The 72,089-nt window shown below is 40.6% G+C and overlaps 2 protein-coding genes across 3 annotated transcripts; both read left to right on the forward strand.

The window, feature by feature from the left end:
- The first annotated feature begins 216 nt into the window (after window positions 1–216).
- On the forward strand, window positions 217–22,786 carry kpna5 (karyopherin alpha 5 (importin alpha 6)). Of its 2 annotated transcripts, none has more exons than XM_022211421.2 (14): window positions 217–359; window positions 2,056–2,189; window positions 5,075–5,176; window positions 7,119–7,218; window positions 7,550–7,644; window positions 8,109–8,240; window positions 9,019–9,107; window positions 9,187–9,286; window positions 11,738–11,901; window positions 14,920–14,998; window positions 15,130–15,255; window positions 15,336–15,463; window positions 16,358–16,536; window positions 20,837–22,786. In XM_022211421.2, the coding sequence occupies exons 1-14, from the start codon at window positions 260–262 to the stop codon at window positions 21,022–21,024; spliced, it is 1,716 nt and encodes a 571-aa protein (XP_022067113.2). In that variant the 5' UTR covers window positions 217–259; the 3' UTR covers window positions 21,025–22,786. The 2 variants fall into 2 exon arrangements, with proteins under 2 accessions (XP_022067113.2, XP_022067114.1); XM_022211422.2 differs by lacking the exon at window positions 217–359 and adding an exon at window positions 367–755.
- A 2,282-nt stretch (window positions 22,787–25,068) lies between these two features.
- cnih4 (cornichon family AMPA receptor auxiliary protein 4) lies at window positions 25,069–31,952 on the forward strand. The gene is made up of 5 exons (XM_022211417.2): window positions 25,069–25,141; window positions 26,099–26,167; window positions 26,400–26,512; window positions 29,395–29,535; window positions 29,648–31,952. The coding sequence occupies exons 1-5, from the start codon at window positions 25,073–25,075 to the stop codon at window positions 29,673–29,675; spliced, it is 420 nt and encodes a 139-aa protein (XP_022067109.1). The 5' UTR covers window positions 25,069–25,072; the 3' UTR covers window positions 29,676–31,952.
- Window positions 31,953–72,089: the final 40,137 nt, after the last annotated feature.

The following is a 72,089-nucleotide window of genomic DNA, read 5'->3' on the forward strand; positions in this document are numbered from 1 at the left end:
ACACGAAAATCGGTTAAGAAATGAGCAAATTATGGTTTGTTTTCAATGTGCACGCATTGCTTTGAATGGGAACTTTGCCCCCTCCAAGATGGCCGCCACGTAGGCACGTCCATAGATATATATATCTATGGGCACGTCGATTAGCCGGCTGCTACAGCGCGCTGGCGTATCTTCATATCTATGTATACACGTCTATGGGATCTGTTCTGCGCAGCTTACTACGGATGGCAGCTACCGGAAGTGGCGTGAGATACTGTTGATGCGAGAGGTCTGCTGGGAAAGTTTTAGTGGGACGCCATATTGGCTTAAAAGACTGAGGGAGAGCAACAGGGCTCGCAGTCACCTGTACGCATTTTCAGGTACGTTCGATTCTGGCTAAGAATCAGGGTGATGGGAATGTATTACGGAATCTAATCTTGTTGTCTTTGTAACCAAAATTACACGTGAAATATGTAACAAAACGCAGCCTTTGCCATTGAGCTACCCATGTAGCTAGTTTAACTGACTAGGATTAACGTTTCTCGAAGTGCATTTGTTCTGTTGCACGGGTAAATGTTTGCTACAGAAATTGAGTAAAGCCAAGTTCTACCTAATACGAATCGCTTGTGCTTTTGTTGTTGGTTTGAGCGGGTTCACTCCAGGTCCTGCGCTGGTAGATGTCTCTGCAGCCTTTGCTTGAAGGCTAACTACTTTTTGGAAAGAAGTTTGGCACGACCTTCATTCCAGTCCCTGGAGCATAGCTGATATCCGACTAAGTAATAGAAAAACCTTCTTCAAATATTAGTGTAGGAATACATAGTTGACTTTCATTATGTGCATTTCTAACCTTCCATGTAAACTTGAAAGGTGAACACAATTCTAAGTTATCTCACTACGATTTGCTGAGGTCTGGATTTTCAGCTCCCTTTAAAGTGACACCATGTCGATAGATTTCTTGGAGGTAAAGATTAAAGTGGCTTGATTAAGCACTGTAAAAATTCCAAGTTGTGCCGTCTGTCAAGAATCTGGTACCCTGAAATCATTTGTGGGAGAGATTTGTTCATCATGACAACAGGTTTTGTTTGTTTTAATAGCATAGTGCCTATTTTTGAAATAAAGGCAAATTGAGGAGAGAACTTAAACTATCATGAACATTTATATTATCATTCATCGTAATAACTGATTGACATGACTGTGGTGACAGTTAAGCATGTTCAGAACCCTCTCTGTGTACACTGGGCAACAGATGAATAGCTCTTTATTGTCACTGTTACAGAAAACAATGAAAATCAGTACAAAAGTGAGTCGCGTGTATTTGAAAATGTCTTCATGTAGGGTTCAGCCTAAGAGATCCTGGTCATGATCTGGCGGACTGTCATTAAACTGCACTTTTAAGATTTGGGTTTAAGGATTTGCTGCTCTGGCCACAGTTTCAGATGGATTTTAAGCCAACTTTGAAGACCCAAAACGACCAGTCTCATGTCAAATTGTCAACGTTATAACCTTGACATGCAGGTTGTCCTAGTGTGAACAAAGCTCCCTGGTCTGAGAACAATAGTGTCCGGTAGTATAAGTTATGATATAAGATAGGAATGTGACTTTGGAGATGCATTGTTATATTGTAATATTATATGGATTCTTTATACGTTCACAAAAACAGCAGATGGGAAGTCTTTAGTTGGTAAATTTGTGCCTCTTTAAGATACGTTTTTGTGCCTTAACTCTTAGAAATTAAGGGTTTTCTAATAACAGCAAAGCCACTCACAAATTCCACTACTTTGTTCCTCTGTTTTCAATCAGTCTCCCTTACCTTCCTGTAAAAGTCTGTATTCTGTTTATGTTTGTTCTTTGTAATATTTTACACAGGCACATATACATAGCCAATTTACCCTATTTAAAAATAGGTTAAGTTTAGAATGATGTGAAGTTTTGGCATGGAAAGCATGAACTGACCCTTCTGAAGTTCTGTGGAATGACATGTAGTTGCAGAATCAAAGATTCTTTTTGTGTATGATTAAATTTGATGAATGAATGCACCTTGGCCATTAAAGCCTGCCATTCTGCCTAATTCTTCAGACATGATGGCGAGTCCAGGGAAGGACAAGTACAGGATGAAGAGCTATAAAAACAAAGCGTTGAATCCTCAAGAGATGCGACGTAGGAGAGAGGAGGAGGGCATTCAGCTACGCAAACAGAAAAGAGAGGAACAGGTAAAAACTATCTAACCTTGAACCACTTTATAGATCATTATACATTACTTCTGTTGTATGTTTGGAAAGCATGATAAAGTTTCAGATTTTGTTAAAGGCAACACTATTTGGGGTGAGTAAGAGTTTAACAGTCTGGTCTTGTATTGTAGACAGTCTTAATTTGACATATGATCAGCTTTTCAGAGGAACCGTGCAGTTTGCGTCATTATACTAGAAAAACATTCAGAGAGCAAAGTGCTCCGCCAAGATTGTTCATTCCCCATATGGTGTTGAGAAATGCAGCATATTTTTGTAGAAATGCAGCATTTTTATGTTAGTTATTGATCGGAAATCACGGCAACATAGAATGTGTTCATTTAATATAGATGTACCCACAAACAAAATGATCTTGCGCTGAGCACATGATGTATTATGCATGTGTATGTTATGTACGGATACCAAATCGTGTGACCTAAATATGTAGCGAGCAGCGGGAATTGATGGGACTCAGAAACACCCCCACAATTTAATCAATTGTTCCTAGTACCATTTCCAACAGATAAGTCTGGATAAGTCCACAGTGGCGGATTTGTAGTAGGATCACAATCATGTGATCGTCATCAGGCAGCTGATGTAGTGTTCACTTGTTGTCATGGTTACAGTGACGCCATGCTGCTATCTTGCAATGATACAGAAATCTTTAACAAATCCATAAATCCAGGCTAGAAGCCACATCAATGCCAAAATGGAATCACCTTGTGATCCTTGTGTCATTTCTGACCTTCTCTGAAAATGTCATCCAAATCTATTAGTCCTTTTTCATGTAGTGTTGTGCGCAGAGAGACAGATTCACAGACAAATGTATGTCGATCATCACATAACTTTGCTTCATTCCTTGGCGAAGTAATTAATAGCAGAGCAGTCCAAACCACGACTCTCCCTTCTTCTCATTTCTCTGTTTGGACGTTCTTGGTTCCTCTGTTGAACTCCTCCCCTGTCATGTCAATGAGACATCCTTACTTTTTTTTTTTCTCTGTCTGCATTTATTCTCATTGTTTAACTCCACGGAAGGGGTGTCAACATTTTATGAGATTAATGCATATTTTAGTCTTGCAGCCAAATATTTTATTTAGTGCATGCGTGTGACAAGCCAACACACACACACACACACACACACACACACACACACACACACACACACACACACACACACACACACACACACACACACACACACACAAAACAGAAAAACCAAACAGACAAAAAATAAATAACCAAACAGTACTGAACACCATAGTTGTGGGTGTCATGACAGTATAGAGTGGAATAGGCCAGAAGAAGATACTAGAGAAAAGGAAAGTGGGTTTAGTGTGAGGTTAGACTCTGGAGAGAGTCTCAGCACATTCTGGTGGGCCCTATCACTGCTCAACAGTGGAACTCAACAGGAGCTGGTGGGACCTGAACAAACATGCACATGCAAGCATGAAGGACCCCAAAGCCCAGAACAGCTATCACGGCAATGCAGCGGCAATATGACCTGTGGCACAGCTGCATCATCTGTCTATAATTTAGTTATTGTTTTATGACCTCTGTCATGTAAGCACAACATTGGGAATGACAACTTTAAGTGTATAATTACTTTTACATCTGAGAACTGTAATGGGATGTACAGATACGATACATTTAAATTTTTCATATTCAACACACACACGCCAAAAGAGTACCATATAAATAAATAGTGATATATATTGCTCTTTTGGTAAGCTTCCATTCTCCTCGTGATTAATTTTAGGAATTGAGAGAGCCTTCAAGATGGTGTACTGTAATCGATTTCTGGGTCACAGGCAAGAACAGAGAGTAGTCGAGGAGGCTCAAAATAGAGAAATGAGAAGAGAGAAAGTGTTGATGGGGAGCTAGGCAAAACGGTGGACCAAACGCATCCTAGGTTTTGACAAACATTAAGTTATAGAAATTGTGAAAATCAAGTCCAAAGACAGACTTTGCATGTAGTCACCAAATCACTAAATCTGACCTTGTTTCAAAGTGCTCTGAAACTGAAAGTAATTTTTAAAAGACAGTCCTGATAAAGCTTGTTTTATGCTTGGCACATGTGCGAGGTTCGCATGGACTAATTACACCATTTTAATAGCCTCACCCCCTTCGTGCGACTCTAGTCAAGTGGCTAATTTCCATATCGCACCTCCAAAGTTTTCTAACAATGCAGACGTGTGAGAATTAGTGCCTTTAATTAAATTTGATTAGTAATTGTAACACATAACGATGTCTTATGCCAAAATTTTCACAAATTTATGGTCAGTCACTCCATGCTTCCACAACAATCATTTATCTTTCCAATGTGTGTATGCAGAAGCTTTATGGGTTGATTTACCCAACTAATGTTTTTATGGTTGCTCATTTTTAAAACTCTTGGTTTCTTTCAGGTTCTTTCTGATTTCTTTCTGGTTAATCATACTCATACTCTTGGAAAATGTAACATACACAAACCAAAATATATGAAGATGAAAGTGTAAAAATGGATTTCCTTCTCATACAAAAGCCCTTAAGGTCATCAAAAAAGGCAATGAAACTTTTTAACACGATATATGAATATTACATACAAAACAAGCCATAGTTGTTGTCCTCACTGTTGGTATCTCACATGGGTGGCTATTTGGGTCACTACAGTTTTTAGCTATATAATATTTGTGTACTTATTTCGTGGTACAGTAGTATATCATACTGATCTTTGCTTTCTCCAACAGTCTCTCAGTTATGGTTAAACCTTTATGCAGTTTTTGTACATGGGCTTTTGTGTTTGTCACAATCGGTTTATCAGACCAAAGTAGGAAAAAAATTAAATTGAAGAATTGAATTGAAATGAATCACGTGACTTTGATTCTCCACAGCTGTTCAAGAGGAGGAATGTATGTGTACCTTCAGCTGATGAATCAATGCTGGAATGTCCAATCCAGGATCCAGACATCAGCTCCACGGTGCCTGTCACAGGTGTAAGTGTTGCTTTCTTGTTCTGTACTTTCTTTAAAATTGCAATTGGCAGATATCTGGAAAAGGCCAAATAAAAATGAATTTGACAACATACAGCTATCCTCTTGCAGCTCTTCTGTTTTCATTTAAAGCCCCTCCCACCACACGTCCATGTGCTTCAAACATACCGAGATAGTCAAGCTGTCTTTGTGGCTTCACCCGGGATGACAACCCCAGTCTCCCTGATGAAAGTATCATCCTAACCCATTGTACCATCACTTCCTGCTCTCACAGCAGAATTTATTCCTCTGTATAAATCAGTCCCTTCAGGATTTCGCAGGCGTTTTTCCAGATTGTTGCGGCCTGAAATGCCTTAATACGCAGCAGCTTTTCTAAAAAATTGCGATGTAAGTTGCAATGTTTTAAGTATATTTGTTGCAATGAAATTGCAGGAGACAGTGACAGTTGCTAAAAAGCTGCATTTTTTTCATCTGTTAGAAAATGTTTCAACATTTTAATTGACAATATTTATTCCTAAACTAATTATTTAACACTCCAACCCATTTATAGAAGCTGGCACACCATGGTGGGAAATTACCAGTAGCAGCAGCCAGATACTGGTTTAACATGAAGTGGTTGGTAGATTTAAGGCGCTAAATGATCATTTACTATTGAATGAATCATATTTGGGCATATCTGTTAGTGGCTTAAAAAGTTAATTTCACATCCTGGCACACATGTTCACACACAAGCTCACAGTTTGTCACATCAGTTAACAAGAAAAGCACTCAGAGAGCGCAGTACTCAGCCAAGACTGTTCATTCCCTGACCTTGTGCTGAGCACAGGCGTGTGTTATGCATGTGTATGTTATGTACAGACCCCGAATTGCGTGACCTAAATATGTAGTGGGTGGCGGGAATTGATGGGACTCAAAAAAACCCAGAATTTAATCAGTTGTTCCTTGTATTATTTCTGATAAGTCCACAGTGGTGGGTTTGTAGTGGGATCGCAATCATGTGATTGTCAGCAGGCAGCTGATGTTGCCATGGTTACTATGCTGCTATCAGATGCCGTGCCACTACCTCAATGGGAAATCTTTAACAAATCCATGGATCTAGACTATAAGTTGCATCACTGTCAAAATCTAATCACTTGGTCCTTGTATCATTTCTGACCTTCCCTGAAAGTTTCATCCAAATCCATTTGTCTGTTTTTGAGTAATGTTGCAAACAATGGAAGGATTCAGGACGCCAATCGTCACATAATTCTGTCATGTTCCTTGGCAGAGTAATGAATCTAACTTACTTTCATTCTTTCACAGCTCCAACAGATCTGGACGCAACAACTTCTGTCACAGGGATTTGTCTAGTCTGTGGTCCGCTCCTTTCAGCCGTTCTCCTAATATGTTTCATGGTAGAAAAGTGTTTGTCAATCGATAATTTTCATTTGTATTCCACCACAATATTGCACGGATGCAGAACAGTTTACCTCCACTTTGGTGAAGAACATCAGGGAATTCTTTTGCACAGTCTTTAGCAGTGTTTTTCTTGGTAAATGAGAGGCAGTAGAATCAGACATGTCTGGATCTTCGAACCATAAACAAGGAAGTGAATTCAGTGATGTACGTGCATTGTGTTTGCGCTGGGGACTGCTGTGATCGGTGGAACTCATGGGAGGTGGGCCAAAATTGCGGAAAAGTTGTGGTGATTGGACAAAATTGCAAGGTCGCACAAAACTCGCGTAAATTGTTGTGATCACAACATCGCAAATTCATGGAGAGACTGATAATTGTTCATCTGATTGAAGTGAAATTATTACCATTATTTGCTATATTTTCTAAAGCAAAAAAAATGGAGCCAAAAGCAGCTGCAGAGGGATAGTTTCTTCTAAGAGCATTTGAATTGTGATATGCTGAAAGGAAATGATTATAATTCTGAATATTTATCTAATGTTGAATTGTGCAGGATGGGGTCATAACACCAGATATGATTCAGATGATCCTCTCTGAAGACCCAGATCAACAACTAATTGCTACACAGAAATTCAGAAAATTACTCTCCAAAGGTTTGTGCTGCAAAACATAATTTATTTGACCTGAAGTTTGCATTATAGTCTATCACAGATTTATTGAAGGATCTGCTGTTCCAAGCAAAATACAGCAGAGATGAAACCAAAAGATAGGAGTGCCAACTTTTGAAACTTGTGTACATTGCAGATGAACGCGCCGTTTGAAAAATGATTTTTTGTATGAAGATGTCATGACCGCTACAGATGCAACTGTTGTTTTGCACATTTGTTGATCTAAACTAGTGTATTCCTTTAAAGACACTGGTCTTTAATGATCATTGTTTGAATCGGGCAACATTCAGAGCAGATTTTCTGTTGTTTGGTGCAGAGCCCAACCCACCCATAGATGAGGTCATTTCCACACCTGGTGTTGTGACTCGTTTTGTGGAGTTTCTGAAGAGGAGTGAAAACTGCTCACTACAGGTGAGAGCTTCACAATACAGCACAGGGCCTGTATACATAATAAAACATACCAAGCATAGGTCCAGTCATTTCGATGTCTACACATTTCACTAGAAGATAACGGCTGTGTTTTACTAATATGGAGTGCCGCTGCTTCTGCTTCTTCTGAAGTCAGGTCACTGAACACATATTTTGAGTTTAACATGTGATGTGAGCCCAGATTTAAATTTCAGAGATGTGGTACCTCTTAGATGTCCCTAACAAGTATAATTTGTCTCACTCATAGTAAATCTAGTCTTTGAAATGTTGCTTTTTTGTAGACAACATGATTTGTTCTATTTTGCTTGTTGATTTGTAATTAATTGTAAAGTACTAAGTATGCAAGGTCAAAAATTGCCATGTTTTCAACTTTGCATGCAGTAATCTTAGACTATGGGTTGACTTAAATGCCATTTTTATGTGCGTTATGTGTGTATTTCCCACAGTTCGAGGCAGCGTGGGCACTGACGAACATCGCCTCTGGTACCTTCCTGCACACAAAAGTGGTGATTGAAACTGGAGCTGTTCCCATTTTCATCGAGCTGCTGAACTCTGAATATGAGGATGTCCAGGAACAGGTGACAGATGACTAATTATATGTAAAACTTCCTGGGCCTGTCTTGGCATTCTTTGAGCCCTGAAAACTCCTCTCTGAACCCTGAACCTCTGTTTTTGAAGCTATTATTGATACAGTTTATTTCCAAAGTAGAAATGCTCAGCCTTAGCGTTGACTGCCAATTCATCATGATATGTTGTCAAGCACATGGACATGTTTATAAGAATGAAAACTTGATTTTCATTGGACGGGGTCTTTAAAGGTAAAACATTTATTGAACATTTATTCAAGTTTTTGTTTGTTGTACCTACTTTGCTTGTATTGCATATTTAGCATAGTAGTCTGGTAATGCTCAAAAGAAATGATGTCAGACAACAACAAGGGCAAGCAGTAGATAGCAGAAATCAACAAACAGCCCACAACCCATTAGTCAAACACCACTTTGAGAGGGACAGTTTGACGATATACAAAACCATGAAGGGATTAACATTTTTATATGGAAATTAACCATCATTTTTTAGTTATTACATTTTATGCAGCTATATGTGTAATTACATTGACAGTGTATATGTTTAGTAGTTTTAAGGTTAGGGTAAGAGGTTTTGAGAGATAGGAAGTCGTATATTGACCTGAAGAACCCTCATAGTCACAGACTGGTTGAGCACGTGTGTCCAGGCGAGACTCTGTTGATGAATGTCATTCTTCTAGGCAAAGCTGAGCAGGTGATATGCTGTGGTGCTTAACGCCTGTGGGACGGCAGTGTGTAAATGGCTGAAGCATGTTCACTATGTGCGTTTCAGGCAGTGTGGGCGTTGGGGAACATAGCAGGAGATAACGCTGAGTGCAGAGACTATGTGCTCAACTGTGGCATCCTGCCGTTTCTACAGCAGTAAGTGTCATTCCTGTGTCTGTCTGTCTCAATCTTTCACACATGTGGTCACAACTGGACTATGTATTGTCTTGTCTAGGCTACTTGCCAAATCCAACCGTCTAACAACAACCCGCAATGCAGTGTGGGCTCTGTCCAACCTGTGCCGAGGGAAAAATCCACCACCGGATTTTACCAAGGTGAGTCATACCATAATTGTTGGAGCCTATTTTCCTTATTTCTGCTTCAAGACATTCAATAATTTTTATTTGTCACATGCTCATAGAATGAGCAGTACAATACAAAGTAACGGTTACTCAAGGCTGTGAAATAATAATAACACATAATAAACAATGTTCTTCTGCGTTTGCCTTGTCGGCCAGAGCATAGCCACTCCAACAATTTGCTGCTGGGATGGTAAGGGTCCTCCTTAATCTTGCTTGTCCTGACCATGCTCCTCCTTGTGTAGATGTCTTTGAGGATAGGGAGGACTGTACTCATGGTATGCTCTGTTGACCTCAGCACCCTCTGCAGGGCTCTCTGGTTGTGAGCAGTGCTGGGTGATGTTCCCAGACAGTGCACCACTCTATTGTAAACAGTTCTTACTATCGTCACAGAACTTCTGAATTTCCTCAGCTGTCTGAGGTGATAATATGTCAAGATGTTTGAACCATGAAAAATCCTCAGACATGCACTCCTAGGTACTTAAAGCTGCACACCCTTTCCACAGATGATCCATTTATCCTCTGTGAAGTGTAACACCTCTGCAGGCTCCTCTCCAAGTCAACAATCAGCTCTTTGGTTTTGCTGATAATCAGTATTAAGTTGTTAGTCCAGCACCAGTGTGACAGGCTGTCAGCTTCCTCTGTGTACAGCCGCTCATCATTGTTACTGATGCATCCGACCACGACTGTGTCGTCTGCAAATCTTCACAATGATGTTAATATTGTTTGTAGACGCACAATCCTGCAATGTACAGGGAGAAGAGCAGGGTGTTGAGGACACCCTTGGGGGACTCCTGTGTTCAGAGTGAAGGAACTGTACATGTGTCTGCCCACCCTGAGCTCTTGGGTTCTGCTGGACAGTAAATTTTGAATCCAGTGACACAGGGAGGTGCACAGACTCAGACTGGACTGCTTGGTGTAGAGTTTGACAGGTGCGATGGTACTGACGGCTAAACTACAATTAACAGCGATTTCACATGGTCTGCTCTCCACCTGTCAAGGTGGAAATGGCATGGCCGGTAAGCAAAACAAAGTGGAGTAAGGAACAGATGTGGTTCCCCAATTAGTCTCTTGAAACACTTAATTACTTCAGAGGTGAGAGCTTCTGGGTGATCGTCATCTAAGCAGGCCGGAGAAGCATTTTTAACTGTAGGAAAATTGATGGCGCCCCTTAGGCTACATACTGACTTAGGGACAGGTTGAACACTTTTGTGAACACTGTAAATAGTGGGTTGGTGTAGGACTTCAGCTCCCTCTTTCAGTTACACCATATAGACTGGCTGCCTTCCTGATGTCCATGTTCCTCAGTGTACTCCTTGCATTGCACTCTGAAACAACTAGTACATATTGTGTTCCAGCTGTAAATGAACTCTTAGCTGTGGTGGTTTGCCTGTTAGTGCTGATGCTACAATCTGTGTTTGCGATACCTTCAAACTGTGTGTACCAGACATTCAGGTTATTAGCCTGAAGAGCAGTATCTGCTCTCACCAAGATGGGGGCTCTTCTTTTCCTGTAGTCTGTGATAGTCTGCAGTCTTTGCCACAAGCTTCAGGAGCCACGTTTTTGAATTGCGATTCTACCTTGCACCTGTACCTCCACTTAATATCCTTCAGTGCTCATGTCAACATATGACAGTGCTTGGTATTCCTTCATACAAAGTGTGTGTTCCGAGCGGTGTCACTGTGGTAGCTGTTGTTTCCTTCAGCGTTGCACACGATCTCAGCTGGCCACTTCTGAGGACTGTACTACTATTCCTAATGCAACAGATGCATATTGAAGATGTTAAACTGCAAATGTTTTATATTAAACAGGATATTGTATTGAAGTTTATTCAGGTCTGACACTGTCCCATAATGCAGGATATCATTTTTATTTTCATCCAAATCAAAATAGTTACTGAATATTTGCTGGAATAAACAGCAGTAGAATAATCCATTTTGTAAATAAGTTCTATCACATCCAGTAACAGCAGTATAAATGGACTTGAAAGCAAATCAGGACCAAAAATAAAAACATAATGTGATTTCTGTCTCAGCAGCTGAATGCATGTTGGTTCAGTTTGTGACACTGTAACTGCATGATTTTATTCAGTGGTATCTGTAATGTAAAATAAGCCAATAATCTTGCTTCATAGTACAGCTTTCTGACCTTCATGACAAAAGTTAGAAAACTCACTTGTAACAAGGCTCCCTATGTGTAGAAGTATGCTACCATCATTTGTTATTGAACCTGAAAAAACAGCCAGTGCAGAAGTGAAAATAATACCAAAACCGAAAACTTAAACACATGGCCTTCACAGAGTAGTCGAGATGCTTTCTGGGAACGGCCACACCATCTTGTTCATGCTTGCAGCATTCATTCTTGTTTTTTCATCCTGCTTTACTGTAATATTAAACTGTCCCCATGTCTTTGTTGCCATTGTGTCAGGTGTCTCCTTGTCTCAGCGTTCTGTCCAGGCTTCTATTCAGCAGTGATCCAGATGTGCTGGCTGATGCTTGCTGGGCTCTGTCCTACCTGTCTGATGGCCCTAATGAAAAAATCCAGACGGTCATTGACTCCGGTGTGTGCCGCAGACTGGTGGAGCTGCTCATGTAAGAGACTGACCCATTATTTGAATCTTGAGAGGTCAAAAAAACAAGGGGTTATTCTGTCTCAAATCTTCAGGGGCCTTCTGTTCATCCATGTCTAATCTACGCATATTTAAAATGTAATCTATGAAATTTTAGATTGATACATCATTTGCCTGTCTGTCCTATGTTTGAATGACAATATCTCAGACAAGATAAAAGGTTTTCACTTGTCTCGTCGTACCATTATAGGTAAGTTGAAATATGAAAAATTGAAGCCTTTCTAGAAAAAAAGTCCCATCTTTAAGCACACAATAACAAAAAAAGTATCAGATTTAATCATCTAGTGATTTTTTTTTCTGAATTATAAGTAGTTTTATGGGCTGCACAGTGGATCTGTTGTTAGCGACTGTTGCCTCACAGCTAGAAGATCCCTGGTTCGCATCCTGGCCTGGGCCTGGGAGCTTTATCTGTGGAGTTGCATGTTCTTCCTGTGCATACTAGGGCTGGCCCGAATAGCAATTTCTGGGCTCCGAATATTTGGCCCCAATTAATGACAAATATTCAGTTCGGGTTCCCCGGGTTCCCCGGGTTCCTTCTAGAGTTCAAAAACATGCTGAGGTTAATTGGTGACTCTTAATTGTCCGTAGGTGTAAATGTACGTGTGATTGTTTGTCTCTATATGTAGTCCTGTGATAGACAGGTGACCTGTCCAAGTGTCCCCTGTCTTCACCCTAAATCAGCTGGAATAGACTCCAGCCGTCTCATGACCCTAATGAGGATTAAGCGGTGTGTAGATGGATGGGTGGATGTGGTTTTATAATACTAAACAAAACATAGAATACTTTTATATAGAATACAAGTACTTGGTCAAAAAAAGTTATTTTAGTGCACAGGGGTCCCTGACTTATGGTCACAATATTATGCCTGATCGGAATATATACATGGACTCACACTTTGACTTTCTTCACATAGTCCATCTTGTGACACTGGTCTTTAAGGCCAAGTTCATTCCCAATGTTCAAACAAAGCTCCTCCATAGTCCAGCAGCGACTGCTTTAATTAAAGTTATTTTAATGATGAATTCTAAAGATTTTGATGACTGAGCATCTCCTCATATAGTCTCTTGTAATACTAAACATTTGTTTTAACCACTGCTTGTTTTGTGACTGAAGAGAGAGGGAGGCCCAACTGCATCAGAGCCAAAGAAGCACACTTAATTTGTGATGATCAGTTAATAAAAAGTAACTATGCCAATAATCTAATAATGACGTATAAGAGGCCATCCTGATAATCAGTTGATCCATAATTAAGAGAAATAATTGAATATTTCAGGGTTTTATCTTATTTTGGTCTTTCTCATAGTGCATAGTGGAGAGAGACAGGAAACATGGGTAGAAGAGTGGAGGAAAGACATGCAGTCATGGGTTGGACTCAAACCCATGACCATTGCATGGGGGACTATAGACCCTGTTTGTGGGTCACCTGCTTAACCTGTTGAGCTACAGGGACACCTGAGGCTTTTATCTTTAATAGATCCTGAGATATTGTCGTTCTAACATAGCCTCAAATTTCAGTGTGCAAAAAGACATGGTGAAAGTGGTTGACAGGCAACATATTTTTGCTTTTTTTTTTGTTTGGGCTAATCAAAACTGGTTGAACAGAATTTTTCTAAAAAAGAAAAGAAAAGAAAAATTGTTGAGATTTGTTGACACCTAAGATGAATTGTGCAATTGTATGTCTGACATACAATTTTACTACTGCTTGTAGTACTACTGAACATCCACAAAAACCTTAAGGATAATTAATAATTGTTGCAGAATGTTTGGTGGTAATCCAGTCCAAACATTAAATACATTTTCTACTTGTGTGAGAAGTCTTCAGTTTTAGAAGTTCATATCTGTACAAAGTTTCACATTTTGCCGCTAAATGTTGAGTTTATGTAGTATTAATATGGTTCCGTCATACTGAAGGTGTATTTTCTTGTGGAAAAAATAAATTGACTGTCACAGATCTTACAAAATATAGCCTCAGAGCTTAAAACCCCACTTTTAAACTTTTGACTCTCATTTCTCAAAAGGAATTATTTTAATTGCCTGAAACTTTCATGGGAGGTTCATATTCATAGAATCTGCATAAACCTGGACAGCATTCAATTAGCAGTATTTGCCATGATTTTAGTTGCGAGTACCAAACCTGACTGAGAAATACATGATATTTAAAATGTTTGAATAGTAATTTACTCAAATTCAGAATTAAATGTTTTAATATTTTGAGGTAGTGGAATTTAGATTTTCATGAGCTATAAGTTATAAGGCTTGAAATGTTTCACTGTTGTTGTAATGAATTTAGAATATATTCAATTTCACTTTCTTTAATAATTGATGGAAAATATTCAACTTTTTCCACAAGAAAATTGCACCTACAATTTTCTTTCTTTTACCCCAAAATATTAGAATAAACTAATTCCAATATTTTGTGGTAAAACGTGAAAGGATGAGATGTGGGGACTGAATACAGCAAGAAGAAAAATGTATCTTGTAAGTCAGCTCAGCCTGATATGCAGTTGGTTTGTCAGTTATTTCTGACTGAAATGCCCACAGACTTGAATTTCCGGAGTTAATATTTTCAGATGTCTCTGCCATGTTACCTTAGAAAAATGGTGGGCTATACAGCTGGGCTAGCTACCTTTCTAACTTTCTAACAACTGACCTAGCTATGCTAGCTGTGTACCTGTATTTACCTTTATTGATATGCTAGAGTTAGTAGAACAGACACACATGCCTCACATTTGGTGCACTCCATGAGTGAGCAGCTTGCACCTTTGACCTACTCATGCAGGTGCTAATATTGAAAATGTTTATTGCTAGACAGACTTCATATCTTTCATGGAATACTTTGAGTTTAGCAGTGTTTTGCGTTTGAAACTGGCAAATTCTAAGAAACTGGAGTTTAGCTCAAAATTTTTACAAGCACTAGATTTCCCTGTATTTTTAAAACCTTGTACTGTATGAACGTTCCTTTGTCTCCTTGTTCTTACAGGCACAGTGACTATAAGGTTGTTTCTCCTGCCTTGCGTGCAGTGGGCAACATAGTAACAGGAGATGACATCCAGACTCAGGTAGAGGTTCTATTACTCACATTAGATGCTGATTAACTCACTTTCTTTGTCAGTTTGTTTATAGGGGATTATAATCAGTATAAAATATAAATGTTGTCCTCTAAAGTCTTCTTGTACATTTGTCAACGTAGGTAATCTTGAACTGTTCAGCACTGCCCTGTTTACTCCACCTGCTGAGCAGTCCCAAGGAGTCCATCAAAAAGGAGGCGTGTTGGACTGTGTCCAACATTACAGCTGGAAACAGAGCTCAGATTCAGGTAGTGGCTGATTCACCTAGATTTTCATGACAAGAAGGACTGCTGTACTGTATTGCTGACAGCATTCATTCTCTTGTCAGAATGTGATTGATGCCAACATATTCCCAGTACTGATTGAGATCCTTCAGAAGGCTGAGTTTCGCACGAGGAAGGAGGCAGCGTGGGCTATTACTAATGCCACCTCTGGGGGCACACCTGCACAAATACGGTGTGTTTATCAGCCTCTTCAAATCTGTTTCTGTTCTTCTTCCTGTTTCTGTTGACATAGATTGTGAGAGGAACGAGGACTCTCAGTGGATTATGGGGGAACATTGCTAGGGATTTTAACAATGCAGCATGCTTACTTCAACTCCCACATAGCCATTACGTTAGATAGCAGGAGCCAGACCAAGATCAACACTGGCAGACCCTGAGTCATTACACTTCTAATTTAATGCAAAATGTTTCCTTACAAATAAAACCATTTGTGTAGAATTCAACTCCCAGTGTTCTCACTCGTATTTTGCCCTGGCAATTCTCTATAGGTGGCTATAGAATAAAGTCCATGACAGTCAGCGTTCCTTGTTCCTTGATCTTTTTTGGTCTTTTAATTAGTGCATGAAAGCCTTATAATTGCATGACCTGACACTGAACTTGGTTCCAATGTGATGTTCCCACTGTCACAATGCCACTCAGTGAGCGTAGCAGCCATATTTTTAACAGGTAGAATAATTGCTGTAAGCTGCTTTAGTTGACCAAGTCTCTGAGAGCTGGTCAAATCCACGAGGGTAAACTGAATGCTGTTTCAACTGAAGGATACAACTCCAGAAAGTCTGACCCTTAACATGGTCTATGCCACTAATCTGCTTCAGTTTGCTTGCTGACCTAGAAATGGTGAAAAATCTGAAATGTTCTTCATTTTGCATTTCAAAAGTTTCTGTGTTTTAAATATTTATAAATCTTCATAATTTGTAATTATTTTGCAGATTTTCATAAAAATATGACAACTGTATGATTGCCATAATTTAAAATTAAAGACTTCCCTAACTAAAGGTTTTATAGCAGTTTATTAATATTAAACTGAAGTGCTTTGTATGATTGACATTTTGCTTTGTGTGAACAGATATCTGGTGTCTCTGAATGCCATCAAACCCATGTGTGATCTGCTGACAGTAATGGACTCTAAGATCGTGCAGGTGTCACTGAATGGTTTGGAGAACATCCTCAGACTGGGAGAACAGGAGGCCAAACAGAATGGAACAGGCATCAACCCATACTGTGCTCTTATTGAAGAGGCTTATGGTACAGTTCTGCAACACATCAGCATGCTTGCTTACTTATTACCTTGTCAATTAATAATTTTGTGACTACAATACATTTGTTGATGCATTCAATATTTAAGTATTTCACAAACTACCAAATTTTTTACTGTCAGTATTACCGCCCACATTCTGCTCTCAGACAAAAATCGTCTTACACTCTGATGACAGCTGTGTGATTCTGCCTAACATTCTCTGTAAATATGCCTGGCAGATGTGGAACCAAAGCATGGTATTGAAATACATCTGCTCTTAACAGTTCAAACAGAATTGATTTATTCATCACTAAGGCTGCAGCTATCGATTTTTTATTTTTTTTAACAATCGAGAATTCTATTGATTATTCTGCCGATTAATCGAGTAATCAGATTCCACATTTAGCATGCGCATTACAGCATCAAAAGTGACAGGTATGACCATCCAACAGGTATGACCATCCCAGTGGAACACGGTCAGACATCCGCGCTGTATCGTACTTATATACAGGGGTATTCAACTAACATTCAAAGAGGTCCAGTCAGAGAAAATGTGTTAAAGCTGAGGTCCAGAACATCATAATGTCTAACTTGAGTGAGTGTGATATATGTTGATGTAACCTGGTAGTTGTATCAACGTCTGCATGTAACCAATAACTGACTGTCAAATAGAAAAAAATCTGTATGTTTAAAAAAAAAAAAAAAACTTGACAATATTTATTGTCTCTTAACCTTTAAGTATACAGATAAGTTGAATAATACTGTTATATATAATGTTCTTCACCCATTAGGTACACTGTGTCACAAAAGTTCGTTCTCCCCAGAAAAACAAAGCTCAGAGACTGAATATGTAATATGATCAAGTTATTCAATAACCAATGTTTCCTCCTCTCACTTTCTTTAACTATCTTGCATAAATACCAATTCTGAATGTCTGTAAACATTTTCTGTTCAGTCACAGGCCCTGATTTTTAATCCTGACCAAAACTGAAAGTAGTACCTTTTCTAGAGTGTTGTTGGTATAATGTTATGCATTAACAGTGGAACCTTGAGGCACAGTGTGCAGCTCTGAGAGACCTGAAGCAGAGATAGTCCCCCAAACCATACTGCGGGTACTGAATTTCACTTGCTCAGAAGATGGTACTTTTTTACAATTATCTGTATGGATACGGTAGTTTTGGCTGTTGTTTGTCAGAAATAAGTAGAGAGGGAATTCATCAGAGAAAATCAGGTTCTCCTTGTCTTTTGGAGTCAGAGTTATGTACTTCTTTGCAAAAACCAGTTTCTTTTCCTTTTGCAGTTGGGTGAGTCGTGGGGTGCGTTGCCTCTTGTAAGCTTTTAGCCCCAGTGTTTCTGTTAAATAACGATGCACACTGCTTGTAGACACATCTTCTCCAAGATTTTTCAGACTGAGTCACCTGCATGACTGCTGTCTTTGACCCTCAGCCTTTCTCCATCCTTGGCTCAGTTAGGTCAGATGGACGTCCTGAGCAAGGCAAGTCTTGAAGGATCCTCCTTTGTTATATCTTTGCCACCACTTCTGCACCCAGTGGATACTTCTGCCAAGGGCTTGACCTTCCTGCTGATGCGTTTTTCCTGCATTTCAAAGAGCAATGGCCTGTGCACGAATCTTAGACTCTGAAAGAGGAATTTTCCACCCTTACTCTTAGCCATGGTAACGTTTTCAAAGTTTGGTTGTGTGTAATGCATTTTGGTCAAGCAAGACATTCATGTACTGGGACCTGACAGTTTGAGCAGACAAACAACCAGACGGTGCCTGATTGACCAGGTGTAACTCATTTTGGTGACAAACAATCCAATATGTTGTTCAGTGGGGAGAACAAACTTTTGGAATACAGTGTAAAAGAAGGGCCGCATTTAAACACAAGAGAAAATAAAATAGCTTTTGAAAAACTGCATTTTAGAATAAAGTTCAAAACTTGAGAAAATGTAGTTTAGCAGCATCTTTTCCCCTTTTTCTTTAACTGTGTCACATCTAGAGTGAACAATCTCAACCTACTTTACAATATATAAATCTCAGGAAACCTGAACCATTGAAGACTAACAGTTTCTTTCTCTCTTATATCCAACTCCACTACTTTCTGTTGCTTAGTGAGGTAATTGAGCTGTAGCCTTTCCTGCCAGGATTTTAAATCTAGGCCTGAATGATGTCAGGGCCATTCTCATGCACATGTGGAGGGGCTCATTAATGATATTCAGTCTTAATTATGTTTATGGCCTATCATTTCTTATCATATAGAGTAGGCATCATGTTCAGCAGTCAAAACCACATCAATCAATCAATTTATAATGTTAACAACTACCTTATTTTGGCAGAGTTTTGAGAATTTGTATTTTCAAATCTGGAAATTTTTGTATTTTCACCCTCTTAAAACATTGTAACTGGTAGGTCATTTTGAGGATCCAGTATTTCTAAAATTCTAACTTTCACAGCCATTATATTTGGTGAAAACGTAGACAAAATTGTTTCCTGTAGATCCAAACGATTGAATGGTTCATGTACAGTCATGAGCCTGAATACAACCCTTGACTGAAAAGTTTGCACTTTCTTCCACTTTCAAGGGTCAGTCATTTCAAGGACTCCATTGTAACTATTTAGTCATTTGCTGGAAGCGATTTTCTCTGTGTCTGTATCAGATTTCATGGTTGTGGGAGTTATACTTCTGGAAAAAAATAAACCTTTTGAATTACTTCCCAGGTAAAACAGTTATTTTAGTGTAAATACAAAAACTGTCAGATCAGAACACTTCTAATTCAGCCAAAATAATTTACAGAACTGTATAGTGTGTTCCAAATAACAAATAGTTAAACTGAACAAAATCTGAGAGGGTGTAGCAACACATATCCTCCATTCCGTCTGGATTGACACAGACTGACCCACCTGCCTGACTCATATACAGCTGCCAGCAAAAGGGCTTCTCATCCCTACAGAGCTGCTTTGTTGAATATGTTCACTTTCTTTTTTTCTTTTTTTTACAACAAAGATTAATCTCATGCTGCTAAAATGACAGATCATTTGGCAACTCAGCACAGCATGATACTTTTGGCAGCCCATGAAGGTGAAGCAAAGCTGGTGTCATTCTAGAAACTGATCGTCTTCCAAAAAGTAACTGCCATCCGCGGGAGTGCACGCTGCTTTCAAGAGCGATCCCACCAGTTGTAGCTTGAGACATCCAATCTCTTGTAGTGACTTTATCTTGTCTAACAGCCACAAGGTTTGACTTAACACACACCAGTACGCAAAACTGTGTGTGCATGGTAATAGCAAAGGTGTATCTCTGGGAAACTGATGTTTCCTGTATGCAGATAATTACTTTTGACTAAGAAGAATTAGCAGTTTAAGGCATAGTCATGGCCTTTACACAGCAACACTAATATAGTTTACTGTGCTTGCTATGTGTTTGGGATGTCTAGTTGACTTGTCTGTATTTAAAAAACAAACTAACAAGATTTATGGCTGGGTTACATGTAAAATAAAGAAATGATATATTTAGCATTTACATCTCTACATTGTTTTACTCTCTCTATGCCCTAGACCTTGTTATTTATGTATTGGAATGTTTGCGTGTCCTATTTTAAAGATTTTAGCCCAGGGAGACGTTTGTCTGATGAAGAAGCTTTTATCCGCCAATACAACACACAGAGTACAGTTTACCACCTGCCAAAAGTGATTACCCCACCAACCTTCAGTCTGAAAACTTTTTTTGGTGTCCAAATGATATGACTTCATTCATGGGGATCTTATTGTTAGGATGTTATGCCACTCACTCCTTTTTACCTAGTAAAATAGTTTTAAAGGACCATTCCACTACACACACAGTGCAGTTATCTGTCTGCCAAGAAGTGATCACGCCTCCTACCTTCAATCTAAAAGGCCTTTTTGGTAAACGATCGGTTTTTGGCATGACACCAGCATCAGTAGATGCCATCAGCCTCAGGTCCAATTACTGAAGAGAACATATAACAGGTGAACAGCACAGGGAAATCACAGTCACAGTAAAATTATGACGCAGTCATAGCACTGTCCAATTCATTAATAATACGTCTTTTCTTGTTGTGGATAATTACATTTGAAATCATGTAAGAAACTAATGTGATGCATGTTATGCTTCATTAGCTAGAAAAGAGCTGTGTTTAATGCAGCCAGCAAAATGCCATGAAAGGAATATCATTTCTCATCAGAAATATTTCATTCAAACTTTGAAAGTCACATCATACTTCTATCAATGCGTGAAGCATAGTTGTGAAATGCACTAAGCTTTGTATCTGTGGATCCCCCCTATGCAGGCCTAGACAAGATTGAGTTCCTGCAGAGCCATGAAAACCAGGAGATCTACCAGAAAGCCTTCGACCTGATTGAACACTACTTTGGCGTGGAGGAGGACGACGCCAGCCTGGCTCCACAGGTGGACCAGAATCAAGGCCAGTTCGTCTTCCAGCAACAGGAAGGACCAATGGAGGGTTTCCAGCTTTAATTCCACCTCACCTCCACAGCCCTATCTTCTTTCTGAGAGACTGCAGCCTGCTGGCCTGTATACTCTCCTGGAACTTCCTCTCAGATCTGGGCCAACTCCTCCCCAGACATTTACTTCTACTATGCCTTCACAACTACACCTACTTTGGAGACAAATTTGTGAATATAGAGATGAAAAGTGGGCCCACATTTGGCTCCTTGATGATGTTTGAGACTGTGAGAACCTGAATGGAGAGCTCAGCTTTGCTGGTTTCCATCCCACTGGTAAGATGCCAATGCCATGAACAGCCAATGAAAGAAGAAATAATGTTTTAGTGCTGCAGTTTATGTTCCTTTGGCTTCCTGTAACAAAATGTTGATATAATTTTAGATCATGTTAATTGATATTTGTGTTGCAATTAGGAACTGTATCTCCAAATTGGCATCCGTATCCCTTTTTGGATGTGAAATTACCTCCTCAGTCTTCCTGCACAAAGAAAGAAAGAGGAAGTAGTAAAAAGCATAGCCCAAAATGAACACAAAGAACAGTGTTTTTGCTTTTGAATTTGTTGTGGCTAAAATTCAATCCTGCGTAAAATCTTTTTATTCAGACTAAGGGTATGGTGGCAGGCAGTGGGGTTACATACATTATGTTCTGAAGCAGCTGCACATGCTTACTGGGATACTACTCCTTGTTATTTCAAAGGTCTTGAAGAGCACCCAAGACTCAAGGTGTTCTATTGTGTTCTGAGAGCTTTGAAGGAGCTCCTCTTTCTTTTCTCCAACCTCAGCTCAGACTAAAGGCAACTGCATCCTAGATCATGTAGCTAGTCAACTGGCCTGTGTTAGTTTGAACTCTGTAACGGTGTTGGTTGTATCCAGTGTTTTTGCTGCTTATTTGAAATGTTCTTTTAGGGGGCGGTGTTTCTGTTACCTGATTCAGCGTATGCAACACTTTTGCTAGTTAAAATTTTGTTCTATTTTCAAGATTGTCATTCTGAACTAGCCTTGTCTTACTTTTTTTTCTGCCTGCAATCATTTCCTTGATGTGATAGGATATGTTGAGTGACCTACACGGTTTTGTATATTATATATACATGTAAGTAATAGTGAAGAGAATATTTAAATGGCTGTGGGTAGGTGTGATATGCAAGATATTTTCTGGCAGATATAAATTAGTTATATTTCCAGTCCGTTACTACTACTCCTTTTTTCACTCTACGGGGTGTTTTATTTTTAGATTTATCTCATCTGAATATTTACACTTTGATTTGTTTTCGTGTTCTTATTTTGTGACTGACGTCTTAAGATTAAAGTGTTTAACTTGCTTCTGGCTCCATGATTTGACAGTTTTTGATGCGTGTCTAGAACGGCAACAGTAAATGGCGGACAAATGAATAGGAAAATAATCTATATTTATGTGAGATGGGAAATATTTGTAATGAAGAAAGTTCATCAAACACATTCAATCATGTATACTTTTCTAATATTTTTGGTTTGTATGATTGTCTATCACTTTGTAGGTTTCGGTAGTGTATTAATTTTTCCTGTTTGGGAATTCATTTGCTGTGTTCTTGTAGCCCTCAGTAGAAATTGTACTTTAACACTAAAGCCTAAAAGACAGTATGCAGTCACAATCTGTGGTTCTTAACAATGACTGGATCAGAAGCCTGACAGTGAAGCTAGGTCAGGCTGTCTGTAAAAATGTCTTGCTTTGGTGTGTGGATGCACACTTACATCGTGTGACAAGAATTAATAAATTGATTTGTTGTATACAAACTACACACATGCATTATGAGATTTTTTCTTCATAGTCTTAGTGATTTTCTGTAGCACAGTTCTCATACAGATTGTCAGATCTACTGGTAAGTTGGGTTGACTTACAGTACCGAGCAAAAGCATTTGCCACCCTACTGAATTCTTTTTTTTATTATTTGTCACACTTAAATGTTTCAGATCATCAAACTAATTTCAGTGTAAGACCAGGATCAACAAAAGACAAAATGCAGTTTTTAGATGATTTTATTTAAGGAAAAATACTGTTCAGCCCATTTTTCTTGATGTGAAAAAGAATCCCCCCCATCCACCAATCTACAAAATGACCAAATTCATTTGGTGATTCATGGGCTAAAATTGCAGAGTTGCAAGGTGCCAACCACTCCTTACCAAAAATAACGCAAAGGTTTGTCCATAATTTGCAAAAAATTATCTAGATGAGCCCCAAGACTTTTTGTATAACATCCAGTGGACTGATGTGTCAAAGTTGGAACTTTTTGGAGGATATGGGTTCTGCTAGACTTGGCATAAAGCTAATATTGCATTCCACAAGAAGAACACCGTACCCAACGTGGAATGTGGTGTGATGATTTGGAGCTGCTTTGTTTCCACAGGACCTGGACAACTTGTCATATTAATTGATGGAGTCATGAATTCTGCTTTCTATCAGAAACTCCTGGAGATTATTTGCCATCATGACCTTTAGCTCAAGCACAAAAAGGTCATGCAGCATGACAATGACTCAGAACACACAAGCAAGTCCACCTCTGAGCAAAATAAAGATTTTGGAGTGACCACATCAAAGTCTGGACTTGAATCCAATTGAGATGCTGTGACAAGACCGTACAAGTGTCGTTCATGCTGGAAAACCATCAAATGTGACTGAACTAAAACTATTCTGCAGAGAAGAGTGAACCTCCATGACAATGTAAATGACTGATCACAAGGTATCAAAATATTTAACAGCAGTTGTTGCTGCCAAGGATGGCCTGACCAGCTATTAGGTTCAGGGGGCAATTACTTTTCACAAGATGTGGGTTTTCAATAATTCTTCAATAAACCCAAATTTAAAAATTAAATTAAAATTTAGAAACCATAGACTGATGCTACTTTTGCACTACCGCACCACCTGTCATCGTAAAATATTGTACTTTTTTGGACTAATTAAGTGACTTGAAAAATGTCATGAGCATTAGAAGATCCAGTGCAGCTTGGTGCACAGAGGGAAGATATGAATTTTTTGAGCTGCAAGCAATTTCAACTTCGTTTCATTGTTCTTTTTGTCTTTGTAGAGCAGTATAATCCTAAAACAACATCTGATAAAAAAACAAACAAACACTGCAGCCTCATACCCTGGTTTTTGACCTCAAAAGATTTTCAATAAGCCTAATTATCAGTTGGAATTATATTTTTGCAATTGATCTTTACTTGCTCCCAAAATGTTTTTATGTCACAAAGCAGCTGAAAGAATGAAACTAAAATTGTCTAACAGCCAAAAGAATGAGACCTAGTCTGAGATTACTCAATTCATACTCCACATCACCATGAAAATTATTTGTACTACTTGATTATTTATATCCATCCATCCATCCATTATCTATTCACTGCTTAATCTCTATTAGGGTCGTGGGGGAGCTGGAGTCTATCCCAGATGACTTAGAGTGAAGACAGGGGACACCTGTGACCTGGACAGGTAACAGGCTATCAATCACAGGGCTACATATAGAGACAAACAATCACACTCACATTCACACCTACAGGCGACTTAGGATAATCAATTCACTTCAGCATGCTTTTGGACTGAGGGAGGAAGCCGAAGAACCAAGAGAAAACCCACACATGTACAGGGAGAACATGCAGAGTGCATGCAGAAAGACCCCATGAAGGCTGCGACATGTTTTGAGGCAACGGTGCTATCCACTACACACTGTTCCTCCCTTGATTATTTGTGTTAAACAATCTTCTTGTATGAAACGTTCTAAATTAGCTAGCTAAACTCTGTTGCATGTTGTTTAAATGTTGTAGCTACATTATAGCTTTTGAGTTCAAAAGTAATACATATGAACAGTTTCAAAGATTAATTTAAAAAATCATTAGTTACTTTCTTCTTCTACTTTGTTTTTCATTGAGGTACTGTATGTAATTTCTTGTGTACAGCTGTGTGGTTGTGACAGTTTTCAGATACACCCCACGCCGCTAGGCTGCAGTACTGCACTAACACTAGCACACTCCGTAAGCGCATGCGCTACAAGTGACCGGAAAGGGGAAAACAAATCTCTGCCAGAAGAAGAAAAATGGAAGCGGCAGTGTTCATTCTATCGCTTGTGGACTGTTGTGCACTGATTTTCCTCTCAGTTTACTTTGTATCCTTTTATTTGAGTGTTCCTGGTGGACTTTAAAGGTTATTCGACAAAGCCGTAAGCTGGCCGAAAGCTCTTATTAAGTCTTCTCTACATTAGCACATTAACGTCAACTAGCTAACCTGTTAGCCGCCTTTATACAGCCTCAGGGTCAAACTATCTGAACCAAGTTACCCTTAACCAGCTTGTAACAGCTGAATAACTGTATGACAAAGTATGATCACAGGAACATAAAGTCAGGACTCAACTTTACATGAAAATTTTAAAATCATCACAACCAGACAGATGAAAAGCCATAACTCTCTGTACCTCTGTTAACATTACTGATCTGACTCTTTAGAGCCATATATTGACGTGTGTGCTGATACACAAGTGTGTTTGCCGTTGTAGCATTACACAGTGACTAAAGTTACCTAGTGTTATACTATTCTAGCTACTGGCAATAACTGATGACAAATAGCTTATATATTATACTTTGTATTTTTTGCACAATGAAGATAATATTGCATTAAGTGTAAAACTTCGTGGAATAACCCCTGAATAGAATTTTTTTAAATCATGTAAATTTGATTGTTTTGTTTTTTCAAAATTCATAATTTGGTAACATACAATAGCTTCAGAAAGTTTTCAGCCCCTTTTACAGTTTATGTTGTAAAATTTAATTTTTGACAATTTTGCTTCTAGTCTAGACCTAATAACATACAGCAAGAGAATATGTTTCATGTATTTTTGCAAATGTATTGAAATTTCAAAGCTGATGGGTACCTACAAAAATGTGCAACTAGTTTGAGATTTATGCAAGAATTCTAGACACATCTCAAACGTAACTAAAATGGTACAGGGACTGAATACTTTTGTAAATCACAATTTCAGTTTCAGGTGGGGAATAAAAACAAGGTTTTGATCTTTAAACTAATGTGTGAACCTCATGAGTCCATGACACCTTCACTTAACGCTCAGATTATCACCCTGTCTGACCTAGAATGTGACTACATCAATGCAAGGGCCTGCTGCTCCAAGCTGAACAAAGTACGTCTCCTTTGTCTGAATCATTGTTGACTTATACATTCACTTAATTGATTTTGACTTCTTTTTTAAATTAGGACTGTTGTTTTACCAGTTTGAATTTCCATTTTAAATTGATCTTTTGTTTGCAATGGTTAGTTCTACCATCTGTTTTTAAAGAAACTAAAAGTTGTTAGTGTTCTGATGTGTGATTTTGATGTTTGGATTATATATATTTGACATTCTCTGTGTCCAGTGGGTAATTCCAGAGATGGTTGGCCAGTGTCTCTCCACTATGCTGATGCTGATCTCCATGCACTGGTTCATCTTTCTCCTCAACCTGCCTGTAGCAATCTGGGACATTTATAGGTATGCTCATATAGACGCTCTTTCAGACAGATAACTATTATTTAGGGGTTGATGGTCAGCATTTTTCTGACCATTGGTGTTGATGATTTTTCATTCAATTTTGATAATACAAATTATTTTTAATATTCCCTACTTTGGCTGTGACACAGCTGCCTCTCTCTAGCTGTGGTCCTCAGCATGCAGTTTCAATGTCTTGTGCACAGCTCAATGTGATTGGTTGGTAACCAATATACAATATACAGACTACCTGCTCTGGGTATGCATTAGGAAATATTTTTCAAGGGTAACGTAGGAGATGTTGCAGAAGTTACAATACACACTCAGACACACACACACACACCCACACACACACACACAACTTTCTTTACCAGTCCTTGCTACAGCTCAGTTGGAGATGCCTCCTCTTTCTGACCAAAAGGCACCGTAGATCGGCTGTTTATGTGCAAGCTCTGCTGACTGGCTCAGGTCCATCTTCATCGCAGTGGTGTTCTTGTTTAATGGTCACATTGCTGCTAATGCTGCCCCAGTCCACCCACACGTCTCACGCTCTATTGTACCTTACTGGAGAACAAAAGTCAGTGATACTTCATGTATGTAGCCATGTGTCTGTTCCAGGAGGCACATTTTTGGGTTTGCTTTCAATCAGACCTAAAAACACAATTTAAGTTGTTTTTTTATTTTTAAAAGCAATTTGGCCATTATACAGTGTTGTGAACAATTCTTCAATTCTCCAAATGTCTGTAAAGGAGGTAGCGAGTGTAAAGTTAGTATGACCTATTGTGATGCAATAAACACATAAATGAGGAATATGCCAGGTAAATTATCCCATATTTATCCACTTTGAAAAGCAGAAAAGCATTTCCTCTGCCCACAAACAGAACGGCTTCCATTTTTGAGCTGCCTACAACCCCAATACTACGTAGTTGTGCAGGGACGCCTGCAGCCCACAAAGCACACATGGACTGGATGAGCAAACGGACCCCTCAAGTAACCTTACATGAAGGTAGTGTCTACAGATACGGACCCGTACCCGTAGCCTGTGGGCTACGGATATGGCACTTTCCATTTGCCAGACAGATACGGACCCGTACGCGAGTCTCGCGAGTCAAGAAGCTGCTAACCACTGCAAACTGTTGAAAGGTAAGAAAAGGTTAAGGTTAGGGCTAGTGTTAGGGTCAGGTTTAGGGTCCGTACCTGTAGTACCGATGCTACGGGTCCGTACCGCTAGCGTCTACCGGGAGTCACGTGACCAGATCTCGCGTATCTGATTGGCAAATGGCAAGTGCCGTATCCGTAGTCCACAGGCTACAGGTACGGGTCCGTACCTCTAGCAACAACCTTACATGAATGAAGAGGTGGTCTAACCCTTTCACAACTTTTGAATTCTTTAGCATTTCAGGCTACCTTGCCACAGAAAATTTCTAAATTTGATGCAAAATCTCAGCCACAGATGTGGGCGAGACCTGAGATGTTACTAGTTCAGTTTGATACTTTAGAAAGTGAGAAGAGTGTTGTGTTGTACATCCTATCTCATCATCTTAAGATGTATCTGTGTGCAGGTGTCTTTGATTATGCACTTATGCTTTCTGAATCCAAAACTCTTTCTGTTGGAGCAACCACCGTAAACTGTGGCTGTGTTCATCATGTCAGTCTGGAATTAAAAGCATTATCTGAATTGTCGTTCAGAATTTTAGTTTCACTTTCAGAACACAGAGCAGGAGGATTTAGTGGCTTAGGTATGTGTGTGCAGACTTGGTGGGCTGCATTCTCAGGACCGTCACCACACCTCAAGGTTCAAGTGCACGACTTACAGTTTTAAAGGTTGATTATGCTCAAAATATACTACCATCCATCCGTCATCTATAAACCACTTAATCCTCTGTAGGGTAGTGGGGGGCTGTAGTCTATCCAAGCTGACTTAGGGTGAAAAAATCACACTCACATTCACACCTACAGACAATTTAGAATCACCAATTAACCTCAGCGTATTTTTGGACTGTGGGAGGAAGACAGAAAACCCACACGTGCACAGGGAGAACATGCAAACTCCATGCAGAAAGATCCCAGGAAGGCAGGGACGTGAACCGGGGATCTTCTAGCTGTGAGGCAACAGTGCTAACCACCACCGCCCACTGTGCAGCCCTCAAAATATACTTAGAATTTAAAATTTTCTTCAAGTGGTATTTCACAAAAAGTACTACTTCATTTCCAAGTACTTGTAATTCTACCTAAGTAGTGCTTTTTAACTAACAAGTTAAGGGTTGAAAGGTTAATTTCACCTAAATTACTACTTGTTACAATGATCATAACAACTTGTTTACTGAGACTTCCATTTGGACAAATTGTGTAATTAGCATGCTTATGTCATTATCAGGAACTAATGGAATAATGGAATCATTTGTTATGACCTTTGTGGTCTCCAGATCTCAAATGGGAACTTTTGAAAGGCTGTAAAGAGTCAATACACAAGGGTCATTTTGGATGCATGTATTTATGGAAGATAAGCAATATCAGTAAAAGTAGTAGTACCGTTAAAATCATTACAGTACCATCCCTAAGTCCTTACACTCTGCCTCTCCACAACGAGTGTCTTTGAGTGCTTTCGATTATCTGACATTATCCCCAGTCAGTCTCCCTCCTGCCTTCCAAAACCTGACCAAAGGCTTGTTTTTCCTTTAGGAGTCGTCTGACAATTTGACAGAACTTTCTTGGAGCCAACCAGAAGTCCCTTCATCAGTGCAACATATAATGACAGACTGTGAAGTTTTACCCATGTCACTTAGCAGTAGGAGCTAGTGGAGCTAGTTAGGAGCGCTGTCATGCTGACTATAGTGTACTGAGGCTTCTGGGTTTACTCTCTTCTTGTCCTATTGTCCCTGCAGGTATGTGAAGGTCCCAATGGGAAATATGGGTGTGTTTGACCCAACTGAGATCCATAACCGAGGTCAACTGAAGTCCCACATGAAGGAGGCCATGATTAAACTGGGTTACCACCTGCTCTGCTTTTTCATTTATTTGTACAGGTGACAGCAAGCAGCATCTACACACACAGTTGAATGACATGTCCAGGCTTTTCACATAACAGTTTACTGTCTGAATGCTAACACATATGTTTTCCACTTTTGTTTTTTCCAGCATGATCTTGGCTCTTATCAATGATTGAAATCCCCAGCAAGCTCTCTGACTCCAGCTGCCAAATTTGAAACTCCAGGGTTCATTGTTTTGTGCTCACACCCTGCCCTGCCTCTGTACTGTATGCATAAAATATTTCAGAACAGTAGAAAATAGGTTTACTTCTAGTCTGTGGCTACTCTGCATGCATAGTGTATACATACACACTGCTACACTATGCTTCCATCATAATCAATAAATTAAAAATGACAAAACCACATGTCAGCAGCATTTAAGTAGTGTGCAATGCAAATGTCAAAATAGACCAGTCCTCTATTAATGTTTTTACATGCTACCCTTATAAACCGTTCACTCAGTAACGGTTCCACTTCCAAGTGCGATCACCCTGTCAGTGTATCAACTAATGTTTACTTAGTAACTTTTCCCTTACAAAGTCCACTGTGTCTGTCAATGTATTCTGGCAGCATGTGAAATTTCAGAGGGATGTGTTGAGTCTAAAAACTGAGAATGTCTCATTTTGCCACAACCCAAGACCATAAATGTACTACAAGGTTAGCCACTAAAAAGATAGATTCCACAGCACTGCCATGCTGTGGTCCCCATATGTCTCATTCAGTGTAGCCACAGTGTTACACTGGGGTTTGTGTTGTCAGAATTTCAGAGGTTTTCCAGAGAATTCCAGAGTTTTTTTCTTCCGGAGTGGTCATAAGGTTGATATTTAGCCGTTCCACACTTAAACCTACAAACCAATATATTTATTGTGAAAGCCAAACTGATGCCAACAGTTTTTGACTAACAGTGAATGAATATATCTAGAGCATTCTGCCCTGACAGGAGGGAACCATGCTGTGGTTCTCTGTAACATTGTCTGCAAACCACTGGCATAAGCTGGTTGTGTGAATTACTTCCTGATGTCTTGAAGCACTCTGATCCGGTCCCTCTCTTTAAGTTCTCTTGTGTATGAGAACTTAAAGAGAGACTGATAATATGTTGCTGACACCATGGCTTGCAGCTGTCCCTTATCAGTGGCCTTCTGCTAGCTTAGCATGCTGAAATGGGGAGGTCAGAGCTCTCTGATGGTCAGTTCTTCAAGTGTTTTCCCCTTCAAGTAATTTTTATGATGTCATTCACAGTCTTGCCATATGACTTGACATACTGTCTCGTAGATTCTTATAATAAATCTACTAAATGAGATTCACAGTGATCTAAGAATGGTTAAATACTTTGTAGAAGCATAGAAGAGGATTCTGGGATGGCATGTGAAAATGAGTTAGCAAGGTTGGTGGGAGTGCAGTTCAACACGTTGCGCCAAATTACTCACATATTTTCTTCCTCTTCATTCCTAGCTTGTGCAACCGTGAAATCACTTGCTGTTGTGTTTCTTTAGTTTTGTGCTTTGTTTTTTTACTGCTCAAATGTTCACACCTCTGTTGTGAACTTGCATCACAGATTTGGTCACAGTATCAAAGGTTTTTCAAATCAGATGTTTAAGGTTTTTGATGGTATTGAACATAATGGAAACTGTGATTGTGACAACACATGTGATCCTCAGATGGTGGACAGCTAATTCTGTTCTGAGACTTTTTATGCATACAGGACCTGCAACACTTCTAGCAAAACACTTCACTGATCATTGATCATCGACCACAGCTCAACCTACACTACTACACAGTGGCACATACACGCTCATATTTGCTTCAGTATGGGAATGTCTGTGTGTATATTCACCAAAAACAGCACAACATGTGATCATGTAATTGGCCAGTTTCAGTGATGTGGTGCTGATCCCACTCCATGGACAATGTGAATGACAATCACAGAACACCACACACTTGAGTAGTCTCCCACTTTGTCGTAACACATCACAGAAGTGGATGCTGTTTGAAATTGTGTGTCTGTGTGTGTGTGGCTGTGTGTTAATGTATTATTATATCACTGTATGAGTGACAGCTTAGATTTGACCTCAGTCATGCACTGATGTCGTGTTTACTGAATGAATTATTACTGTATGTTTAAGCCTGACATTCCCTGTTTGTAAGTTTCCTGAGTAAGTTGGTATTGCAGCTTTTAACTGGGAAAGGGATGTGTGCACTCCTCTTCAGTTGGTTAAGTTTATAGACAGAAAAGTCATGACTTTACATTATATCCATACCTGCTTTCTGTTATAAAAAGCATGGTTTATGTAACCATAGGATTGTTGGTGAACAAGTTTGTGTCTGATTGACACTTAACTGTCTTATGCAGGGTTAAGTTTCTTTTGTAAGAGGGAAGTGTGGTGTTTCATAAATAAAAAGGAAAAACAAACGTGCCTTATTTGCCTTAAAATTAGTAATTACTAATGAAGTGGTGACCTGCTTTAGCAGCAGTGAAAGTTACAGTAAGCAGTGGGGTCATTCCATGTGGTTTCACCAGATGGTGGTTGCCGCACCATTTTCAAATTAGTCCTAAATTTGTATGCCATTAGATAGTTACAAAAGTACTTTCTATGGAAAATTGTAGGCCTGTAGCTCAAATAGTTTCTGAGTTGTGGGGGTCTGAAATTTTCAGAATTTGGGCTATAAAAAGCCTCGCCAGCGTTTTTTTCCCCATCTTTAAGTGGTTATTTCTCAGCCTCTAGACATACCAGAGAGCTGTGAGTTGGTAAACAAGGCCTCTGCATGTAGCTAGTGCCCCACAAACATCACCAGGTGTTTCCCTACACTCTGCAGGCCATGGGGGCTAGCTAAAAATGCTAAAAATTAAGAGATACCTACTCACGAATGGGGTTTGGGACCTTAAAAGTACTAGAAATACTGCACAGAAGTATTCTAACACCCCTGAGTTCCATTCTACACAAACTTGTGTGATAACTTAGCAAACTGGAGCTTTCTAGGTACCTCAGTTTGGAAAATATGAGCTCCCAAAGTTGGACGAGATTTTTAATTGGCTATTTTTGGTGGCAAAAATCTCAGTGTGGGACAGGTACCAGAGACCCCAAGGTTTTCTACAAGACAGTTCCATCTGTCTTCTATCACTGTACAAAAATCAGCAGGGTTATATTTGTAGTTACTGAGATTTTCTTACTCAAAATGGCATGGGGAATGTCAAAATCGTTTTTTGCTTTTCAGCATTTTAAATTGGGATACAAGTATTAGTAGTCATTCCAATGGTAGTATTATGTATGTTTTGTTCTTTTTGAAAGAACAAAAAACTATTTTGACATTACACATGCCATTTTGAGTACGATGTCCCACACTGAGATTTTTGCCACCAAAAATAGCCAATTAAAAATCTCGTCCAACTTTGGGAGCTCATATTTTCCAAACTGAGGTACCTAGAAAGCTCCAGTTTGCTGAGTTATCACACAAGGTTGTGTAGAATGGAACCCAGGGGTGTTAGAATACTTCTGTGCAGTATTTCTAGTACTTTCGTACTTTTAAGGTCCCAAATCCCATTTGTGAGTAGGTATCTCTTAATTTTTAGCATTTTTAGCAAGTGTCCGCGGCCTGCAGAGTGTCGGGAAACACCTGAGGATGTTTGTGGGGCACTAGCTACATGCAGAGGCCTTGTTTACCAACTCACAGCTCTCTGGTATGTCTAGAGGCTGAGAAATAACCACTTAAAGATGCAAAAAACGCTGGCGAGGCTTTTTATAGCCCAAATTCTGAAAATTTCAGACCCCCACAACTCAGAAACTATTTGAGCTACAGGCCTACAATTTTGCACAGAAAGTACTTTTGTGACTATCTAATGGCATACAAATTTAGGACTAATTTGAAAATGGTGCAGCAACACCCCCAAGGAAAATCTGGTCATTTCACCTGGAATGACCCAGTGTCATGTGTGAAAGTATCTTACAGACATCGTACAGGTAATCACAAATGAAAAAAAATGTCATTTTATTTAAGAAGACAGGTGTTATGTCAAATAGTTTAATATATAAACACAAGAAATTTGTTGCATGAGACTTTAATACAAAACACTTGTCAGACTGAGTGATTGTCTGCTAGCTGCCTGTTCTATATGTGTTGTGGAAAATAATCTTTTTCTACAGAGCACTGACTTTAGAAATGGAAAACAAAGTGGCTCAGATTGATCCATTGAAACTTGAGAGCTAATTTGTCATTTGTGTTTTCACAAAAGCGTTGCACAGTGGCATTAAGTGGTGTGTAGAGGATGGACGGATGTCTTCACAAGGGCCTGTGTGATGTAATTTTCACCATGTACTTAAGTATGGCAGGGTCTGCATGGAACGCTGTGCAGATGTCAATGTGCACCTCAAAATTTGTGGTCAGGCTGACTGCATGCAACAGGAAAACAAGGAGGTGTCACAACAAATGCTGGTTTGAAGGAGATGCTGTGTAAAGAGATTTCCACACATTTAAAACCCAGCATGCTTTCTAGTGGCTTGGACCAAACACAGTGTGAAGTTCTAAATTGTACTGAAATCCTGTGCTATGTCTACACACTACTGGGGACAGGAATGAAACAAACTGTAGACCAGTGCATACCCATAGTGTGTAAATTGTAATATCAACTGAACTGTGTCTGTGTTCAAAGTCCACATTGGTCAGTACATAGAGATGCAGGAACCATGATCTCGCCCTCGGCTAATGTTAGGCTGGGATTAAGCCCTAATTATTCTAACGCATGAGCACACAGACAGCTGTGGACACCAGATTAATACGTTTTTTTTTAAATATTACTACTTTGAAGTCTGCTTGGAGGACAAATGCCAGAATTGTACAGTAGACCTTAATTTTTGCATTCCACGCATACGCACGTCAGTCCTTTTTTTGGCCATTATTATATAGGAAAGTGGAGAGAGAGACAGGAAACATGGGTAGAAGAGTGGGGAATGACATGCTGTAAATGGCCATGTGCTGGATTGGAACCCATGACTGCTGCGTCAGAGAAAAAGCCTACTTTGATCCAGATGTTTTAGCTAACTATTGACCTATATCCAACCTCCCATTTCTCTCTAAAATTCTTGAGAGAACTGTTAATTAAGTGAACATTTACAAAGGAATAGCTGTTTGAAGAGTTTCAGTCAGGCTTCAGAGTGCATCATAGCACAGAAACAGCTCTGGTGAAAGTCACTGATGACCTTCCCATAGCGTCAGACAATGGACTGGTCTCTAGACTTGTATAAATACCAATAAATAGATAAGATAACTTTTTTGATACCTTTAATGATACCTAGCCAGAGACATGCAGTACAAGTAGTACAGACTGCAGCACAATAATTCCCTTTATGATTAATAAAATTTTATCTTATTTAATCAATCAATCAAACAAACTTTATTTGTGTAGCACTTTTCATACACTTTTCAGCTTCTGCCAGCTGATATGTCCTGCTTAAATTGCACACAATGTATGAATTTAAATAAATACATTTTATTTTGAAAGGCCATTGAATTTCAAAACCCTTGATCAGTTTCTTTTAATGTCTCCGACCTTTTAATTTGATAGTGTGGCATGCTTCACAGAATCAGTGTTTTTTCCTTAGCTTTGAAATTCAGACTTAAAAAAAAGTTAAATCTAGATCTAAATCTAGTTAAAGCTAGATAAGTTCTACATTCGAAAAGTTCTAGAAGCTCAGAATGTTTAAGTTAACAATAAAAAGACAGAAGTGGAGGAACAGGAAGATTCTGCACGAGAAAAAGAAAGAACTGGTCAAGGTGAAAGAGAAAATGAAGGAGTATTATCAGAAGGTGAAAGAGGAGAAAACAAAGTGAAAAAGACATGAAGTGTAAACTAGATTTGAGCCAGATCCTGGAGCAAAAAAATCTAGAGATCCAGGGAAAGACTGATGAACTGGAGGCAGAAAAGAAAAAAACTAGAAGGACAGAATCAAAGACAGGCAGAAATGGAAGTGAAGTATGAGAAACTGCAGCACGAGAACCAAAAACTGAAGCAGCAGAAAATAGAAACAGAAGACAGAAATAAAGAGCTGCAAGAAGACAAGATGAAGCTGCAGGAGGAGATTCAAGACCTGGAGGTGAAAGAAAATGAGCATGAAAAGAAGAAAAGAAAGAAGAAAGTGGGCTGCTGGAGCTGGCTGTTCAGGAAGTAATGAGCTGGATGAGCTTCCTCTGACTCACCCCGGACTGAATTTCCCTTCGGGGATGAATAAAGTGTTTCTATTCTATTCTATTCTACTCATCTTCCACTCTCTCCTTTTCTCCCTCCTGCAACTCTCCTCCTATCTGCCTCCTCCTTCCTCTGTAAGCTCCATGCCCTCACTGTCGCCCCACACCTCTCTGTCTGTCTGTCTGTCTGTCTGTCTGTCTATCTATCTATCTATCTATCTATCTATCTAATCTGTCTAAAAAAATGTAAAAAATTTTAAAATTCCTAAAAAATATATTAATATACATTAATAATATATATATATATATATATATATATATATATATATATATATATTCATATATGTATTGTAGAAAAACAAAATATTACAATGTTATGTCTATTATAATGCAGACTGAGTTTGATGCTTATAGTTTAAATTTTCAGAGCAAAAGACCCAACCCTGTATGATATATTGCTCTTTTTTAACTGATGATGCTCTAAATATAAGTGGTTTTCTTTTCTGCTTTAATTTGGGGTGAGATAAATGTGTATTTTCTAATATTTGAGCATAAATATCCCCCTTATACCTCCAAAACCTATATGATCCTGAAAACAAAGTTAGCAAACAGGGAACGCATGAAGCGTCTCATTTGGGAGTTTGTGATTTAATGTCTTGCTGCAGCCCAACTCAGCTGACTTTTAAGTAATTCTGGAAATTTTTAATACCGGAAATCTCTGTGTAAATCAAAGCCTTCCTCCTTGTCAATACCCCACATTAGAATATAAATAGCTCAACAGTGCAAATACACCATGCAGCTTGTGTCAGTGAAGAAAAAAATGCATATTTCCGGTGAGTTAGTGTGAAAGTTTATTTCTACTTTTTCCACTAATGTCTCTTTAAGTCTGACTGATGAATTATCCACATATTAACATTAATAAAAAAATACAGAGGAAAATTTGCAGTGAAATATTAATCACATCTGTCTGAAAGTAATTACATCTCGGAACAATACAACAAATGTTGTTATTGTTGAAAAGCTGAGCAGCAAACACCAGGGACTGTCGCTTTTTCCAATAAAACTTCACTTTGAAATGAAAATGCTTAAATGCATTCAAGTTTTAGGACGCCTCTGGGCAAAACGAGCCCAAATCAGGAGGAAAATAACAACAAGCTACCGAGAAGCAGCATGAAAGCGATCGTGTAAACAGAAAAACTGTTTTTAAAATGATGGGAGGTCACCTGTTGGAGTCAATAATTGGAGGCTTTAGAATTAGTCATCAATATTATGCCAAAAACGGCCGCCAGATGATCCATTTCGGCCCGTGGGACGACTTTGCAAAGGGTAAAATATTACAGAGAATTGCAGAGAAGGCATTAAATTTGTAAAACTGTAAATTTTAAATAATTTCTAGAACCTAACACGTTGTTTTGATCATGAAATAAAATACTAGATTGTTCAGCTCCAGATAGCTGTGACTGAATGTTTTGTGTCTTTGTAAACACTCTGTGACCTGTCAGTTGTAATGTGTAAATGATAAACTGAGGAATAATACTGTTGAAATTGAGTTTTTTTTCAGTATGTTTACAATGTTTAGTGAAAAGATAGTTCATTAAGTGTGAACATTTTCAGAATGTATTTTTTTTTAACTAAAGCAAAGGGGAAAAAGTTGGAGTTGTGGTGATTTATTTGTTATTATGCTGTGTTTTAACTACTGAGGCCCACTTGAGATCAAATTGGGAAATTGGGCTTTCTGTGGCCCTGAACTAAAATGAATTGACCCCACTGTTCTTTCCTGTGAAAAACAACAAAATGGAATCAGATAAAATAACACAGCAATCAATTAATCAACATAACGTGACGACGATGACTACACAAACAATGTTATTTGGTGAATTGGTACAGCATATGATCAGTATACTATAACTGAATATTTAGTTTGTGTAGGTTTAGTATTAGCCTACATTAGGTAGAGGCAACACTTGCTGTGACTTATTTGCTAAATGACAAAACCAAAATGTAGCTTTCTGCCTTGTTGTAGCCTAATGTTCTATACGCTGCACAAAGTGCCCTTTTTTTCCACTGAGCACCTGCCCCCCAAAATGTCTGTGCACGCCACTGCTTGTTTTGTTGGACCTTCGTGCGGCATTTGACACAATCGACCATAAGCTTTTATTACAGCAGCCAGAAACATTCTATTGGCATTAAAGGGACAGGACTAGACTGGTTTTAATTAAATGTATCAGACAGCTTCCAGTTTGTGCACGTCAACAATGACTCTTCTGAGCATAGTAAGGTTAATCATGGAGATCCCCAGGGTTCTGTCTTAGGACCGATACTTTTCACATTATACATGCTTCCTTTTGGAAAAAAATATTAGGAAGCACTGTATTAATTTCCATTGTTATGCTGATGACACTCAGTTGTATTTATCTATGAAGCCAGATAAAATAATCAGCTAGCAAGATTGCAAAATTGTCTTAAGGACAAAGACCTGGATGACCTGTAATTTCCTACTACTAAAGTCAGACAAGACTGAAGTCACTGTATTTGGCCCCGAACAACTCAGAAACTTGCTTTCAAAGTATATAGTTACTCTGGATGGCGTTACATTGGCCTCCAGTGAGGAACTTCGGAGTTACGTAGTGTCTACAGATACGGACCCATACGCGTAACCTGTGGCCTACGGATACGGCACTTTCCATTTGCCAGATTGTGCCATGGTGTTTACACGGGAGGTGTCATGGCAGATTTGGCCTGTTCAGCAGTGTTCAGTGTTCATATCTGACATAAAACTGGCTGATATATAGGTCATTATTTTAAATATTTGGTATTAAATGGGTTGGCCCTGTTAATTTTTGCACTAATGTACATAAAAAGCCCTATTTAAAGTGAAATACAGTTGTTTGGGCACAGTTTGGCCAGTTAAAAAATTTGATAATTTCTCACACTGAAGATAGTCCATGGGCCATCTTTCGGGTGGGCGGTAGTTTGGAAAGATCTGGTAATATTTACCCTTAAGATGGTCACATGTCAATATGAACTGGCTTGTGCTCTATATACATGTGTCTCTACTGCATTCACTATAGTTACACCCGCTGTCTTTGGCCAGTTATTTAAAAAGTAATAAAGATGAATGAGATCGCTGCGGTGTAGAAAGGTTTATAATAGAGTATAAGATGCATTTCAGTAGATCTATGTCATGGTTAAAGTTATATAACAGCTGTATATATACAAACAAAATCGGGTCCGTACCTCTAGTACAGATGCTACAGGTACGGGTCCGTACCTCTAGCATCAATCTCGGAGTTATCTTTGACCAGGACAGGTCCTTTAACCCACACATAAAACAAATCTGAAGGACCTCCTTTTTTCACCTAAAAAATATTTCAAAAATTAGGAACATCCTGTCTCAGAGTGATGCAGAAGAACTAGTGTGATAGGGTCGGTTTTACAAACAGTTGCTTGTTTTATTTACTTGTGGTGTTTTTTTGTGTTTTAGTGTGGTTTTAGTGAGTACTTATTGCAAGTATTTTAATTACAAGCTGACCTCGAATGTCTCACCCGCAGCTCAGATCAGCAGCATTAGCAGCAGCTGTGCAGCGGCATTTCCTCATGCTGATAATTATTCGCATTAGTTACAGGCGGGCAGACGGGTTCACTCATGCTTTTAAGCAGCAGCAGACCGCAGTCCAAGGGAGGACGACCAAGGAGACGGTCCAGGGAGGAGAAGGACGAGGGCCCCGGGAGACGACGGCCCCGGGAGACAACGGCCGAGGAGGATGACGGCAGGAGCAAGCGTGACGGACCGGAGCAGTCACAGAAGGGGAGGATAGCTGCATAGATATGAAGAGTAGATGCGCCAGCCCGCTGTAGCAGTCGACTAATCGACGTGCCTATGTGGCGGCCATCTTGACAGGGGCAAAGTTCCCATAGATAGGTTTCACATGACGTTTCACATCACGTCACACTTCCGGGTCCGCCATATTGTGTGGTCAGTGTTGAAATTGTTGTGGTCAGGAGTCAGCGAGCAAGATAAGTATTGAGCAAGATAAATATAGTTTGCAGTGTGACTGGGGACAAGAATGGTTCACACCTGTTGTGTCCACGGCTGCCATAACAGGGCAGAAGGACCAGTTAAACGGAGCCGAGGGTGAACAGACAAGGAAACTCAGCCGGCTGAGGCACCACACTTGGCAATTAGTATCTGTTTTTTAACCCGTATTATTAAGAAATTGTCATTTTCACTTTTACTTTGTATTCTATTATTCAATTCGTCTTCCATAAATACACTTTATTGTGGTAAAATAAACTTTTAGTGCAAGTTAAACAAGAACTCTGAAGTGGCGCTGCTCTGCTGGCGACATGGATGATGTGTAGGGTGACCATACGTCCTCTTTTGCCCGGACATGTCCTCTTTTCAGAGGCTGTCCGGCCTGTCCGGCCGGCGTTTATAAAGTCCTTCAAATGTCCGGATTTTTGATCCCCTAAATTCCACATAACGTGAAACCGCCGCGCAGCGCCGCACAGCGCCGCACAGCGCCGCGCTCTTGAATCGTACTGCAGCACTTAGAACCCATTCTCTTCTATCAGAAAATTTCCACTGCACACACTGCGGAGCGCCAGCGCCGCGTCTCTGAAGCGCCAGTGCGCGCCACGGCGCTGGAGATTCGCTTCCTCGCAGGCTGACAGGCAGGTAGGCACACTGCGAGAGAGCACTCGAACCGAAAGAAAACGCCGAAACGCAAATGTCATTTCACTGATGAAATGCGATAAAAGTACTCCTGTTTTCGTCCGGGTCGTGTCAAATGGGAGGCAGAATGTACAGTCTGCAAAGCTGGGACTTATGTCTCTGTAGCTAATAAGAAAAGGAAAAAGAAGGAAAAAAGGACTGTTGACTTGAGGCATTATTTCTATATTTTTTTCATTTGCCATTAGACACATTATTTTGAAGAATGGCCTAACTGAACATTGAAAAATAGGCTACCTCTCTTTTTTCTTTTTGCTTAATATTTTGAGGCATTATTTCTATTTTTACATAATTGATAATTGGGAGGTTATTTTGAAGAATGGTACTCTACCTCACTTTTCCTAACTAAGGTGTAAGTGTCAGACTTAAGAGAGATGATTATTTCTTATTTTGTTAAACATCTGAATACATGTGTTCCTACACAACTTGAGTCAATAACTATTAGAGCATGCCATATTTGTATGTGACTGGTTATATTGTTTAGGAGAATTGCTTTAATTTAATAAATATACTATTTATAAAGCAACTGTTTGTGAGTGTTTTGGACTATTTTTCCTGTATATCCAGGTAAAGTTATTTTCTGGGGAATTCAGAATATCTGTTTAACTGAGTTTGAAGCACAGAAAGCCCCCTGACCCACGGGGGGGGGGGGGGGGGGGGGGGGGACTGAAAATTTTTCGCGCGAGCTGGAAGTGTCCTCTTTTCAGAGAAACAGAATATGGTCACCCTAATGATGTGTCACTGCTGCAAGTTGTTTGTTTGCTAATTGCATGAATGATGACAACTGAGTTTAAAGGTGTGGAAATTAAATTTTTGTTTTTTGATCTGGACGGGCTTGTTTTTCCACTGTTCACGTTGTGCTCGAGCTGAGACTTTGCGGAGCTGTGTGGAGGCTAACTAGCGGCTAACCGGGAAGCTAGCTGTTAGCAGACTATTGGCAGGTTTTTGGTGCTGATGCGCCCGCAGATGGAAGAAAGCAAATATGAGGAGACTCATATCTTGGACTCTTTTGAACACTCTTTTGCTTGGACTTCTTTTAGCGGTGGGTGAACTCTTATGTGTGGAAAACTATTTTTTCTTCACGTGGAGTGTCGGAGAATGAACTGCTCCGGGTGTACTCCAGGGAGTTTCTGTTAACCCTCCGGAATGGAGGTGGAACGCCATCGGATCGGATCCCTGCTGAGATCAGAAGGAAACCGACGGCCAGGAGACCCCCACAGCCCCCTCGGCGAAAGAGGGGCAGTCGGGGTGGAGTGCGTCAGTGTATGAGACCGAGGGGATGTAAACCACCATTGCCCTCCATGATTCTGAGTAACGTGCGATCACTGTACAGTAAGATGGATGAATTACGATTAAATACCCAGCACTGCTTTCAGTATAGAGAATCAAGTATCATGGTAATGACAGAGACATGGTTAAAGAAAGACATCCAGACACCATGATCCAGCTTGAAGACTTTTCCTGTGTATGCACAGACAGAGAGGTCACCTCAGGAAAAACTGGGGGTGTGGGTTTATGTGTGTATGTAAACGATAAATGGTGTAAACAAATTAATATCAAAGAAAGCGGCTGTGACCCTGATGTTGAGGTGCTCTGTCTTTCAATGCGTTCATTTTATTTACCAAGAGAATTTGGGAACGTTAGAATCTGCGCTGTTTATATCCCCCTAATGGAAATGCAGCAAGAGCAGCAAATCGTGTGGCTGACTGTGTTCATCAGCAACTCCAGCGAACCCCAGCAGCTCCACTTTTTATTCTTGGTGATTTTAATCATTTTAATCTGGAGCATGCATTACCAGGGTTTTATCAGTATGTGAAGAGGAGTACAAGAAAAGAGAAAGTACTGGACAAGCGTTATGGGAACATTAAGAATGCTTAAAAAGCCAATGTTCTTCCTCCCCTTTCTAATTCAGATCATCATGCTGTCCATCTGATACCAACATATAAAACAGTGCTAAAGTCTAGTAAGTCTCAACAGAGAACTGTGCTGCAGTGGACTGAGGACAGCATTGAGACTCTGAAAGGATGTTTTTTATGCATGAATTGGAGTTTATTTCAGGACATGGAATTGAATGAGGCTACAGACACAACTACGGACTATATTAAATTTTGTGTTGATAATTTTATCCCTAAAAAGAAGGTCATACATTATCCAAAAAACAAGTCCTATATAACTAAAGAACTTAAAAACTGTATCAATAAAAAAAGGTTAGCTCTCAAAAATAATGATCGGATCGGGGTGTTGGTAGCACAAAAATAAATAAATACGTTGTTGAGAAGGACCAGAGAAAAACACAGGATAGCAATTGAACAGAGTCTAAATCAGTCAAATAATAAAAAACTGTGGGATATGGTTAAATCAATAACTTATATGACCTCTGCGAAGAAAAAGGTTAGCAGTATGAATGATATTGAAATGGCTAACAATTTGAATAACTTTTTTCTAAGATTTGACACACAACAGTCTTTTGTCCCAACTATGAGTGAGGTTTTAAGGTTGATTGGGGAAGATTATAAGAAAGTGGAAATTGATCCTATGCAGGTCCAATTAACTTTTAAAAATGTCCGGAACAAAAAATCGATGGGCCCAGATGGTTTTCCAGCTTCTTTATTCAAATGTTGTTCAGCTGAATTAACTGAGGCTTGGTACCCAATTTTCCAAAAGTCCATGCAGAGTCATACAGTCCCCGAGTTATGGAAGAAATCGATAATTATTCCAATACCTAAAGTATCATGTCCCATTGAGAACAAGGATTTTAGACCTATTACATTAACATGCACAGTAATGAAATGTTTAGAGAAAATTACTGTAAATGTTATTAAACAAGGGCTATCTTCTAATCTCGATCCTCTTCAATTCGCATACAGGAAAGGACGCAGTACGGAGGATGCAGTGTTAACTGTCACCCACTTAATTAGTAAACACCTAGAGGAACAAAATGCGTACGCAAGGATTTTATTTGCTGATTTTAGTTCTGCATTTGACACAGTTTGTCCCCATCTGCTGGTACAAAAACGTTTGAAATTAGAAATTAATCTTTTAATAATTAAATGGCTATTTTCTTTGTTGACTAATAGGTCACAACAGGTGTATGTGAATGGTGTTCTTTCTACAGTTAAGAACTGTAGTACTGGGGTTCCTCAAGGAGCTGTTAGTTCTCCTCTTCTTTTTACTTTGTACACAAATGATTACAGAAGCACTCAATCTAACAACTTCATTGTGAAATTTTCTGATGATACTGCCATTTTAAGTCTTTTACATGTAGGTGAGTGCCCATCAATCTACCACAATGAAATCAAAGCCTTTAAGGCTTGGTGTGACAACCATCATCTTACTTTGAATACGGGGAAAACAAAAGAGATGATATTTGATCCTAAATGTGTTTGTATGCATGAACCGGTAGTAATAGATGATTGCTCAATTGAACAGGTCTGCTCCTATAAGTATTTAGGCATTTTTATCGATAAGTCGCTTAAATGGAATGAACATGTTGACTGCCTGTGTTCGAAGTTGGCACAAAGTCTCTATTACCTTAGAAGGCTCAGATTATTCGGAGTAAGTTCAAAGATCATGACTATTTTTTATAATGCAATATTGGAAAGTTTGATCAGATACGGGATGGCTGCCTGGTTTGGATCTCTTACTGTTCAGTTAAAATCTAAGATTGAGAGACTGGTTAAAATAGCAATGAAAGTATTAGGAAATGAAGAATATCAATGTCTTCAATCGAAATATGAGAAATGTGTTGTTCAACTGGCTCACAAAATTGTTAATGATCCATCCCATATCCTTTTCTCAGAATATGAGCTATTACCATCAGGAAGGCGTTTTAGAGCTATTAGATATAAAACAAACCGTTATAAATTCTCTTTTATTCCAACATCTGTTGGACTGATGAACAAGGAGCAACATCAAATTAACAGGTTTTAAGATTGCTATTTAATATACTTGATTGTGTTTATTTAGACAATTACATTTTACAATATTTAGTATTTTTGAATTTTAATTATTAGAATGTTTTTCACATCATGATGTATTTATGCTTTTATATGGTTTGGATGATGTTTAAAGTATGCTCTGTGGGTTCGTATCTTGAGTACGGTAGACAGTGGTGATGAGACTGTAGGGTTGGATTGAAAATGTACTGATGGGTTATATGGAAGTAAGAATTGATTGTGTGGCTGTTGAAATTGCAGTGATCTGATGTAGCACTTCGTCCAAGACAAATTTCCTGATAGGACAATAAAGTTAATCTGAATCTGAATCTGAATTGCTTTGAAAACACAATTGAAATCTCGCAAACAGCCAAAAGTCTTACTCAAATTTGATTATTTTATTGAAAAAAAAATACATTTCGGGAGTTGTAATGTATGCCGAATGAAAGATAACAAATGTATAACTTCGACAATTGTGGAAATTAGGTGTTTCAACCGTTATTTGCTTTGACCTAAAGATCTTTTCAAAATAGCTGCTTCTCAAAGTGAGGATTCGCGTTGCCCCAACAGGACACCATACTGGGAGGTTAGCTCACATTAGCGTGAACCTAGCCAGACTCCACTGTTTATTCCAGTTAATTTAATTTAGATAGACCAATGATACGCTAATTAATAGAAAAAAATCATTAGGTTCATTGTTAGTTATATCGGCGACCTGAATTAATGCTGTTTTTGGATGAATTCTACACCAAACTGTGTTCAAAATCTCTGCAAAAAAATCTGTGTCTGAAGTGCTACTTCCTCATATTATGAGCGCAAACGGCTGAAACTTCCTCAAATTACTTCACTTCAGGCAGGCCGTTGTGGGTGCTTGTCCAGTCTGTGTAACTTGATAAGGATCGATTCCATCAATTAACTCCAACTTCCTCTGATATCGGTCTTTTGAAGTGCTATCAAGTGTGTCGATATACTTTTTCAGCTGAGTGGCAGCCATAGCCAACAAATATTAGGCTAAAATATAAACTCCGGTCACGGACTCAACAAAGTTGGCCACTCAAAATGGCGCTGAGCTACTTACTGACCCGGAAGTGTGATGTCAGTGAAACCTATCTATTCTTCTTCTTCTTCTTCTTCGTTTGGAGAAAGATCTTGCAGCAGAAGGTGTAAACCGTTATATCTCTGGGCAGATGTTAGTCAGCCAACTGACTAAGGTCTCATCTGCACTAGTCAGACCATGAACCCCATTTGGATGGCAGTATATGGGGCAAGATGTTATCACATGGTCTGCAGTCTGCTCCTCTGCACCACACTCACATGCCGCAGTGGAGGCCATGCCCCGTTTATACATAGTTGAGCGGAAGAGGCCAACACCAGTTCAAAGGTGGTTAAGCCTGACCCAGGCGGGTCTCGGAAAAGATATTCCAGGTGGTGATGTGCTGGCCTCTGCAATGAATCCACAAAGTCTGGAAGAACTTTCTTTCCATTTCGTGTTCCATTTGCCGTCTGCCCAGCTAGCTGCGTTACTGCCTAACTGATTTGCATCATTCAGCAGTTCCAGTGCAGCAGGGACAAATGGGTGTCTCGACTTGAGCTGCCGGTGTCCTCTAGATGGAGGAGAATGGAGACGGTCATGCAAAAGAAGACCAGGTTCCAGCGCTCGGCGAGCCAGAGACAAAGTGGCTCTCTTGCGGCGAAGCTCAGATGGATGGACGCCGGAAAGTATATGTAAGTCGTCCGTTGGTATGGGACAAAGGCATCCAGTCACTAATCGCAAAGCATCGTTGATCGACTTATCTACGAGACGAGTGTGAGCACTGCGACACCAGGCTGGTGTGCAGTACTCAGCGGCAGAATGGACCAGTGCTAGGATGGCTGTGCGGAGTGTCTTACCGTTAGCGCCCCACCTTGAACCAGCCAATCGCCTCAAAAGCCTGACGCGTGTTGTAAGCTTTTTGTGCAGTGACTCTAGGTGTTGACGGTACGTGAGTGCTCTGTCCAATTTAATGCCGAGATATGTAGGCTCAGCAGAAAATGGCAAAGAGCGTCCATCAACAGTTCCGTTAAGCTCACGTTTTGCCTCCCTGTTGTACAGGTGGAAGGCTGCCGTTACTGTTTTTGTTACACTGAGCTTCAACTTCCATTTCTGGAGGTAGTTCGATAGTGACGCCATGTCCTGTGTGAGTGCCCCCTCTAATGCCTGCCAATCCCCAGTTGAGTGGACAATTGCCAAGTCATCTGCGTAAGCAAATTTCTTAGCGGTAAGTGCTAGCAGGTCGTGAGTGTAGATGTTGAACAAGAGAGGGGCCAGGACCTATCTATTCAAAGCAATGCATGTACATTGAAAATAAATCATAATTTGCTCATTTCTCAACCGATTTTTGTGTGGTTTACTTTATTGTCAACATCAAAACATGTACTATTAAAGGGAATGTGATTAAAAAAAAACACTGAAAAAGCCTTCCTACAAATGTAATCTGGAATTTTAGTTATCATATTCTGGATAGGATAGTTTATTAACTTTTACAATAAACAACTTAAGTATTAATATTAATTAATTATTATTTAATTAGTTCTTTCTCTCTCTCTCTCTGTAGGCTGTTATATAATTCAATTCAATTCAATTCAATTTTATTTATATAGCGTCAATTACAGTCAAATCGTCTCAAGACGCTTTACAGAACCCATATGCCTGACCCCCAGAGCAAGCCCAAAGGCGACAGTGGCAAGGAAAAACACCCTTTTAACAGGGAAGAAACAATATACATCTAAGAAGGAGATAGACTAGAACAAGATAGAGGCAGACTGGAACAGAATACAGTTTATTTACATTTACAATACCCAGGTACTCATCAAATGTTAAAATGTTTAAAACTCATCAGGTTTAAAATGTTTGCTGCAGAGCACCGACTCATCACTTGCAGCAAACCCCTCTCTCCTCAGAGCTGCTTCCCACTTCCTCCTCAGCCGAAAGTATTTGGGAAACCTACATGAAGTAAGAACAATAGACAAAGAAGTAAATAAGTCTGTACACAACAACATATCTAAAAATAAATCATGCTACTAAATTAAGGACAAAGAACAGAAGTAGTCAATATACTGGAGACCAAAGTTATTTAATTTGATCAGTATAACATTGTTTAGTAACATTTCAATTATGTGAGAGCAGTCCTAAAAAATTGCCTGTAATCCCAATCATAAAATCGGTTTGGAGGAATAACATAGATGCTAATCTGGATATATATGAGTTAGGCTTTATAACTACTATTGGTAGTATTGGTGGTATTAATAGTAATGCGACTACTAGTAATAGTAGTGGTAATACACCAGCTACTGCTGCTGATACTGTCACTGCTACTACAACTTGTAATACTATTACAAATGCTGACACTACTTCTACTACTCTAACAGCTATTTATACTACTACTGCTGCTTGAACTTTTGGTATTACTATTACTGCTGCGTGTACTTTTAGTATTACTACTACTGCTTGTGGGTCATTCCATGAAATCGGTGCCTTTTGCCTCCCCAAGAAATAATCAGTCATACAATTATGATAACAACAAATTAGTATTTCATTTAAAAATATAACATTACCCTGTCTTCTCTCCTTAATATAACATCAAATTAAAGTCAGTGAAATGTTATTTTAATTAATTTAAATTACTTTCATGCTGAAGAGGGTGAGGTTTTTTGGCCTGTCCCTCACTGTTACTGTTGTATGTGTACAGGACTTTTCATTTGTAAAATGTAGGCAAAATGTTAAAATTTTTACATTTACATGTAGTTTAAAGTATGATCTTATTGTAAAACAGTGTTTTTGGTAATAATAATATATATTAACCATTATAAATTACCAATTTATTGGCGTCCCCTGATTTCGTGTCAACCCTGTTACCCTAACTAAAAAACCCTATAAAAATAATGGTACATTCCAGATTTGACAGGATTTAAAGGAGGTTGCATCATCTCGGAACCAGGACGCTAACAGCTCATTGACAAGTAAGTTTCTCTCATCTCTGATTTGGTATTTTGAAGTTTTTTCAAGGTTTAACCAGGGGGGACAAGCATACGTCAATCCTGTTACCAGTTTTTAACATATAAACATAATCAATTTTCTATTTTTCAAAATATAATCAATATCTACAAGTAATTGTCTTTCAAAGTACATAGCTTGCACTTTAACTAGCATTTATTTTAGCTAGCTACAAGCAAATTAGTTTAAAATGCTCAACCCTGTTACTGTCAACCCTGTTACCTTTCCACAGTAACAGGATTTGACATAATTAACAAATATTAAATAACACAGCCTGAGATGGCACAATATAGTTTCCTGTCATTTTAGACCTTCTGTGATTCCTGGCTACTTAAAAAATAAAAATTAAATATAGTTTAAATTTTACATTTTCAAAGTTAAAAAGGCACCGGTTTCGTGGAATGACTCTTGTACAACTATACTACAGCGACTAATAATCGTCTGGTGTTTGGTTGTCCAGCTGTTAGCTTGCATTAGTGTTTTGCTAGCGGCTAACTGGTTAGGAAAAGAACCCAAAAAAATTCTTATCTATGGAAAGTTATTCCAAGTTTCCTTGTCCCCAACGTTCGCCGTAGTGTGCAATTAAATGCAGCGCAATGAGCCGGCATTGTTCCTTTTTTTGTTTTCGCCTCGTACACACCAATGGAAAAAACTGAAATTTTGACCCGACTAGCCTTGTGTCTCCGTCACTGCTGCCAACTCCTCAGTAAGGAAAGTCGCTGTTGGCTGTCCTAAAAGTCACTAGAAGTCGCTAAATGACGTCATCGCCTAATTTGCATATTTTCCAGTTTGCATGTAATTGTAATCAATGTTGTAGGAGAGAGGAATAACGTTATGGAAGAGCCCAAAAAGTGAATATAAAACACCCAAAATATGTTTTTTTACCAGAGGCTAAATGCTGTTGTTTATTTTGGCATGACAGTGAAGAAACATTTTTGTTTATATGGCTTCGTAAGTCTGGATGGGATCTGTAGTGCTGCACATGCGCGATTCATCTGCTGTCTGGCCGCGGAGTGATGTGTCCTCTAATCAGACACTGGGACTGCTGCAGGGTTACTGGACTGACAGCCTGTGCTTTGAGACGGGGAGGAGCTCACAGCAGCACCTGATGCTTGTTGAAAACAGTAACTGTAGAATGATCCAAGTTTTCCTGTCAGAGTCTCCAAAACGGCAGAAAAAGTCGCTAGATTTGTCGCTAGTCGCTTTTGACAAAAAAAAGCCGCTAGGAGCTTTGAAAAGTCGCTAGATTTAGCGGGAAAGTCGCTAAGTTGGCAACACTGGTCTCCGTAGGCTAGGGTGACCATACGTCCTCTTTTAAGAGGCTGTCCGGCCTGTCCGGCCGGCGTTTATAAAGTCCTTCAAATGTCTGGGTTTTTGATCTTGCCTAGCTTGAGCACGTCACAGACCAGTGTATTTATCATTCACGTTGAATGGTTCCTTTGGAAACACGCTCTGAGAGGCGGAGTTTGAGCCGAACCCCGGAACGCTCCACACTCACTCACTCCTCGCAGGCTGACAGGCAGGTAGGCACACTGCGAGAGAACACTCGAACCGAAAGAAAATGCCGAAACGCAAATGTCATTTCACTGATGAAATGCAAAAAAAGTACCCTTGTTTTCGTCCAGGTCGTGTCAAATGGGAGGCAGAATGTACAGTCTGCAAAGCTGGGACTTATGTCTCTGTAGCTAATAAGAAAAGGAAAAAGAAGGAAAAAAGGACTGTTGACTTGAGGCATTATTTCTATATTTTTTTCATTTGCCATTAGACACATTATTTTGAAGAATGGGCTAACTGAACATTGAAGAATAGGCTACCTCTCTTTTTTCTTTTTGTTTAATATTTTGAGGCATTATTTCTATTTTTGCATAATTGATAATTGGGAGGTTATTTTGAAGAATGGTACTCTACCTCACTTTTCCTAACTAAGGTGTAAGTGTCAGACTTAAGAGAGGTGATTATTTCTTATTTTGTTAAAACATCTGAATACATGTGTTCCTACACAACTTGAGTCAATAACTATTAAAGACTAGAGCATGCCATATTTGTATGTGACTGATTATATTGTTTAGGAGAATTGCTTTAAATTAATAAATATATTATTTATAAAGCAACTGTTTGTGAGTGTTTTGGGCTATTTTTCTGTATATCAGGGTAAAGTGTTCTTTTCTGGGGAATTCAGAATATCTGTTTAACTGAGTTTGAAGCACAGAAAGCCCCTGACCCACGGAAAACCCCTAAAAATGGGGGGGGCTGAAAATTTTTGCGCATGAGCTGGAAATGTGTCTTCTTTTCAGAGAAACAGAATATGGTCACCCTACCATAGGAACACCGCGCTGAGGGTGTGTCGTGTCTACTCTTCATATCTATGGATAGCCGCAGCTACAGCCGCCACACCAAGTGTGACCAGGACGTGACCAGGTGACGGAAGACAGGGGAGGCAATGCTGGAAAATAGAGGGGTGTATTCACGAAGCACCCCTCTTGCAGCTAAGTACCCTTTCTATCTACTTATTCCGTGGTTTTATAGTAAGGGTGTCTCTTGCGGGCCATTGTACACAGTGGGGTAATGACCTCCGCTATCTGTTCGTTCTAGGAAGCCCTGTCTGGCGCGTGTTAGTATTCATGGATATGGGATCCCCTAGTCAGCCATGAGGATGGGATTATGAAGGAGTGGCAGCAAAATGAGAGAGCACGGTATGATATTATAACCTGTGATTTACAATGCTATATGCCATAACCTAATGAATGTGTGAACTAACCAAATGCTTACCGTATTTTCACGACCAAAAGGCGCACCGTACCAAAAGGCGCAGTCTCAGTTATGTGTGCCATTACTGTATTTAACACACACATAAGGCGCACCTGATTATAAGGCGAGGGTTTTATATACAATCCACGCCCACACTTCCCCCTTTAACATTCTCATGGTGTCCTCTACTACGTCCGGCTTACAACAACAACACACACACAAGCATACAAGTGTACGTATTTAAAAATGGAGCGGGAGCAAAACTTAGTTTGGTTGTGCTTTATTTAAGTATTGATTACAAAGTACTAACATTTTTTAATAATCAATAGGCACGGGCATGGTAATTACCGGTAATCGTCATCAATTAAACCCATGGAAGTCCTCATCCTCTGTTTCTGAATTGAACAGCTGCGCTAAACCTCCATCAAACATGCCAGGTTCACTTTCTTCACTGTCAGAGTCACTTTCCGTGCCGTGCGGCGCCTCGGAAATGATGCCGGCTTTTGCGAAAGCTCGAACAACAGTGCCAGCAGACACGTTAGCCCAAGCATCTACAATCCATTCACAAATTGTGGCGTAACTCGCCCGGCGCTGCCTTCCACTCTTAGTGAAACTGTGGTCTCCATCGGTCATCCATCGCTCCCACGCCGCTCGCAGCCTTACTTTGAACGGCCGGTTCACACCGATGTCCAGCGGTTGAAGTTCCTTTGTCAGGCCTCCCGGAATGACAGCAAGCTCGGAGTTCATTTGCTTCACTTGTTTTTTCACATCGGCTGTGAGATGGGCACGCATAGAGTCACAGATCAACAGTGATGGTGATGCGTGGAAAAAACCACCTGGTCTCCTTACATACACCTCCCTCAGCCACTCTTTCATCATTTCCTCATCCATCCAGCCCTTTTCATTTGCCTTAATGATGACTCCTGCTGGAAAGTTTTCTTTAGGCAAAGTCTTTCTCTTAAAAATCACCATAGGCGGCAGTTTCTGTCCATTAGCATGGCAGCTAAGCACAACAGTAAAAGAAGACTTTTCATACCCCGTTGTGCGTATCGCTACCGTGCTGGTCCCCTTCTTCTCCACAGTGTGACTCACCGGGATGTCGAAAGTGAGCGGCACCTCGTCCATGTTAGTGATGTGGCTGGGCTGGATGTGTTTGTCGGCGATGTGTTTGCTGCAGTAGGAGCGGAAGATGGCCAGCTTTTCATTATAATCCGCTGGAAGTTGCTGCGCTACCGTAGTCCTGGTCCGGATGGAAAAATGGCACCGTTTCATGAAACGAAAGCACCAAGACGGACCTCCTTGGAAATGTTCAATTTTCATTTCTTCTGCTAGCTTTACTGCTTTTAGTCGAATGGTGACCGTCGAAACGCTTCTCCCACTCGTTCTTTGCTCGATGATCCACTGCTCGAGTCTTTCCTCCAACTCGGGCCACCTCGCCTTATGTCCGCGGAAACTCAGCTGCGTCTTCTTGACCTGTCGGAGCTCGTATTCCAGCTTCCTCCACTTGCGAACCATCGATTCATTAATCTTAAATTCTCTAGCGGCTGCTCGATTTCCATGTTCCTCCGCGTAGCTGATGGCCTTCAGTTTAAACTGTGCTTCATAAGCGTGTCTCTTTGCCATTTTCAGGGTTGTTAAAACAACGATGTTCTGCATAACGCACATACCTGTTCTTTTATATACAATCCACACCCACACTTCCCCCTTTAACGTTCTCATGGTGTTCTCTACTACGTCCGCCTTACAACAACAACACACAGGACGCACTGCACCATAGGGCGCGCCACACAATTTGAAGAAAATCTAAGACTTTTATGTGCGCCTTATAGTCGTGAAAATACGGTACTTTTTACTTTTTATATTCTTTAATTTTGAAACAGTGTAAAAATCAGAAGAGTGCCTCATTCAGAAGAATGAAGGGTTGATTATTTTTGGGAAAATGTCTTTTCTTTATACATTTTTATAAGTTGGTTGTTTCTTTGAATATGTCCTTTTTACATTCTTTGATGTTGAACGGTGAATACTGGTCTGATATGATTCAGGAGGAGAGGAGTGATTGTGTTTTTCAAAAGCATATTCCTAAACCTTTGTATTAGAAGTGACCACTTGAGGGCTGCACCTCACTGGGAGCAGTGAGGGCCTTGGTTACCAGAGGGGTCAGGAGGTTAAGGTTTACTATTACTATATAAATGAGAATGCTTTCAAGGTTTTGATTACTGTGAAATGTAGATGCTTACAGAAGAGTCTGATCACCCTGGGAAGATAAGGGATTTCTAAACTAGTAAGTAATCTGGAGCTAAGATAGGCTAGTATTAAATGTTGCCCATAGAGGGTCATTGGCTCTGTATATATTTTTGGGGAATTTCTCGTAAGTCTGTGTGCATTGTGCAGAAATGTGCAGTGTGGGTGGCAGCGACTCTTAGACGCCGACATCAGCTTCTCCCATTTCCCGACCGGAGGTCAGTGCTGAGCAGTGGATGGAATGGATACATTAATAGAAAGTTGAGACTGGGTGAAAGGGCTCGACAGAGCAAGCTGGGGGGTTTTGGTTCCTCCAGTGCACGCAGGGGCCATGAGGTCGGTGCATGGGGAAGTGCACAAGTGTGGAGGGGGAGGATGTTTGCTGTAACTCACATATGTAAATTAAAGTGTGCTGTCAATACGTATGTAAATGAGAATAAGATGTCACCCCATATGCAAAGTCAAGAGAGTTGTGATGTATAAAATGCACCTGTTGGAAGGAATTTGTGGGATCTGTTGCGGGGTAGCCACCTGCTGCAGTCCAGACATCAGTTCTGAGCACAAGGGAGGATTACCACGTAACTTTGGATCAACTTGATCTGCAAAGAATAACTGTTCTGATGGAATTATGGATTAAAAGAACTGCTCTTTCTGCATTGTTGGAGGATTACAGAACGGATCTGGATGACACTGACTGATGGAACATTACTGGACTCCAGTGGCGGCTGGTGGTGAAATTTGTTGGCCGGGCTAACACATGCATAATACCGATTAAATGGTTAACACAGCTGCAAAAGCAACATCACCTATGATACACACAGTTACATCAATTACAGGTACACTATACTTTTTTAGTGCTCTACATCAACACTCTCTCTCACTCACTCACTCACTCTCTCACACACACACACCACTACAAAACATGTTCCAACTGCAACGACTGCCCACAGATAGCCTGCTGCAACTGTCTTATTACAACTGTTTGGGGACATGTAGTGCAAAACACGCCTTCAGTACAACAGATGACCTCAGCAAAAATAAGGTGTCACAGTCCTTTAACAGGTCAAAATGGGCCTACCTTATTTGAAAAGAAGCTCACATCGACGGCCAATGTGATCTCAGTCTCTTAACTTCCAGCTTTTCCTCCAAAGACATTGAGGAAAATGAACATAAAAGCAAATAATCCACCTCGTTCATGCTAACGCCTGCCATAGCGTAACCTTTTCTTGCTATGCAAAGGCCTGTGGGCTGACCGAAGTTAGCCCAAATGATCAGTAAATCACGGGGGCGGGACATGACACCTGTCAATCACTTACAAGAACGAAATGAATGAAACTGTGTTAACGCTGTGTTAACTCGCTGCTATTGGTCAAAAGTCAGTGGCCTGTGGGCTGCCTGAAGTTAGCCCAAATGATCAGTAAATCACAAGGGTGGGACATGACACCTGTCAATCACTTACAAAAATGAAATGAATGAAAGCCACCGCTGTGTTAACTCGCTGCTATTGGTCAAAAGTTGGTGGTCTGTGGGCTGCCTGAAGTTAGCCCAAATGATTAGTAAATCACGAGGGCGGGACATGACACCTGTCAATCACTTACAAGAACGAAATGAATGAAAGCAGACTGCATCTGCTGGGGCTGTAAAAAATAAGCCCATTTAGAGATATTCTATGTTTTTCTTTTGACTGATTGGTGCTGTTGCTACCTTTGTTTTCACCTAAACTTAAAACAATCTGTTGTAAGTTATTTGAAAAATAATTTTCTGATCTTTTTAGTGTTGGCCTGGGAGGGCTTAGCCCTGTTAGCCCATTTATACCAGCCGTCCCTGCTGGACTCTATTATTTCCAAAGGAATAACACCAGAGTGGATTACAACAAAGTTCATTGGCCCAAGCAGCAAAATTGGATACATGCAGATCTGAATCTGGACTAAACACTCTCTCCAGCTTATCCCTGGGCTCCTGTCAGGTCTCAGGTGAGTGTCCGGGTGTGGCCACACTGTCTGCTCTCCCCCTCCAAATTACGTAGTCTGGGTGATTATTACTCTTTTTTTATGAAAGCATAGTACCAGTTAAAAATTATGATGAGTGATTTGAATATTATCTAATTATTTGTCTGATTTATTGGCTTATGCTTATGCCCTGCTGAGATATATTTTAATAAAGCATTATTCTACAGTTAAAGACAACACATTGCAAGTGCTATTTTTATCCCTGAATAAATACTTATACATCTAGCTCTGAATGTAAAAAGTCAGGTTACTGTGTGCATAACAGTGGAGGTTCTGAAAGGTTACCTAATCAACGGGCCCGGGGTTGGCCCTGTATAAACATATCCTAGGGGTTGTCTAAATGTCCATAACCTCTGAATTTAACCTAGCAACTTACCAAGTGCAAGATCCATAAGAGGAAAAGCTGCCGTTAACAGGCGTGACTGGTGATTAAATTTAACTATACCAAAGTGGCTGCTCAGTTAAATTAATTATCAGAGGAAGCAGGATTAGGCGTCTGGATGTAGGCAGTGAGAAGCTAGGCGAATTTTCTTCGAATACCAGCTTAACAGTTTTTCAGCATCCCTCTGAGATAGATCTCAGTGGGCGGTAGAACCGGACCCGTAGGATGGAGAGCTGGTCCGGTGATTCCCTGACAGCTGAATAAGTTAATTTGGGGGGGTCACTGGCCCTGAGGATCGTTAGCCAGCAGAGGGACTAGTGGAGGACTGAGCCCTGGTGAAGGACTGGGGAGCCCGGGATTTTACCTTTTGTTTTATTTGAATAAAAATTGGTGTAATTTTAAGGGTTGTTGTGGCTTTTTAACGTGCTCTCCCCTGATCTTAAAAGAACCTGCAATTTTGATGCAGTCCTAGGCTCCTTTTAACCTAAGTGGCGTTGTCGGCCCCTTTTTAAAATTTGTTTTGAACTATACTTTGATTTTTGGACTATTAGGACACGGCCAGCAGTGTCCCAGCCATGTGATGCCACTCACATTTTCTGGCGTTGTCAGTAGGATCGTGGTTTGAGCAGTGTAAAACCCAGGGGTTTTTATTTTTTTAATTGTATTTTGTACTCTCTTTTATCGAAATGATGATGATGTCTGTTTTTCCAGGTGCGCCATGGGTGCCAAAGCTTGGGGAGCCAGATTCTGACCTTAAATATGGGGACTGGAGGGAACAGTTGTTAAGGCTTGTACCATATGCTGGGCAGACTGAACAGCAGAAGGTGCATGTTGTAATGAGTGCATTAACAGGAGTGGCTAAAAGACAGATCAGTGTGTTAGCACAAGAAGAGGAGCGTAATACCACTGCAAAATTTTTGTAGTGCTTGATAGCCTTTACCAACGGCGGATTTCAGTGTCTAGGGTTAGAGCCCAGTTCTATGGGTGTCAGCAAAAACCAGATGAGGCTGTGCAATCATATGTTCTCAGGTTGAGGGTGCTCTATGGCAAGCTGCAGCAAGGCCTTACTGCTGGAAGAGGATGGATGTGGGCACCCATGGCCGGAAGTTAACCTACACAGCTGTAGGGAGGGCGAATAACTGTTCTTTTCACCCACAGAAACTGGATTAGAAAGTAGAGTTTAAACAGGAAATCATGATGGAGCTTAAGGACCAGCTGAAGGGCTGGACACAGGAACTTCTTCGGGAGCTCCAGCCGTGAAGGCCCCTAGAGCAGCCCAGTCACAGCCATCACGAGCCTGGACGGCAACCGAGAGCGCCTTTGAACTTGTGGTCAGCGGATGGGAAGCCTATTTTGCAGGCGCTTCCACCAAGTAGGTCATATTGCTCGTTTTTGCAGGGATCGTGGTCAACCAACACCTTTAAACTAACTTACCCCGCTACTGAGGCTTGGGCGGTGGGGTTAGGACAAGAGTGAAGGTTAGAAGAGCCAGCTGAGGCACTAATCAGGGAATGTCCACATGTCGAGGTGAGGATAGGGGGAGTTAACATGACGTGTTGGGACAGTCATTCTGCGTGTAAGAGTTGGAATAAACCGGCAAAACGGAGAAAAATGGAGACACAGTCGACAGACATATCTTTGACCTGCTTGTCACACTTTTGTGAATAGGCATAGGCCATTTATTGAATTGCGCACCGGTGTGTAGCCACATAGCCACGCCCACAATCCAAAACTGGGTCAATCGGGGACAAAGGACCAATCACACAACACCCCCACTTGTTCCCAACTGACCAAGTATAAACAATAACACAGTGCATCACATTACCATACATAATTTACATCAAATACCAAATAAAAAAATCACAAATCTGTCGATTCTTATTTTTGTAACAGCTTTTGTAAAAATATCTGCCACCATTCTATCTGTCGGACAATATTTAATTGTAATTTTCCCATCACAAATCACAGAGCGGACAAAATGATATCGGATATCGATGTGCTTGCATCGTTGGCGACACACAGGGTTTTTTGATAAGGAAATAGCACCTTGATTGTCTTCAAAAATAGTAACAGGTGTATAGTCCACTCCATTGTCCATTCCAGTCAACAAATTAGTTAAATAAAGACTCTCCTGTGCAGTAGCTGATAAAGCCATATATTCAGCTTCACAAGTGGACAAAGCCACAGTGGGCTGTTTCTTTGACTTCCAGGAAATGACAGGTCCATTTTCTGCCAAACTAAAGCAGTAACCAGTCACACTACGTCTATCATTCTGATCTGCTCCCCAATCAGCATCACAGTAAGCAAAAAGTGATAGATTATCATGTTTCCTGTAACACAACTCCTGATCCACAGTGCCTTTTAAATATCTCAACACATGTTTAGCTGCAACCCAATGTTCTTGTTTTGGTTGAGCAAGATATTGTGACAATTTACTCACAACAAAACTTAAATCTGGTCGGGTTGAGGTCATCACATAGATTAAACTGCCAACCATCTCACGATATTTCTTTGGATCAGCAGGCTCACCTTCACTGCCAAATTTCATTTTCACTTCACATGGTGTCAATCTGGGTTTGCAATGAGTCATGTCAAATCGGTCCAGAATTTTGGTAATGCATCTCTTTTGATTCATTTTTATTTCCCCCCTTTTCTGGGCAAAATCGATGCCAAGGAAATGCCTCAATTTCCCAAGATCTTTAATTTTGAATTTTGCACCCAACATTTCCTTCACGTTTTCAAGGATTTGGCAATGACTCGCTGCAAGAATAATGTCATCAACCCAAATTATTAAAACAATTCTTTCACTTTCAGATTGTTTAGTGTAAACACAATTATCTGCTGTATTCTGAACAAAATTATTTTCAATAAGTACATCATGAAGCATTTTATTCCAATTTCGTCCTGACTGCTTTAGACCATAAAGCGATTTGTTAAGTTTACACACCAGTTTCTCTCCTGTTTTTGATTTTATCTCGAATCCTTCAGGTTGTTCCATATAAATTTCACAATCTATAGGAGCATGCAGATAAGCTGTTTTAATGTCCATCTGATGGAGTTCTAAATCATATTGAGCTGCAAGCTGCATTAGGGCACGTACAGAAGTCATATCTGCTGTAGGTGAGAAAGTTTCATTATAATCAATCCCAGCCAATTGACTATAACCTTTCGCAACATATCTGGCTTTGTATAGGGTCTCAACTGGATTTTCTTTAACAGCAAAAACCCATCTGCCCCCCACTGCATGTTTGCCCTCAGGTAAGGATGTTAGTGTGTAGGTATCATTCTCAATTAGAGAGTCCATTTCTTCCTGCATTGCTTTAACCCACTTCTCTGATTTGGGAGAGTTAACAGCTTCTTGCAATGTCAGGGGAACATCACATGTCACACGATAACAATAGTCAATATCCATCAATGATCTATCTTCATCAAATTTCACTTCATAATCATAATCTCTGTAGAATTTTGGGGGTCTCCTCTCTCTTTTTGGATAACGAGCACTTTGACTACTCTCATTCTCACTTTGTGAGTTGATATTCAATTCACTCTCCTCTGTTTTTAGTTCTTCAGGAATCATATTAGTCACATCCGGTTTTGGTGGCTCCCGTACACTTTGTCTATATTTAGAATAGTCATATATGTCTTCATCTGTCTGAGTGTCACATTCATTAGTTGTTTTTGTCACAAATTTTACCAGCCTATTTTTCATCACTTTACCAGTGCTTGGATAAAACACTAGAAATGCAGGACTGTTTTTGTCATAACCTACAAATATTCCTTTTTCACAGCGTGTGTCCAACTTTTTCTGATCATATTTGTAAGCAAAACACTCTGAACCAAACGCTCTCATTTTGGTCATATCAGGGATCTTCCCTGTTAACACAAAGTATGGGGTTTGTCCTAGTCGCCTGTTGAAACATCTATTTCTGATTATAGCAGCAGTTTGTACTGCATATGGCCACAACTGTTTTGGTAATTTACTTTCTATCAACATACATCGAGCCATTTCAAATAGAGTTCTCCAGGCCCTTTCTGCTGTCCCATTCTGATGGGGCGACCACGGGGCTGAGGTTTCATGTCTGATGGCATTTTGCCTTAGCAGTGACTGAAACACAGCTGAGGTATACTCAGTTCCATTGTCTGATCTTAAACATTTAATTTTTGCATATGGTGCAACATCAGCAATAAACCTCTCTGTAGCTTTGACAGTATCACTCTTAGATTTTAAAAAGTAAGTGAAAATGACTCCAGAATAATCATCTGTAAATGCAAGAGCAAATCTAAAGCCTTCTTTACTTGCTGGCTCTATTGGCCCAGCCAAATCAGTATGAACAAGCTCCAGTACATTTTTAGCTTTTTCATCTGGATCTGTATTTCTACTCTGAGCAAATTTACCTTTTATGCATACTTCACATTTCAGATTAGACCTCTCAGTTTTCCCTTTTATCTTCATACCGTTTGTTACACTTTCCAGCTTTAACACATCGTCATAATTACAATGCCCCAATATTTCATGCCATGTCTGAATGTCATAACACACACTACATTGATCAGTTTCATTTTCAAGAGTATCTAAATAAAATAGTCTGTCACGTGTGTTAATATCAAAAATTGTACCGTTTTTGTGGATAAGACGATTCTGTCCCTCTTTGAAGATGACAGTTGCTCCTTGGGCCGTTGCTGCTTTAACCGAGAAGATGTCCTGAGAAAAGGATGGGACGTAGAGCGCCTCCTTCAACATCAGATCCACATCACGGCCTTTATTGTCTCTCATGCGCACTTTGGCAGTACCTTTCTTTAGCGCAATCCCGCTAGCGCGCTCTCCATCAGCCAACTCCAGAATGTGACTTTGCGCTTGGAAGTTTGGATCAAACTCCTCAAACTTCTCCATATCAGTGATGATATGCCTTGTCGCTCCCGAGTCGACCATGAGGCCCCTCATCCTCTCAGCGTTGACCGGGGCGGCGGCATCCAGCTGGACCTTAAAGGCGAACGTGTGGTCTTCCTCATCCACCGCTTGCTTCACCTTGTCCCGTTTCCTCCGCCGACAATTTGCGTCCTTGTGCGTGGCGCTTTTACAAAGGCTACACCACTGTCTCTGGTCTCTACGCTCTCCAATGGAAGTGCACTCCGCGGCTTTGTGGCCCTTCAGACCGCAGGTGAAACAGGTGAGTTTTGCACTCCAATTATCTCTCCTGTCTCTTCCTTTCACCTTCATCACACTGTCCTCTCCTGAGCCAGACGCACCACACTTCTCCGTGCTTTCATAGCTCCTCAGTTTAGTCTTAAAATCAGCAAATGACAACGTTGAATCACTCTGTGTAATGTGAACAGAGAATGGTTTGAACACATCAGGCAGACCTTTTAAAATCATTGCGGTCAGTAGACCGTCACTAAGTGTCTCTCCTGCATTACGCAGCGCTGTGATGGCAGTCTCCGCACGAATAATATAGTCTGTGACGCTCTCATTCATACCCTTTTGAAGAGATGTCAGCTCCGTGTACAGACTTATTACGCGCGGCTTTCCCTTCCCTGCGTAATGGTCACGCAGGATCTGGAGCGCTTTTCTCCCGTCATCAGCAGCATCTCTCATTACAAGAGACAAACTTTTATCGTCCAACAACTGGATCAAGACTGCATATGCCTCCTCATTTTTATTTGCATCTGCTGCAACACCATCTGAGCCTGCAGCGGGGGCTCCACCCAGGATGGTGGTCTTCAGGTCCAGCAGACGCAAATGTGCCAGGAACTTCGTTTCCCAGAGCTCATAATTCTTTTCATCTCCGTCAAACAATAAACGATTCCATCGGCTTCCAAACTCTTTACTGGGCCCATAACCTGTTGGGACAGTCATTCTGCGTGTAAGAGTTGGAATAAACCGGCAAAACGGAGAAAAATGGAGACACAGTCGACAGACATATCTTTGACCTGCTTGTCACACTTTTGTGAATAGGCATAGGCCATTCATTGAATTGCGCACCGGTGTGTAGCCACATAGCCACGCCCACAATCCAAAACTGGGTCAATCGGGGACAAAGGACCAATCACACAACATGACGGGACTGTTGGACACAGGCTCACAGACCATGCTGATGCAGCACAATGTTTTCAGTCAGCATTTTCCAGAGTGTGAGGTTAAGAAGCTCCCAGCTATGATCAAACTCAAAGCTGCAAATGGCCTCCGCATCCCTTGTTTAGGCTACGCCATAATGGATTTTAATATTGAAGGCCATGAGATAAAATGACGTGGAGTTTTTGTAGTGGAGGATGAATTCTCATCCAATCCCCTAATTATAGGCATGAATGTAGTGTGAGCATGTTGGGATGTTATGTTCCATAACCCCGATGGTTCAGTGTCTTTCTCCTGTCAGAACCCAAAGTTTCAGAATGCCTAGAGGGCTGCTTTAGCGTGTGCCGCAGGACTGAGGTGACCTCAGAGGATGGTTTCCTGGGCTATGTCTGGCCAGCTCGCCGCCAGGGAATCACCCTACCAGCCCGAAGGGAGGTGGTGGGCTGGGGGCGATGTTTCAGCGTTTAATGCAGCAGTGCCTCAGTGGCCAGATCAGACTCCCTGCTCATCTACTTGGATGATATTGTCTACTCTCCTGATTTTGCCAACCAACTTAAACACCCGGAAGAAGTATTTGAGTGCCTATGGAGCCACAGCCTGAAGCTTCGACCTGACAACTCTAAACTGTTCCACTGACAAGTGAAGTTTTTGGGGCATGTAGTGGACCAGAAGGGAGTTATGCCAGACCCAGAGAAAGTCTCTGCTGTGGTTGATTGACCGGTTCCCACCACGGTCAAAGAACTGAAGGCCTTTATAGGATTGGCCGGGTATTATAGACGTTTTGTTCCTGGGTTTGCTAAAGTCACACAGCCACTGAATTCTCTTTTGGTTGGCATTCCAAATGACAAACGCTTAGGCTCTCGCCCCTTAGGTTGGTCTACCGAGGCCCAAACTACCTTTGATAATCTGAAGAAAGTACTGACAAAAGCTCTTGTTTTAGCCTATGCTGTTTTTTCCAAGCCCTTAATTCTCTATACAGATGCCAGTCACCAAGGGTTGGGGGCAGTGTTGGCTCAAGTCCAGGAAGTTAAGGAGCGAGTAATTGCTGACGCCAGTTGGAGCCTGCACCCTATGGAATGCAGCGATGCTAATTACAGCTCATTTAAATTGGAGCTCCTGGCGTCAAAGTGGGCAATTGCAGAGAAATTCAAAGATTACTTGACTGGAGCGGAGTTTATTGTATACACAGACAATAACCCTGTTTCTCATTTAGTCTGCTAAGTTGGGTAGAGTGGAACAATGCTGGGTGGCCCAGCTGGTTTCATTCAACTTTAAGGTCCAGTACCGTGCTGGTAGAGAGAACATCAACGCAGACGCCCTCTCTCAGTTCCCTGTGACTCGCCCTTCATCAGAATGGCCGTCCACTAGCACCACAGGTGTGGTTGTGTCAGCAGCAGTGCCGAGCAATAGCTGGGTAATTGAACAGCAGGCTGATCCTGACATCTAGGCTGTCAAGAGGTATGTGGAACAGGGGTCACGTCCCCATGGGCCTGAATGGAGCACCCTCACTGTTGGCGCAGAGACTGTTGAAGCAGTATAAGAGACTCTGTGTCCAAAAAGAGGTCCTGTGTCGTAGAATTATTGACCCTAACACCCAGGAGCAAATGTTCCAAATGGAGTGTCCAGGTCCCAGGCGTCAAGACGTGTGGAGGCAACACCATGAAGCCACAGCGCACGCTGGCGTGGAAAGGACCTTAACCACCTTGAGGCAGGGCTTCTTTTGGACCAATATGGAGAATGAGGTGTGGGCTTTCCAGTCTGGGTGTATTGTCTGCAGCATGCAGAAGGATAGGGCAGAACCAAGAGCTCCAATGAACCCGGTTCCTGTTACTTACCCACTGGAGGTAATGGCTCTTGATTTTCTCTCCCTTAGTAGGCCTAGCAACTCATACCAGAACATCCTAGTTATGACAAACATGTTTACCTGCTATTCCTGGGCTGTGCCCACCTGTGATCAGACAGCCAAAACCACAGTACATGCCATCTGGTCTCAAATAATTCAGACATTATTCGGATGACCTGCCCGTTTCCATTCTGACCAGGGCCTAAATTTTGAATCTGATCTGATGAAACAGCTCTGCAACCTGTACAGGGTGGCTAAAAGTAGGACTATCTTATAGCACCCTGCAGGTAACAGGCGGGCAGAGAGGATGAACCAAACTGCTTAATATGCTCCATACGCTAGAGGCTGAGAAACAGAGTAGGTGGCCCGAGTATTTACCAGAGTTATTATAAGCTTATAACACGGTACATACTGTCACAGGGTGTGCTCCATCTTATCTGCCGACACCTTAGACTTCTTGTAGACATTGGGTTAGGTGTTGCACAAGAGAAGCCCAATCATGGGTTGGTAGGCTGGGTTCAGGATCATCACCAAAAGTTGACATGTTTATGACTTGGCACGCAAAAAAATGGCCAAAGCTGCTGAACAGGCAAAACGTTGTTATGACCGGAAGGCTAATGCTACCCCCTTATTGGCAGGTGAGCGAGTGTGGGTTAGAAGCCAAAATAGACAGGGCTGGGGGAAGCTGCATGGTGGGTGTGACCCTGAACCTCACACTATACTGGCAACCGTGAGAGACTCAGGCCTAGTATATAGTGAGATCCGAGAGTGGAGGAAAGGACAGAGTTTTGCACAGGAACGCTCTTAAACTGTGTACAGGTCCCCTGCCACAGTAACAAACTACAACCTCACAGCCCACTGGAGAGGGACTTACTGAACTGCCCATAGTATATTGTGTTCCTGCCCCTGGTATACCTGCAGATGCCCACAAAGAACCGGTGCGATGGTCTTCCAGACTAACTCGGGGAGTGCCACCTCAATGCTATAGACTATAAGGACTGTTGCAGAGACTGCTAACATTTAATCATGGGGGATGTGGCAGGGTTGGTTTTACAGACAGTTGCTTGTTTTATTTACTTGTTGTGGTTTTTTTGTGTTTTTTAGTGTGGTTTTATTGAGTACTTATTGCATGTATTAATTACGAGCCGACCTCGAACGCCTCACCCGCAGCTCAGGTCAGCAGCATTAGCAGCAGCTGTGCAGCGGCATTTCCTCAGGCTCCTAATTATTCACATTAGTTACAGCCGCACAGACGGGTTCACTCAAGCCGCCACACCAAGTGTGACCAGGACGTGACCAGGTGACGGAAGAGAGGGGAAGCAACGCTGGAAAATAGAGGAGTGTATTCATGAAGCACCCCTTTTGCAGCTAAGTACCCTTTCTATCTACTTATTCCATGGTTTTACTGTAAGAGTGTCTCTAGCGGGTCATTGTACACAGTGGGGTAATGACCTCTGCTGTCTGTTCGTTCTAGGAAGCCCTGTCCAGTGCGTGAGCCAGCAGAGGGACTAGTGGAGGACTGAGCCCTAGAGAAGGACTGGGGAGCCAGGGATTTTAAGTCTTGTTTTATTTGAATAAAAACCGGTGTAATTTTAAGGGTTGTTGTGGCTTTTTAACCTGCTCTAGTCCTAGGCTCCTTTTAACCTAGGTGGTGTTGTCAGTCCCTTTTTAAAAACTTGTTTTAAACTATACTTTGATTTTAAACTATTAGGACACGGCCAGCAGTGTCCCAGCCACGTGACACCACTCGCACTAGTCCATGCATTTGTTACTTCCAGGCTTAACTATTGCAATTCCTTACTGTCAGGATGTCCCAGTAGCTCCTACAGCTGATCCAAAACGCTGCAGCCAGTTTACTGATGGAAGTTAGCAAGAGAGATCATATTTCTCCTATACTAGTTTCTCTTCATTGACTTCCTGTGAAATCTAGAATAAAATTTAAAATCATTCTCCTGACATACAAAGCTCTTAATGACCAGTCTCTATCAAATCTGAAAGACCTGATGGTACCATATCATCCTCGCAGAACTCTTCACTCTCAGACTGCAGGCTTACTTGTTCCTAGAATTTCTAAAAGTAGAATGAGAAGCAGAGTCTTCAGTTATCAGGTACCTCTCCTGTGGAACCAGCTTCCAGTTTGGGTTCAGGAGGTGGACACCCTGTCTATTTTTAAGACCAGGCTTAAAACCTTCCTTTTTGACAAATCTTATAGTTAGGTCTGACTGGAGCCTGCATGTACTAAACTGACTTCTTCAATGTGCCTTAATTCTGCTGCTATAGGCTTAGGCTGCTGGGGGACCCCTCTGGATGCACTGAGTCCTTCTCTATCTTCCTTTATATTTACTATATATACCGTTATTGCATTACATTCACTCCGTTTCCCCCTGTATCCTTTCTCCAAGTGTCCCCGGTTCCAGAGCTGGATGCTTCTGATCTTAATTCTAACTGCTTCACACATGACACTGTCTGCATTGGGTGTCAAAAAACATTGAAACAGAGCAGTGTGCTGTAGGGCTGGGTATCAATCTAAAAGTTTCAATACCGGTACCAATACTGATACCTTCACTTCGATACCGGTTCCTAAACGATACTTTTTTCGATACCAGTTTTACAATATATACTCTAACAGAATGAAAATTGCATTGCACATTACTTTTCACATCTTGAGTTTAATTTTCCAGTGATTTCCAGTGCAAAAGAACATTTGCAAGCAATGTACAGTTCAGTACATACTAAGCCACCTTCGCCCCCGGACCCTTCCTGGCCGACCCGGAGCCGGTCGCGGCACACTGCCGCGGAGGAAATGCGCCCGGCGGGGGACGGCCCACACCCGGGGAAAGGTCCCACGAGGGGATCCTCCCTCACCGAGCAGCCGCCCCTGGCCCGCCGAGTTGAATCCCCCGGGCAGACTGCGCGGACCCCACCCGTTTACCACTTAACAGTTTCACGCCCTCTTGAACTCTCTCTTCAAAGTTCTTTTCAACTTTCCCTTAAGGTACTTGTCGACTATCGGTCTCGTGCCGGTATTTAGCCTTAGATGGAGTTTACTACCCGCTTTGGCATATACTGCAACTATTGGGGAATAGGGGCTCTACTTTTGTCCATTTTACAAAAGTAGAGCCACGTTTTAGACCTCAGAGGCATCTTTTCCCACTTCGACGACACGCTACACAACTGCAGTAAAGTCAACGTACCTAATGTGAAACCTGTCTGTGAATGGGGGATTCGCGCCACAGCATGTTTTTTTTTTTCCGGCTTGCCGCAATCACGTGTAATGTTACAGTCAATCACAGGTTTGCTTTATCATAATCACGTGATAAGTACCGGAACATGGAATCGAAAGACGAGGCTTATTTTGATACTCATTACTACCGAAACATTTCGGTCGTTGCCATTAAAGAACCGAAGTTCGGTATTCAGCCCTAGTGTGTTGACAGGTGTGGTAAAGCCAAGCAACCAACACTGAATAGTGGCATTGTTGTGAAGCATGGAGATATGAGATCCCAGAATCAGCCACAAAGGGGAGACTCTGACAGAACAACAGCTAAATAAGGGAACATTGTGATGTTCTAACCTGTGATTTAGGATCAGATTATGCCATAACCTAATGAATGAGTGTGAACTAACCAAGTGTCTATTCTTACATTCTTTAATGTTGAAACAGTGTAGAGGTCAGAAGCGTGACTCACTGTGAAAACTGATGTTTTTGATAGATTTGACTAAAAAGAGGAACTTATGCTTTATGAAATGGGAATGCTTTTAAGAGTTTTGATTTGACTACTGTTAAGATAAGAGGGTTTTAACTTTGTATTGAGGTGAGAAGTCACGAGTTAAGTGAACTAGGGTCAAGTGTTCACAGTAAAGGTCTCTAGACTCAAAATAGATTGGGTTTTTTTAATAAGTCTGTACACATTGTCCAAAAGATTGCACAATGGGATGCCAGCGACAGTTAGAGGCTGACATCCGCTTTTCCATTTCCTGATCAGGAGCCTGTGCTGAGTTGCAGACAGGAGAGATCAGGGGGGGGCAAGATGGGCTGTCTGGACAGTCCAAAACAGACAGTTTCAGTTCCTTAAAAGTGGAGGTGATCATGCGGTCAGTGTATGGGGCAAGTGTGTGAGTTGGGAGGGGGTAAAGATACAGTAAACTATAAATTACATCTGATCGAGATGCAAGTTGGGAGATTGTTGCGGGTATCTGCCTGGGTGCAATCCAGACATCAGTCTGAGCACAGGGGATGATTACCACGTAACTCGGACAGGGAATTCAACATGATCTGCAAAGGAATAACTGTTCTGATGGAATTATGGACCAAAGTACTGCATTTCCTGCAGTGTTGGAGGATTACTGAACTGTGATCTGGAAATAATGCTGTCTGAAGGAACATTACTGAACTCTATTTTCCATGTGAGGAATACTGGACCAAACAACAAAAATGGATATATGCAGATCTAAATCTGGTCGGACCCCCGTCCACTTCCCCCTGGGCCCCGGCGGGTCTCAGGTGAGCAGCCGGGTGTGGCCACACCGTGACTGCTCTCCCTCCAAATTATGTAATCTGGGTGAATATTACTTCTCTTTTATGAAAGCATAGTTCCACTAATGAGTCGTGTTAAACAATTGAAAGAATAGTGATGTTTGATTAACTGTCTGATGATTTATTGGCTATGCTTTTGCCCTGCTAAAATATATTAATAAAGCATTATTCTGCAATTAAAGACAACAAATTGCAAGTGCTATTTTTATCCCTGAATGAATACTTATACATCTAGCTCTGGATGTAAAAAGTCAGATTACTGCGTGCATAACAATAGCAAGGTTCTGAAAGGTTACCTAATCATAGGGGTCAGGTTGGCCCAGTATAAACATATCCTAGAGGTTGTCTATATGTCCATAACCTCTGAATTAACCTAGCAACTTACCAAGTGCCAGATCTATGAGAGGAAAAGCTGCCGTTAACAGGTGTGTCTGGTGGTTAAATTTAACTATACCGAAGTGGCTACTCGGTTAAATTAATTATCAGAGGAAGCAGGGATAGGCATCTGGATGAAGGCAGTGAGACAGCTAGGCGAATTTTCCTCGTCAACCAGCTTAACAGTTCTGCAGCATCCCTCTGAGTAAGATCTCAGGGGGCAGTAGAACCGGACCCGAAGGATGGAGAGCTGGTCCGGTGATTCCCTAACAGCTGAGTAAGTTAATCAGGGGGTCACTGGCCCTGAGGATCGACAGCATGTACAAAATGCTGAGTGGCCCAACTGACCCTGATCCCACATCAAAATGGGAAAAGAAAATTGCCACAAAGGTTGTCGAAAGACAACAGTCTTATCTCAATTCACTAATTTCAGCCTTCTCAACGCCTTGACCCTCCAGCCCGAACTTGACACATCATAATAAAGGACGTCTCATTTCCTAAAAATGCATATGGAGGATCGAGGATGCTTGAAGGAGGTATGAGTGAGGATGCAGAGGTGTAGCTTCACTGTATCCTGTGCTGAAGTCTTTTTGGCACGGTGACAGTTGAAAAAGGGCTGTACAAAGCATGGCAGAAACAGGACTCTAAAAATGTAATTGTTCCTTTTGCATTGTTAACTTACCTTAGATACTAGAGATAATCAAAGGTACAAACTTAATCCCCTTAAATGTTTGCGTAGTGCCTCAGTCATGACTTTAAGTTGACAGATGGAAATAGCTGCAAACTTCAGATTATTATATCAACAACAACATTTTGGTGCATGAGCACAGCTCTATTGTCTAGGGGTGTAACGAAATGGTCAACTCACGATATGAAATAAAGATTAAAGAAAATCCCCAACAGTAGAAAGTTATGCAAAAATTTCATTTTCTTTCTTTTCTTCCTTAAGCATACATACAAAAAATAATGCTGCATCAGTACAAAATTAATGTTCTTTGAAAAAAAATATTTTGCACACGGTTTTTGTTTTATTCGCAATCTTCTCACCATTGTCTCGTCGTTTACATAGGAAGCCAAAACCGATTTATTCGACGAAGGAGCGTCAGCTAAACAGGTGTTAACCTCGTCTTCCTCCATTTTGAAGCTAGTGTTTTGCTATGGTAGGCGAGGAGGGTCAAAAATCATTAGACTCAGTGGTGCGCGGCGCCCCTTCGCGTTTTTTATTTTGTGCTTTTATTTCGTGCATCTTTGAATATTATTTTGTCTACTATTGTCCCATTTTATGTTGTCATTTAGGTGTAGTGAATTGATTATTGGTAATTCTGCAAAAGTTTTTTTTCCAAAACTATACTCCCTTCACCATTTTTTCTTTGTCCTTTTGAACAGGGACAATGAGACACTGACACTCATCGGTCTGAAAAAGTCACCTTTCTACTAAGAAAGGGCACACAACTAAAAAAACCTGGGAATAAATAACAGGATTTTTGTATATTGCTGATACTGTAATCTTCAATTGTTTTCGTTCTATAAATATGTATGGCAACCTTTCTAATTTCCACACTTTTGACAGAAACATGTTTCAACCTTTGTGGCAAGTTTCCTATTCCCATGCAAATATGACCTATAACCATTAAGTTTTGGTGCTGACCACTGGTATTTTAATAATGTAACAATTGCTATTCAGATGTGGGTTAATACCTGTTTGGACTGTTGGCATATATTTACTTGTTGACGCATAAGGTATTCAATAACTTGTCTTGTATTGCTCAGGTGGAAATTCTTAAGAAGATGACCCTTTCTGGAGTAATTTCACCCATGCAAAGTGTCCAAACACTGGGACAATCTTAAAAGGAAATGTAAGGTGTGGTTAACATTTTCTATAAATGCTCACATTTGTTTGTCTATTTTTATATCTTCTCACTGTAGTGTTTGATAACTTGCACCATTGGTTGTTTTCCATAGGAGGTGAGATGCACTGCCACTGTCTCTAGAGCCTCCCATTGTGATGGACCAGATAGTGTGTGTGTGTGTGTGTGTGTGTGTGTGTGTGTGTGTGTGTGTGTGTGTGTGTGTGTGTGTGTGTGTGTGTGTGTGTGTGTGTGTTTATTTAAGATGGTATAGTATGTTGTGATTGGAAAGATAAGTAAACACATACTGGAAGCTGTCATGAGCACTATTCTGTTAATCTGATAGAGATCATAAACTGCAGCTGTAGGCGGTAGAAATTCAGACAGGCAATACAGCAGCTGTGCCAAACATCATGTCACTTGAAACTAGAGATAGACTGATTATCAGCCTGGCTCATTATCATGGACGATATTTGGCATTATCTGAATTGGTATTAATCAATTTTTGATAAATTAAATGCGTTACTTCAGGTTTGCTGCAACTCTCTGTCTGTTATCACTCTGTGGTCCCATAAATGGCTTTCAAGAAGAGAGTGCAACAACTTGACAAGAAACATAAGCTGTTACTACAAACTGGAACTGGAGCTACTCTCAAAGTGGCTAAGCTATGCTAACAGCTTGCAGCTAAGTTAGTCAGCCACAAATTACCCTTACACAGAGTCCAGAAAACAATTACACACGTGGACAAAATTGTTGGTACCCCTCAGTTAAAGAAGGAAAAACCCACAATTCTCACTGAAATCACTTGAAACTCACAAAAGTAACAATAAATAAAAATTTATTGAAAATTAAATAATCAAAATCAGCCATCACTTTTGAATTGTTGATTAACATAATTATTTAAAAAAACAAACTAATGAAATAGGGCTGGACAAAAATGATGGTACCCATAACTTAATATTTTGTTGCACAACCTTTTGAGGCAATCACTGCAATTAAACGATTTCTGTATTTGTCAATGAGCGTTCTGCAGCTGTCAACAGGTATTTTGGCCCACTCCTCATGAGCAAACAGCTCCAGTTGTCTCAGGTTTGATGGGTGTCTTCTCCAAATGGCATGTTTCAGCTCCTTCCACATATGTTCAATGGGATTCAGATCTGGGCTCATAGAAGGCCACTTTAGAATAGTCCAACGCTTTTCTCTCAGCCATTCTTGGGTGTTTTTGGCTGTGTGTTTTGGATCGTTGTCCTGTTGGAAGACCCATGACCTGCGACTGAGACCAAGCTTTCTGACACTAGGCAGCACATTTCTCTCCAGAATGCCTTGATAGTCTTCAGATTTCATCGTACCTTGCACACTTTCAAGACACCCTGTGCCAGATGCAGCAAAGCAGCCCCAAAACATTACTGAGCCTCCTCCATGTTTCACCGTAGGGACAGTGTTCTTTTCTTCGTATGCTTGGTTTTTGAGTCTATGAACATAGAGTTGATGTGCCTTACCAAAAAGCTCCAGTTTGGTCTCATCTGTCCAAAGGACATTCTCCCAGAAGCTTTGTGGCTTGTCAACATGCATTTTTGCAAATTCCAGTCTCGCTTTTTTATGAGTTTTTTTCAGCAGTGGTG

This window comes from Acanthochromis polyacanthus, chromosome 12, assembly GCF_021347895.1.
Source record: "Acanthochromis polyacanthus isolate Apoly-LR-REF ecotype Palm Island chromosome 12, KAUST_Apoly_ChrSc, whole genome shotgun sequence".
Lineage (NCBI taxonomy): Eukaryota > Metazoa > Chordata > Actinopteri > Pomacentridae > Acanthochromis > Acanthochromis polyacanthus.

What these genes read in the sequence shown, in the direction of transcription:
- kpna5 (XM_022211421.2), top strand. Translation starts at nt 260, where the DNA reads ATGCGAGAGGTCTGCTGGGAAAGTTTTAGTGGGACGCCATATTGGCTT. An exon ending in CCACGGTGCCTGTCACAGGT is followed by an intron (nt 5,177 to 7,118) that starts GTAAGTGTTGCT and finishes TGAATTGTGCAG; the next exon opens with GATGGGGTCATAACACCAGA. An exon ending in GTGAAAACTGCTCACTACAG is followed by an intron (nt 7,645 to 8,108) that starts GTGAGAGCTTCA and finishes TATTTCCCACAG; the next exon opens with TTCGAGGCAGCGTGGGCACT.
- cnih4 (XM_022211417.2), top strand. Translation starts at nt 25,073, where the DNA reads ATGGAAGCGGCAGTGTTCATTCTATCGCTTGTGGACTGTTGTGCACTG. An exon ending in TTTTCCTCTCAGTTTACTTT is followed by an intron (nt 25,142 to 26,098) that starts GTATCCTTTTAT and finishes CTTAACGCTCAG; the next exon opens with ATTATCACCCTGTCTGACCT. An exon ending in GCTGCTCCAAGCTGAACAAA is followed by an intron (nt 26,168 to 26,399) that starts GTACGTCTCCTT and finishes CTCTGTGTCCAG; the next exon opens with TGGGTAATTCCAGAGATGGT.